This window comes from Curcuma longa, chromosome 13 (assembly GCF_044706935.1).
Source record: "Curcuma longa cultivar G26 ecotype Majalengka, Jawa Barat chromosome 13, ITB_CL_G26_1.1, whole genome shotgun sequence".
NCBI lineage: Eukaryota > Viridiplantae > Streptophyta > Magnoliopsida > Zingiberales > Zingiberaceae > Curcuma > Curcuma longa.
In genome coordinates, this window is record NC_133873.1 from 2,198,743 (window position 1) to 2,270,831 (window position 72,089).

The following is a 72,089-nucleotide window of genomic DNA, read 5'->3' on the forward strand; positions in this document are numbered from 1 at the left end:
GATGAGTTTGCTATTTGTGGTTTGATGTTGGATTTTGATTTATCAACGACAGAAATGTATTTTTGCATGGAGGCATTTTTGTGAAATTTTGTTTTTGTTAAAATACCTCAGTAATTATTTTCTGTTGGAAAAGAAGAGAAGTATTTGTTTCGAATCATGATACCAACTTCAATTTTAGAAAAATTCTAAAAAAATATATAGTATGATTGGTTGCATTTACTTTTTTTTTTTTTTTTTTTGCCAATGAGACTGTGATGATATGTTTATAAACTTTGGATGTAGAATTGAATGATATTCAAATGTTTAAATTAGTAGGCCATAATATTTCTTCTTATATTTGTTACACAATATTACTAGATAGTGATAATTTTAATGCTAAAAATAATTTTTAATCTTAAAAGTTTAGAATAACTTATTATTACTTCAAATACCGGAAATTATACTTCAACGTAACGATATTGATTTAATTATGGTGTAAAATAATGCAATTTTGTTTGACTTCTAGCACACAAAAAATAGAGGGCAAAATGAAGAAGATATCATATATAAAATTGATTACATGAGCATTTATAATTCATAAGATAGGAAGCATATATGAGTTTTGTTAGTCTGCACACCCATCTAGTTTTTTTTTTCAATTTTTATTTCTTTTAATTTAAATTTTTTTAAAAAAAATTAAAAAATGATTCATCATATTATATTATAAGATATATCTAAAATTATTGTCCTTTGGATCCCTATTTTTTGAGATATGAAAAAGGGAGAAAAATAAAAGAACAACAATAGTCAATAGAATACATAACTTAGTATCCATCTAAAGAATATGAAATCGTGAAAAAAAAAAACTTAGTTTGGGATTGGAAGTAAAGCCTACGAAAAGATTATGACAATAGATACAAGATGGTTTTGTCAATGGTAAACGTTCTAAGAAGAATAAAACACAAATTCAAAGTCTTCGAAGTGAGTCATTTTCAGACTCGGTTGAATGCTCCACTCATGAAAATTTGGTGAGGGCCGGGAATGATTTACCAATTTTCCATGCACACCTCACCTTTATCAAAACTAACAATAATAAATAAATAATGTATAACTACATTCACCATAATCCTAATTTATCAAGTCTTGTTCTTCTTTTTTTTTTTTTTTTTTAAAAAAGTAACTCTTGTTGTAGTTGTTCAAATCATAGTTAAATTCCTTCCCTTGACTTTCATGGTAGCCAAGTTGTAGAAATCGCCATGATGTCTATGGTGCCAACAATGGCATGACTGTACTAGCAATGAAGTGATGTGCTCTGTTTATCTTCTTCAGACGAATTATGCTAACCATGATAATTCAAATATCTCTCGAGTCAAACTCTTGATGATTGCCATGGCAATCTGTCAAACTCGATAAGCCTTGTTATTTACAAACATCTTAGATGAACTTAAGTTGTCAAATGCTGAGCAAAATCCCTTCTTCCTTGGACAAGCCATCTGCCTTCAGTAGCCACCCAGGCTGCTGGGTGTTCACCTGCCAAACCATCTTAAGCACATCCATCGAACTTGGACAGTTGGAACTCGAGAAATTACAGAGAAATTTATACGAAAAAGCTCAGGATTGTGGGCTTCCTCATTCCTTCCTCATCAATGGATGCTAAAGTCCTTGCAACCTCAGTCACACAAAGATAGAATAGTGTTCCAAACGCATTTGAATATGACTTTCTTTTCTCCCTCTCATCTGTGAATTCAACAAGTTGAGGCCAATGGAGATGCCAGTGGTGAGATCTGTATCTGCAAAGAGTTGGTCCATGTCAAGCACACAGTTGCATGACCTCGAGTTGGTGCACAAGCACCAAGCTTTTTTTTCTGCTTATTTTCCAACTTTAAGCTCATTACAGATTATCAAGTGAAAGATGGCTTCTTTTACAAGTACCTTGGAGTCTTTGACCTTGCTCCTTCCATTCCAACCAGTTAAAAAAGTCAACAACTTGAATTTCTGAATAGTTTGTAACTTATTCACTATAAATTCTGCCACTCAACCTCCTCTTTCCTCACCATATTCTCATAATCAGTTTCATCTCTTTCCTGCCTCCTCCTCCCCTGACTCCATTAATGGCTCGTTCCATTTCAAAGAGGCTGCTGCTGCTGTTGCCCTTCATCTTGCTCCTTTTCCGATCCACAGCAACAGCAGACACCTGCATTGATTGCTTTACCCAGTCAACAGCAGCTTACTACCCGAACTCCGATCAACAAGGGACAGAGAGTAAGATATATCCACACACCTTCATGAATTAATTCTACACTTTATTTGTTTTCCCATCATCACGCGGAGAAAATATTTCTAGCTGGGGCATGCGAGTACGGCCAGTTGGGAGCCACACTGAATGGCGGCGACGTCTCGGCTGCATCAAAGCTGTACAGAAACGGTGTAGGCTGCGGCGCATGCTACCAGGTGAACCCACACCGTCTGATAGATAGATAGATAGATAGATATATAGATAGCTCACGAATCCATGGCAATTTTCTCACTTATAATTCCTCACTAGGTACGATGCACCGATCCTGCGCACTGCTCAAACAATGGCGTCACGATCGTGATCACAGACTCAGGGGCGAGCGGCAACACTGACTTCATCCTCAGCCAGCGCGCCTTCGCGAAGATGGGCCAGGACGCGGATGCAGGCGCTTCTCTTCTGTCACGCGGTGTGGTCGGCGTCGAGTACCGCAGGTCTGTGCTCCAATCCAACTCAAACTTTCGACATATAGCTGCTCACTATATACGATCGCTGGAACTGGCATTCCAGGGTCTCTTGCAGCTACCCAAGCAGGAACATCACTTTCAGGATCGACCAGAGCAGCAACAACCCCTACTACTTCGCCTTCCAAATGTGGTATCAGCAAGGAAACAAGGACGTAACTGCTGTTCAGCTGTGTGAGGTACATCGATCGATCGATCGATCCTAATGATAGTCGCAGTGGCCAGCAGTGGGGCTGTTTAATTGACATGATTATGCATGTTTGGTGCAGACTGAAAACTTGACATGCAAGATTTTGGAGAGGAGCCATGGAGCAGTGTGGGCGACAGCATCTCCACCAAGAGGGCGCCTGTCTGTGAGGATGCTGCTGAGTGGAGGTGACGACGGAGATGAGACCTGGGTGGTGCCTCCCAATGACATACCCGAGGACTGGACTGCTGGAAGCACGTATGATTCTGGAGCACAAGTGCAGTAACAGCTAGCTAGCTATATAGCTATATATTAATTCGTTTGAAATATTAATTTTATAATTTTTATATAATATGTTATGGTATTTAATAATGTTTTAGCTAAAAATTTGGTCATGTGGGAAAAGGAAAAATTAGCATATAGATAACTTTATTACTGTATCACATATTATTTTTTCAATAAACATCTAAATTTAGTTCTTGCATTGCCTATTTCATTCTTAATTAATTTGATGATAGAAATGTATTTTCTTATTTTAATATCTGTTAGGACTAGGGGTGACTAAAAGGTTTGCCCTATGTCCCCTCAATTGTCGCTAACACGAGCACTTAGGCCCATCTCAAACTCCGGTTGTCTCCATTAGTCGCTTCTGCCCTCGTCGATGTCATGACTCACGAGCCTATTTACTTTGGAGGTTTTCTGCTTTACTCTTGATCTCCCATCATCTCTCGTAGCACTGACATGTTTTCCCCTCGTTGCCTTGTCATTGATATTAAAAAGTTAGGGTTTTAGGATTTGAATAATGGACGGATGTTTAATATTTGGGTTTATTGGTATTAATCATGATTCAGAACAATTATATTTTTCAAATATCATATTCCAAATCTTAAATAATTAGATTTTCTATAATATTTATTTTTGTCCAATTTATGGTGTGAGAACCATACTCTTACATATTTAATACTACACCCGAATTTCATGGAGATATAGTGGTCTTTATCAATAACATTAGCACAATAGTTTGATGGATTTATCCATTGAATATGTACCTATAAGTCCATGCTAGTTGGCAACTTAACACTCAATTTTTATCCTTTTTCCATCGAGTTTGGGATCGACTTTGGTAGGGTTTGCTTGTGCATATATGATAGGCGAACTAAAATTTGATATATATTTAATATTATAAGATGCAATATATTTAATTCAGTTAATTACATTAAGTTGTAGACCGTTCATGGTGAAATTAAGAATATGATTTAATTTGAGGTAATTAATTTAGTTAATTTTGTGATATGCAATAACGTATATAATTTTGGGATATTTTATGGAGTTAATTTTGTAAATGCACATAGAAATTAATTCTATATATATAGGGGGAGATATTTTGATTTTTTATAATTTATCAAAGCATGTCATCTAATATTCTAACTAGCTATTTATATATGCTTGGCTCGAATAGAAAATTAATCAATCGACTGTTGGACTCGATTGCTCTATTGCAAAGTCAAACAAAAAGATGAGACATTGATTGATCAATTGAAGTTACTCGACCACTCGACTAAAAAATTGAAGAGAAAATGTATCACGTGACTGCTTAACATGACTACTCCATTTAAAATTGAGTAGAAAATGAATCAACTTTACAAATCATCAATCGATTAATAGACTTAAAAAAATTGAACAGAATATTTAACAATCGATCATTGGACTCAACTGTCCACCTTAGTCGATTGTTAAAAATAACAATCGATTGATAGACTTTAAAAATCGAACAAAATGATCCATGATCAATCATTGGACTTGACTGCCCATCATTAATGTTGGTGCAATCAACCTCAGGTCAATATTGACCAAGTTGGCCAAGCTCGGTTTGACTTGAGTTGGATTTTGATGTTTGATTAATATGTTGACAAGATGTCAAGTAAGTCTAGGTTGACTGAATACTTGATGGTGAAAAGTCCAAGTGGGTCATGGAGGACCAGACACTTGGCACAAGATGGAAAGTCCAATATGGAAGTTGGCAAGAGGAAAGTCCAAGTGGATCAAGGTTGACCGAACACTTGGTGAGCAAAAGTCCTAACAAGGTAAGGCAAATGGAAGAAAGTCCTTACGGGTGAGAAGATCGGACGTAAGGCAAAAGGGAAGTCCGAGAGGGTCGAAGGGGCGAGCTCTTGGCACGGAAAAGTCCTTATAAGGGTAAGGCAAATGGAGGAAAGTCCTTGCGGGTGAGAAGACCGGACGTAAGGCAAAAGGGAAGTCCAAGAGGGTCGAAGAGCGAGCTCTTGGCACAGGAAAGTCCTTACAAGGGTAAGGTAAATGGAGGAAAGTCCTTGTGGGTAAGAAGACTGGACGTGAGGCAAAAGGGAAGTCCAAGAGGCGAGCTCTTGCCAAGAGAAAGTCCTTATAGGGTAAGGCAAATGAAGATCAAGAAGGTCAACGACCAAACTCTTGATCAAACGAGGAAGTCCAAGAGGTGAGCTTTTGGCATGAGAAAGTCCTTATAGGGTAAGGCAAATGAAGATCAAGAAGGTCGACGACCAAACTCTTGATCAAGCAAGGAAGTCCAAGAGGCGAGCTCTTGGCATGAGAAAGTCCTTATAGGGTAAGGCAAATGAAGATCAAGAAGGTCGACGACCAAACACTTGATCAAGCGAGGAAAGAACTCGGTAAGATCTCATTTCAGCCACTATATTCTGAAGACAGTCGACTGATTTGGTAAGGTCAGTCGACTGGCACGCCTGGTACACTACGTTAGCCGACTGAAACACACGACAGTCGAGTCGGATTCCTTGATCAGTCGACTGAGGTTGGAGATCAGTCGACTGAGGTTATCTCAAAAGCAGGCAGAAGAGAATCGACTCGACTGGGGTTTTGCTTCAGTCGACTGTCAGCAAACAGAAGCTTAAACCACTCGACTGATCATCCACATCAGTTGACTGAAATAAGATCAGTCGACTAATGGAAAAAGTTAGTTGACTGAAATTTAAATTTCGACAGAAATCAGACGTGACTTCAGTAGCCAATTACTGGGTTTGACTAAATCAGTCGACTGGCATGGTAAAACCAGTCGACTGATGGCATAAAAACTGAACTTGTTTAAATGATGAAGTGCTACTCGTGGAGGAAGAACTCAACACTGTTTATGCTCTAAGTGCTTGTGCTCTAGTAATCAAGAAACCTACTGGTGTTCATCTACAAAGCTTGGAGCAACCTCTTGAAGAAGAAGAAGCATTCTCATCACTTTTGTGCAACATCTTTACTCTTCTTCTTCCTTGTATTGCTTGGTTGTTTGTATACAACTTGTAATCTGTTGTAAGAAGGTTTCTCCGCCTTCGGTGTTTGTCCGAGAAGGAGAAGTTATAGTGGAAGAGTGAGCCGAGTGAAGACTCTTGGATTAGTCGTCTCAAGGAGGCAGATACCAAATAAAATCCTCTTGTGTTAGCATTGGTTGAGTTGTGAGGGTGTGCAGAGAGTGTTGGATCTCTTGAACACGGCTAGAGGGGGGGTGTGAATAGCCGTGCACACTTTTCGCTTTTCTTGCTTAATCTTCGATTACGCAGCGGAAATAATGACTTGATTACAAGCAAGTGAAGATCAGCAAGCTGAGACAAGAATTTACGAGGTTCGGAGATAATTTGCTCCTACTCCTCGGCGTGTCCGTAAGGTAGACGACTCCTTGATCTTTCGGCAGATCAAACCCCGGTAACACCGGCTAGAAACTTTCTCCTTCTCGGTGGAGTAACCTCTCCACAGATTTGTCTCAACAGATAATGAAATAAAGCACAAGACAAAGGCAGCTCAACTAGAATGCGTCAAAGAACACTAAGAATAAACGTTAAAAGGTTGTAAAAAAATTAAGCGCCTCTTCAACATCTTTTAAGACCGCTTGCAGCTCAAGCCACCCTTGTACTCTCCAAAATCCCAGAAAAGACTGTTCAAAGATCGTCTTGAACTTTCACTGTTTGAAATACTTCATCCCTGCACCTCAAAGGTAGCATTAGATCATTTCGACAGTATGAAAGAAAGCAATGTAACAGTGATGTGATAGCTACCAAAGCAGACTTATACAGAACAGCGCTTAAAGAATAAACGTTAAAAGGTTGTAACCATCCCGGCCATTCGCACCAAGCTCCCGGCCTATTTTGAGCCACCTAGGCTCCCTAAAGTCGAGCTACCAAAAGCTCTTCCCGAGCCGAACATCTTTTATAAGCCAAACCTGCAGGCTCCTCGATCGAAGACAAGCCACAAAGGCTTCCTTATCCTCCCACGAGCACCGAGCTCCATGGTCCTGAGTCACCAAGACTCCTCTTGGACCAATCCAAGATCCATTCGCCTACGAGCACTAAGCTCCCGGCTATCATAGTCCCAAGCCACTAAGGCTTCTTATCTCTCGATCAAGGGCAGAACCTTCCCGGTTTCACTTCTTCCGATGATAATTACGGGTAAAATCTTGCATAACTTATTTCTCCTTCCGGTAAGGTTCCCGGCCAAACATCTCTTTTCGGCCAAACCCGGCCAAACCCGGCCAAACGTTCCACGAATAATCTCCTCCAGGAACCTCCTTGTTCCCAAACCTACTCTAAGAGATCAACACAGAGTTTGGATGATCGACCAGCTGGTCGATCATAAGGTTGATCGACCAGCTGGTCGATCAGCCTCAGCTGATCGACCAACGGTCGATCAGACAAGCTGATTGACCAGCTAGTCGATCAGCTTAAGCTGATCGACCAACGGTCGATCAGCTTAAGCTGATCGACCCCTGGTCGATCAGCAAAGTCTCGGCCTTAATTACCCTCTCTCGGCTTTCTTCTCTCGGCCTTTATTACCCTCTCGGCCTCTTTGATTTCCTGCTGGACAACTTATCTTCCGGGCAACCTCGTTCTATTTCCGGGTAACTTTATAACTTCAAATTAACTCCCGGGACATTCCTAACTTAGGTACTCTCTTGGATGAAAATCTTTCTTCGAACTACGATACAAATGTCCTTCCCCGGGCAAGTTTTGAATTAGAAGAAGTTCTCCATTCCCGGGAGACCTTTCTAAACTCCGAAGCCTCTTCCCGGCTCTATACTCAGATCATGGTCAACATCCCGATCAACCTTTTCTAGATATCGGACAAACTTCCTATTAACCAGATTGATCATGATCAGGTCAATATAAACCTTTCCCGATCATGTCAGTGTGAATCATTTCTTCCTTCTCCCGATCAAAGTAAACTCAACATTATATGCCCGGCTAGGATATCCATCTCCCGGCCAAACTCGCATACATCTTATACGACCAGAGTAGTTTCTCTATGAGACTCACTCGGCAAGTGAAATCTTCTCCTGGTTTCACCTTTCCTAGTTAAGTTTATCGTCTTCCCGGGCACGAGCTTGTTAGTGGAACCTATTCCCGAGCTATCTCTTCTCTCCCGATTAAACCTTCCAGGGTAGATTTTCTCTCGGTCAAATTAGTATTCTCTCGGGAAACTTACCAATCAACCCAAGAGCTAAGAAATCTATTTAGAAACCAGGTAACCCGGGCAAGTTGTCAATTTCCCGGGCGACCTTCAACTTAACTTTCTTAACTCAAGTTCACCCTGTAAAGCTAAACTTAAATCATGATTAGTTGATCCAATTATTCTTTGTCAAACATCAAAACAGACTCAGATCTGACTCGAGTCAGACTCGGATCTGACTAGGGTTAGACTGCATCAACAGAGAGGAGTTTCTTCAGCGATGAAGGTTCAAGTTTGATCGAGTGAAGCTATTTAACCCTTGATTCCATCGGTTTTAACAATTAGTTGATTGCTAAAAAGTAGCAATCAACTGCATTATCATCAATTGATTGTTGGAAAGCAACAATCAACTGCCAAACTTAAAAATCGAATAGAATATGAAAAAGTTCTTCCGTGCTCAGTGCAAAAGTGACCTTAGTCTAATTGGTATCAAAATCCTTACTTCAAGTCAAGTCGTCATGCTACCGTGTTCCTAAGTGTTCCCGGCCCACTTACCTGCCACAGGCTTGGTTCATCTCTTCCATTGCATAAGGTCTCAAAGGATTAGCTCAAATTCAAGAGAACCAAATCATTTATTTCCCCAGTAACCATTACCGGTCTCAAAGGGGTAAATGAAAAGTTTCCACTCTTGATACTATTTTTTTTCATCCCTTTTTATTTTATTTGCAATGTATTTACATTATTGCAAGCAAAGCATTTTTTTTTCAGGGACTTAGGATTTTTCCAAAAGAGCTTTCATGAATTGAGTTCGTCCAGTAACCAAAATGCAATGGAAGATCACCATGGAAACCCTAGTACTAATCAGGTCTCATGAATCATGACTAATTTCAGAGATGTATCAACCTCCTAGATTAGGTAGTAGTGTAAAAGATCCTTAAACTAGGCCAAGTCTCAATTTTCTCAAGAAATACTAGCTCACTTCCTACTTTTGAAGATAAGAAAAGACCTAGTTCTAGGGATATTAACTACTTGTATCAATATCGTCATCTTAACAAAAATCATGCTAGCATTTTTACATAAGGACAAACACCTAAGGTGACATGGTGATTCATGACATGTTATTTACCATGTATTCACAAAGCAAATTTCAAAACAAATTGTAAATAAAACAAAGTTCAAAGCAAAGCATAAAAAGTTCAAAGTAAAATTCAAAGCAAAGTGCATAAACAAAGTTCAAAATAAAATGCAAGCTATTTACACTATAAACAATTATTGCTTTTCCCCCAGACTTGAATTTTTCTACCTCCTTCCATAATCTGGAGGAGGAGGCGGATACCTAGGAGGAAATCTAGGAAGTTGAGGTAGGTTGCCTAGACCCTCATGATACTGATATAGAGAGGCAACCTGCTGACGTGTCAAATCCATGGACCTCCTAAATTCCTCCTCTCTATTCCACTCCCTGTATTGTTGTCCCATGAAACTGTTCACCGAAGAATAGAACTCATCCGCCCTGGTAAAATGGTCCCGTACTTCCCTAAACTGCTCCTGGGTCATGGCACCATAGTCATCCAACTGACGTTGGTATGCAGAGTGCTCTTCATGGAGCGTGTCAAGAGCACTACGGAATTCAGAAAAATCATAAGCTGAGCCTGTCTCACCATATGCATAAGAATGTCTGGCAGGCTCAGTCCCAGGGTAGGAAGGTTCATGATAAGAAGGTTCATGGTGATACGAAGTTTCTTGGGCTTGTTCCAAGTCTGGTTCATGTAAGGAGGGGGAGTGACTAGGTACTGGAGTGCGTAAAATCCAATTCTCGGCCTTTCTAATAGTAGTCCTTGGGTGAGGTAATGGAAATGGAAATCCATCATGTATGTTAAAACCATACCCCCCTCGCACTTGCATATCATTTTCATCGCCAAACAAGTGTCAATATCAATCTTGGTGTTGCCTAAAATGGGTTCTAAATGATCAAACTCGCAACCCAAGGATGAGGCGATGACTGTGATAAGGCCGCCAATCACTATTACTCCAGTTGAGGACTTAGCAATTTTAACCAAGTTTTGGAGAAAATGGAACCCTGAATCAAATTCAACCTGATGTAGCATTGCCCAGATGCAATATAGTTCCAGTTTCCTCACCACGCCGTCACTCTCAGCTCGACCAAATATGGTCTTGGTCATGACGCGGTGAAGATACCTAAAGACTGGGTTTTGCAACAACGAGGCTTTAGTCTTTGAGGGGTCATAGGGTTCTTCAGACAAAGTGATCTGTTTCCAAAACTGGGTACTGCTAAACCTCCTATCAAAATCCCTAGTCACTCCGGTAGGCATCCTAAAATAATTATTGAAGTCTTCTAGGGTCCACGTATACTCCACGTTAAACATTCTAAAAGTGATATTGCAAATACATAAACACACGAGCAGACCTCCGAACTAAGAAATGGAGAAAATCATGTCTAATGCACAGATAAAGGATGCAATGAATGTAGGAAATAACGTGAAGTACAGAAAGATATACAATTAAAGTATAAGAAACATATGTATACCCTACGCACATCAGTCCTCCTAGTCGAGCTTGTCAAGGTCAGGCCCGACCTGGCCAAGCTTGCCGACATCGAAGCCAACTTGGCCAAGCTCGTCGGGGTTGGGCCCTACTTGGCGAGCTCGTCGACCTCGAGTCTGGCCTGTCTGAGCTCGTCGATGTTTATTCAGGCCTAGCCAAGCTCGTTGGCATTGGGCTCAACTGATTGAACTCGTTGGCATATGTACAGGCCTAGCTAGGCTCATCGACGCTGGACCAGGCCTGGCCGAGCTGGTCGAGGTCAAACATGGCCTGGGTGAGCTCGTCCGACCTTTTTTCTTCGTGTCGTGTGTGCACATTGGGTAGGAACTTAAGGTTTAGGATTTTTAAGCCGTAGTATACTTGTGTTTATTTTAATATGCAACTCCTCTCCCCGTAGTTGTCTGAGAGACGACATTCGAGAGACTCTGAGCTTGTTCTTCCATTTATATTGTAAGTGTTATTTTTCTGTCATTTATATTATATATCACTTTGTTGTTTGTGAATTTATATACTGGTTGACACTAGATGATTGTAATGATGTTATAGAGTTTGTTGTTGGATTTGAATTATATGATTGTTAGTGCACGATACCAAAGTAGAACCTATGAATAGAATAGCTCGCCGGTCATGGGCTCGGCCTCCCCATATAACCTGATCAACCATTTCATCATTAATTTTTATAGAATAGTAGAACCCTTTCATTATTATAATGCAACCAATCTTATAAGTATTATTAATTTAAAGTTCGTGCATATAGTTTAGTAGAGTGCTTGAAGGATAATTTTTTTCTTTTCTCACTCTTATTTTTTAAAATATCATGTTACTTATTAATCAATATTAACTTCTATTTGTTGGACTTACAAATTTATTGGACATACAAATTTATTGAACTTACAAATTTAAAAAGGTTAATATTAACAATTATGTGTTAGACTTACAAATCTAACACAAATAGGATAACATTAACCTGGTCAAAAATAAAAATACATCGTGTAGGTTCTAGTGATTTAATTAAACTTTTTATAGCTTGGTCGCTCAGTAGCTTAGTCGGTCGCGACCTCGTACTTTTTGCCTTGGTTGGCCACAATATTAAGGTTCAAATTGAAACTGAATGTTTAGTTTAAATTTAAATGTTATTGATAGTATTAAGTCTAAGTGCTTAAGAATTAGTTTAAATTATTTGTATGTTTAGTTTTATATATTATTTCTATTAATGAAAATTTATTCACTACAACAAAAATGACTTTTCGCAGCGCGCAAATATGCTATCCGCAGCGCGCATCGCACGCTGCAAAGTTGCAAGCTGTTAAAAGTCATTAGGCATCCGCGGCATGCATTGTGCGCTTCGGATGTGGACAATCGCAACGCGCAATGTGCGCCGCGGATGATCTCATCCACAGCGCGCATTGTGCGCTGCGGATGCGATCATCCACAACGTGCATTGCGCGCCGCGAATGAGATCATCCGCGGCGCACAATGCGCGCTGCGATTGATCACATCCAGACAATCGCAACGCACAATGTGCGCTGTGGATGAAATAAAATAATCAAATAATTAATAACAACATAAATACTACACATAACATCGACAACCACACACAAATAACACAATAATATATCATTTCAAACTAGTATATATATTCAACAAATAACAGACTTTACTAACAATGGATCATAATAACAAAAAACTCTTTAGTTCTATGTTTTTTTCTGAAAATGTTAAAATCTAAATCTAAATTAGTTACACAATAATATATTTAGATAACCAAACAATCGTGCTTCCTATTGCATCATCAAGAAAAAGCATTTCTTCATTTGGTCGAAGTATGTCCACCTTCTCAACAAAAACTCTATCAATCCAAACTTTCCAGCAAGATCCACCAAGAGGAACGTGATGTACTCTTGCATTTGGATCTGTAGATGCAATTCGACCTTCTGCCACAACTCCATCAACACACCAATGAATTAATTTGCATTTGCTGTTCTCATTGATATCCCCACGACTCGCATTCTTCACTTTTGTCTGCAAAAAAAAAAAAGAAAAGAAGCAGTGAAAAATTTGGTATGTTAAATCATCAAACCGCAATGTGACAAAAAACTAAAATGAATCATGATTATAGAACTCCCATAATCAACAAATTATAGAAATAAGTGGACTGTTCACCACACCAAATAATTGTATACACATAATTAAGAACAAAGAAGAGCAATAGTTAGAGATCGAGCCAATAGTAGTTAGAGATCGAGCCAATAGTTAACTACTCAGATTTAAAGCTTAGATCCATGATTAATTATCAGTTCAAGGTCTTCTAACTAACTTTAGCTTTCATGAAATGATGCAATGAATTCTTGTTTGTTTGGTTGATGAGGTAGGTTTCCAATTTGGCTACAATGGAATTAGTATTTTGGGACAAGACCTAATCAAAGTGATGGAATAGAACTTATTGAAATCTCATCATTCAGTACTTCTCTATTTCTAATTTATAAGTATTTGTTATATACTCTCCTAATTTCTTTTCTGATTCCCTATTTGTTAGTTTGCATGCATTGTGAGCTTTATTGTTATATAATATTAGTTTGTCAAGATGTGTTAGAGTTAAGAAGCCTCTAATGATAGACATCAAATTCATAGTATAAAATACTTACATAAAAAATACAATCATTTCTTGGCACAAAAGTTTAGTGGCAGTGGCCAAAGTAGCTGCAAAAGCCTATATATTAATTATTATATAAATTAAGGCATATGTCATTTAATATCTATCATAAAAAATATATAATACAATGTTAATTCACGAAGACACTTTTCTCATTGCAAATTTGATGTTATGATTAGCAGCAAAAATAACATCAATCAGAGGTTATGACAAAGAAAGAAACTGATGAAGAGCTTCTTGACATATAATTTTCTATCATTAGTTTGAAGTCCATTTTAAAGGAAATGAATTGCTTTAGGAAACATATGATGAAGCTGAATTAAGTGGTGCAATATATATATATAGTATGAACAACTAATAGATATGTCAATGTAAAACCAATTGATCCTCAAATAAATTAGTACTTAACATATTCATATATAAGCATATTTAGTTGACGAGAGCACGAGTTGAACTACATGTTAGTCCTAAGGAAAACACCTACATTGCCAAACACATTCACTAACATGCAGTAAATGTGCCTCACCACATCTTCTTCCTGGCTTCATTGGTTGGACTCATCCAGAGCTGCATTGCCCTGCTCAATTATGCACTCACTGGAGCTGAAACTTCTAACTTCCTGGCTGCGGTGAGCAACTCTGGTAAGGCTCCGTTCACAATCGATGATCAATTCTAACGAAGGGAGAGACAAAAGCAACTATGAACAATAAAAGGGGTTTTGATGATAGAATCGAGTGTATTAATGGGTTCTTGTTTCTTGCAATTTAGAGAAAAATAGTAGTTCATTCATCTAATTGGGAGAGGTAATAAAACGCCGCACCTCGCCGAGGAACGTGGTGCCTGCCGGCCGGTCCTTGGGAGGCACGTACCCACTCGCATCGTCCTCCGTGTACGACGCGAGCCCTCTTTCTCTGCACCGCCACCACAGGTCCTCCCCGAAGCTCGGATGAGCGAAGTAGGCCTCCGCGGTAACAGCCCCAGGCGCATCCGCTCCTTCCTCAGCGTCGCGGGCCTCGTCGTCATCGACCCCTGGAGTACAGGGGACGACGACAAGAGGGAGCCGCTCGTAGTGTCCGCGGGTCGTGCCCTCGAGTTCGTCGAGGCGGGAGAGGCCACGGGAGGAGACGGTGTAGAGCTCCCCATCGACACGACGGCCAGATCCGGGGAGGCGGAGGAGAAAGGGGATGGAAAAGGGAACGATGACGAGGGGGAAGCGGCGAGCGGTTCGGACGGCGGTGAGGAAGGAGGCGTCGCCGGCGTAGGCGAGGTCGGCGAGGAGGGAGTGGTTGGGGAAACGACGCTTGAGGGTGCCATAGACGAACACGAGAGCCGCCCGATCCAGAACCATCGTCTCTCCTCCTATCGCATGTGTAAAGAGAAACAAACCCTCAGGCGGGCAGGAAGCAGGATTTTACGAGATTAGGGCAGCGGGCGAAGGTGGGAAGGAATATAGCCGGAGGGATATCACGTGAGGGAGCACGGGGAGGGATTATCACGGGCGGGATAGGGAGGATTTTAGGAGTTTTTTTAAAGAAATTAAAAATAATATAATTATAATTATAATTTATAAATTTTAACAGCGAACATTATGCGCTGTCAATATAAATCTTTAACAGCGCACATTGCACGCTGTTAAAAATACTTTTAACGGCGCACAATATGCGCTGTTAAAAATAATTTTAACGGCGTACAATGTGCGCTGTTAAAAGTATTTTTAACAGCGTACTATTGTTGCGCGCTATGGTTAATAAAAATATTATATTATCTGCAGCACATTTTATTGGGCGCGCCGTCAAAGCAACTATTAACAGCGCGCCTATGATGTGCGCTGCGGATGACGCGCTGCGGAAAGTCATTTTTGTTGTAGTGATTATTGTAGACGGTTATAATATATATGAATAAAGCTTTGATGAATAATAGATTAGAAAATAAATTTATCCGAGATGAATATTATGCTGAAGTTGAAGAGTTTGTGAACTTTGCTAAAAGTCATTCAGAATGCTTGAATGGTACAAAGTTACATTGTCCGTGTAATCATTGCAAATGTAAAAATAAAGCTTTCTATGATGAGGATATCACGAAAGTACATATAAATAGAAATAGTTTTGTTTTAAATTACTACAACTGGTACTATCACGAATAGCCTTATTTGTTTGATTGTTGGTGCAATCTTTGCCCCAAGTGCATTGAGTTTCAATGTTTGGCTAAACCATGTTTAAAGTTAGGCAATACTTGTGATCTAACATGTGTGATGCAAGTTTGCAGGAAAGTCCAAGCGTAGTCTTGGCAAAGGAAAGTCCAAGTGATGCAAGTCTTGGCAAAGGAAAGTCCAAGCGTAGTCTTGGTGGGAAGTCTTGGCAAAGAAAAGTCCAAGTGGGAAGTCTTGGCAAAGAAAAGTCCAAGTGGGAAGTCTTGGCAAGGAAAAGTCCAAGTGGGAAGTCTTGGCAAGGAAAAGTCCAAGTGGGAAGTCTTGGCAAGGAAAAGTCCAAGTGGGAAGTCTTGGCAAGGAAAAGTCCAAGTGGGTAGTCTTGGCAAGGAAAAGTCCAAGTGGGTAGTCTTGGCAAGGACTTGACATGACGAAGCTGATGGAAGCATCTCAGGCTAGTGCAAGGATGATGGAGCATCCAGGGAAGGCATGAGGCTATGGGAGGTGTTTGAAGGCCGAGGTCTAGGTCAAGAGAAGCTGAAATGGGATTTTTCAGCTTCACCAGTCGACTGGCCCTGCCAGCAGTCGACTGCTCATAAATCAGACGCACACAGAAAAATCAGTCGAGCCAGAGGAAGACAGGAGTCGACTGGGCAGTCGACTGGTGTATGGTGAGTCGACTGATGCCAGTCGACTGGTCTTGGAACAGTCGACTGCTATTTGAACGTTGGCGAAGATTGGCAAGCATTTAATGCGCTTTAATGCGAGATTTTGTTGCCGATTGAAGCCATCAGTCGACTGGCCCTGCCAGCAGTCGACTGATGCCGAAGAATTATAAAAGAAGCCTGCTCGAGATCAACTCAAGAATTCTGCTATTCTTTCATTCTTTGTGCTTCTTTTGAGAACGTGTTTGTTCTCTATTCTTTGCTTTCTTCCTCTCCTCCTAAACATTATTTCATATCATTTTGAGGAGATCGAAAGAGTTGTAAAGGTTTCTCCGCCTTCGAGGTTTTCGAGAAGGAGAAGATTCATAGTGCATCGGGTGTGTGCGTGCGTGTGGATCCTTGGATTAGTCACCTCTGCGGAGGTGGATACCAAGTAAACAAACCGGGTTAGCGTTGATCTATTGTTTTCTCTTTTATATTTTGCTTCCGCTAACACTCTTGCAGAGAAACAATCAAGAAGAATCGAAAAACGCTATTCACCCCCCCTCTAGCGAACCAACCGATCCTAACAAGTGGTATCAGAGCCGGTTACGTTTCGGAGGATCTAACAATCAACCGGAGCAACTCATGGCATTCCAAGAGGGTTACAGCACCGCACGACCACCATACTTCGATGGAAATGACTTCGCCTACTGGAAAGGTAGAATGGAATATTATTTAATGAATGACATTGAAAATTGGTTTAGTATTGTAGATGGGTTCGAGATACCCAAAGACATTGAGGGAAAAGCTATCCCTACAAAAGACTGGACGAAAGATGTGTGCAAGAAGGCACAGGCCAACGCCAAAGCCACAACGACTTTGCAATGTGGGCTATCAAAAGAGCAACTGAGCAAGGTCGGACCATTTAATTCGGCCAAAGAACTGTGGGAGAAACTCATCGAACTGAACGAGGGATCAACCGAATCGAGACGAGCCAAGAAGGATCTTTTGGTGAGTCAACTACAATCCTTCGCGATGAGATCCAATGAGACAGTAAGTCAGATGCATGGAAGATTCAAAGAAATAGTAAATGGCCTCCATGTCATCGGAGAAAAGATCGAGAACCGCGATCTTGTAAGGTATGTATTACAAGCCTTCCCGAGAACCACTTTATGGGCATCGATGGTAGATGCGTATAAAGTGTCAAGGGATTTATCTGTTGTCAAATTGGATGAATTATTTTGTGAACTACAACTGCATGAACAAGCTAATATGGGCACGCAAGAGAAAGGTATAGCTTTGATTGCAGATAAGGAGAAAAAGAAGAAGAAGAAAGAAAAGGAGGAGTCATCAGAATCTGAGCAAGATTCTTCAGACAGTGATGAAGAATTAACATCAAAAGAAATGGCACATTACGTGAAGAAAATGATGGGGAAAACCAAAAGATTTACCAAGAGGAACTTCAAGAAGACATTCACACCATCTCAAGGTAATAGTCAAAGTTCAGGTTTTGGTACTGATGTCACTTGCTATGAGTGCAACAGGAAAGGACATATCAGGCCAAATTGTCCAAACCTGAAGAAGAACGATGAATCAAAAGATAAGAAGAAAAAGGACAAGAGCAAAAAGAAAGAGGTGATGGTGGCACAAGCCAAATGGGATGACTCAAGCAGTGAGTCCTCATCAGATGATGAAGAAGCTTGCCACATCACACGACATATGGCGCTCATGGCACGAAGAGATGAATCGGATACCTCAAGCGATGAAGCATCATCATCATCAAGCGAAGACGAATCCTCCTCTAGCGAGGATGAGGTATTAGATAGTCGTAAACAAAAATTACTTTTTCGTACCATGAACTATCTCAAGCATGCATTAGAAAAATCAAAATCTAGAGTCAAGGCATTAAAAGAAGAACTTAGGAAGACTAGAACAATTGCATGTGACCATAGCGACCTAAATGAAGAAAATACAAAATTAAAGGAAGAAAATGCAAAATTAAAGACATGTTTAGAAAAGTTCACATTAGGATCACAAAAACTTGATCTAATTTTGAACAGTCAAAGAGCAGTATACAACAAGGCTGGGTTGGGTTATAGACCTAAGGAAGTATCATATATATCCCTTGTAGGAAGACAATCTAGCAAACAAAGCACTAAGGGAAAACTAGCATGGGTACCTAAGAAATATCTTTCAAATGTTAGTGAATCTAGTTTTTGGATACCTAAAAAGGATATTTTTCGTATCATGTAGGTAAGAGAAAAGAAGGATGAAGGCATGTGGATTTTGGATAGCGGGTGTTCAAGCCACATGACCGGGGATGTAGGTAAATTCACCAAAATCAAATACATGAAAAAGGGAAATGTATCTTTTGGTAATAATGAAACATTAAAAATCATAGGAAAAGGAACCATTAAAATGTCACCCACTATAACCATACATAGAGTCCTATTGGTTAAGGGCATGAGTTTTAATCTACTTAGTGTAAGCCAACTATGTGATTCAGGTTATCAAATTGACTTTCATGCTAACAAGTGTTTGATTAGGAAAATAGGAATGAACAACATCATATTAGAAGGACATAGGAAACAAAACTTATATTATGTGAATTTGGCACTTGCTACTAACTCTTCTATTGAGTGTCTTATTTCACAAGAAGAAGCAGGATGGCTATGGCACAAAAGACTTGGGCACGTCAACATGAAGACTATAGCAAAAGTGGCAAATAAGGAGCTAGTAAAGGGACTGCCCAAAATCAAATACATCAAGGACAAATTGTGTGATGCATGCCAAGAGGGTAAGCAATCAAAAACATCACACAAAGGTAAAACTCTAACTAGTACTACCTTACCTTTAGAACTATTGCACCTAGATTTATTTGATTGCCATAGTACTCCTTCATTGAATGGTAGCAAATATTGTTTGGTAATTGTAGATGACTTTTCTAGATTTACTTGGGTTTTCTTCATGAAACATAAGGATGATACCCTAGAGATATTTATTGGATTTAGTAAGAGGGTAGAAAATGAAAGAAAACTTAGAATTAACCGAATTAGGAGTGATCATGGTGGAGAGTTTGAAAATTCAAACTTCTCCAAATTTTGTTTAGAAAATGGATACAAGCATGAATTTTCATGTGCTAGGACTCCTCAACAAAATGGAGTTGTTGAGAGGAAAAATAGAGCTTTACAAGAAGCCGCTAGAACCATGCTAAATGCCTACTCCTTACCCACATACCTATGGGCAGAAGCGGTTAATACCGCTTGCTATATTCAAAATAGGGTATTAATTCACAGATTTTTAGGAAAAACATCTTTTGAATTATGGAGTGGCAAAATACCAAAAGTCAACTACTTTAGGGTATTTGGGTGTAAGGCTTACATCCTAAACACTAAGGATGAATTGAGAAAATTTGAAGCTAAGGCGGATGAAGGAATCCTTGTAGGATACTCATCGACTAGTAGAGGCTATAGAATTTACAACAAAAGGACTCAAATTATAGAAGAATCTTCAAACGTTGAATTTGATGAAACAAACAATACCTACCCTAGGAAATCCCAAATTGATGAGGATATAAATGCTAAAACAAAAGAAATAACAAAAGAATTTGAAAATCTAGAGCTTGAAAGCAATGATCTAGGGGGAGGTAGAGGAGACTCAGACGATGAACTACAATGCAATAATAACACATGTGATGAACCTACTAGGCCTAGAAACCTTAGGCACCATCAAGATCATCCCATTGACCAAGTGGTGGGAGATATTGAACAAGGTGTTAGGACAAGATCACACTTTAGAAATGAATCAAATCAAATTGCTTTAATATCACAATTTGAACCTAAATCAATTGATGAAGCTTTAAGTGATAATGATTGGATAATAGCCATGCAAGAAGAATTAAATCAATTTGAAAGAAGTAATGTATGAGATTTAGTTCCAAGGCCAAATGATAAAACAATTGTCACCACAAAATGGGTGTTTAGAAACAAATTAGATGAACAAGGAAATGTAACAAGAAACAAAGCTAGATTAGTAGCTAGAGGTTTCACCCAAGTGGAAGGACTAGATTATGATGAAACCTATGCACCCGTGGCTAGATTGGAGTCAATTAGAATTCTTTTAGGATATGCCGCTTACATGGGATTTAAATTACATCAAATGGATGTAAAATCGGCTTTCCTAAATGGGTACATAAAGGAGGAAGTCTATGTAGAACAACCTCCTGGTTTTGAGAGTAGTGATTACCCAAATCATGTGTATAAACTTAGAAAAGCCTTATATGGTTTAAAGCAAGCTCCAAGAGCTTGGTATGAAAGGTTGTCCACCTTTCTAATTTCTAAAGGCTTTAGAAGAGGGACCATAGATCCAACCTTATTTATAAAGTCAAAGGAGAGTGATATTTTTGTTGCCCAAGTCTATGTGGATGATATTATCTTTGGGTCAACAAATGATGAGTTCTTAAATGAATTTATCAAGCATATGGAGATGGAGTTTGAGATGAGCTTAGTTGGAGAGCTCACATTCTTTCTAGGTTTACAAGTAAAACAAACAAATGAAGGAACACACGTTTATCAAACAAAATATGCTAAGGAAATGATTAAGAAATTTGGAATGGAAAATGCTAAAAATATTTCAACCCCTATAGGAACAAATGCAAAACTAGATAAGGATGAAGAAGGGAAGGAAGTAGACTCTAAAACCTATAGGAGTATGATTGGTAGTCTTCTCTACTTAACCGCTAGTAGACCCGATATTTTATTTGCGGTTGGAATGTGTGCTAGATACCAATCATGTGCTAAGGAGTCACATCTTGCAATTGTAAAGAGAATTTTGAGATATATCAAAGGAACCTTGAATGTTGGTCTTTGGTACCCAAGGAACCAAAATTTTGATTTGATAGGGTACACTGACTCAGATTATGCAGGATGCAAGTTAGATAGAAAGAGTACTAGTGGTGGATGCCAATTTCTTGGATCCTCCCTAGTTAGTTGGAGTAGTAGAAAGCAACCATGTGTAGCTTTATCTACTACCGAAGCCGAGTATGTAGCCCTAGGGGGATGTGTGGCTCAACTATTATGGATGATGCACACACTTAAGGACTATGAATTAAACTATACCAATGTAAAAGTCCTTTGTGATAATATGAGTACAATAAATTTGACCAAAAATCCGGTTCATCATTCTAGGACTAAACATATAGAAATCAAACATCACTTTATAAGGGACCATGTAGCAAGAGGAGATATAGAACTAAGCTACATAGAATCAAAATCAAACCTTGCGGATATATTCACTAAACCATTACCCGAAAATGAATTCACAAATATAAGAAGGGGTTTAGGAATGTGTTTTGTAGAATAATTGTTTGTAGCATTGTATGAGCCATTATAAGAACAATTACATCTCACAAGACATTTAGGATGACTTTGATTGTGTTTTGGCTTGCTTGAACATTATGTGAGATGCTAGGATGATACTCATGCTCTACTTGTGCTTATGGCACATTGTTATAGCATGGAAAGTATCAAAATATTAATAATAGATCAATTATGAGGATAGCAAATATTCAATTCATGGATATCTTGCTCATTAGTCATAATTGGATATTTAAAATGCTTGGAAAACAAATAACAAATTCAATCACAATGCTAGACAGTCACAAACCTATAGGAATCACAACAATGCATCATAGTGATACTTAACAATGCACAATTAAGCACATTCTTGAAGTTTGTGCCAATCCATGAAACTATGAAGAATTTTCATGAAACATAATTTTTCCCTAATAGATATCATTAAAACAAATGTGCTCGCAAAATTTCAGATTTTTCTGAATTTTGTGGAATTTCTATGGAATTAATGAAATTCGACTGATAAGAACAAGAATACATGTATTCAGAATATCAGTCGACTGATAACTCCATCAGTCGACTGATCAGTCGACTCAAAATGACTCGACTGAATCTTTCTGTGAGTTTCTGAATTTAAGGGCAGTCGACTGCTGACAGTCGACTGATCACTTTCAGACTTCACTCGACCAATCTTTCTGTAAGATTTGAAATTCGATGGCAGTCGACTGATAGACCATCAGTCGACTGATAACAGTCGACTGAACATCACAGCACTCGACCAATCTTTCTGTGATGTTCAAAATAAGAGAACAGTCGACTGTTTTTACATCAGTCGACTGACACCAGTCGACTCACTTATCATCAGTCGACTGATGAGCGACTACTTTTATAAATAGCAACCACGACCAGCCTTTGAATTCACCTTCAACCCTAAGTCCACGCCGTCTTCTGCCGAATTTCTTCTTCCTCCAAGTTCCCAAGGTGTTCTAGAGTCAAAGGAGTCCTCCCTTTAATCCATATCAACTATATTTCTCAATTCTAATGGAGAATCAATCGAGTTTCAAAGAGGTATAGCTTAGAAATCAACTTTGTCTTGATTATATTACTTTAAATCTTTGTTGAAAACTAACTTTCTCTTGTTTTCTCATGCATCCTCATCTTTCATTGCATATCTTCATCTTTAGACAAAAACATATGGCCTCTAAACCCCATAGGAGGACAGTTTTTAGCGAAAACAAGGACTTACCAAAATATCCTGATCCTGAGTACTTTCTACGGACTCCGTTACCTAGGTTTCCTTCAATGATATACCAACATATCTTTGAAACTTTTGAGTTCCACCTTATAGATTGTCGATACATAAATCGTCAATTCTTTCAGTTTGCAGTTCCTCATATCTATGATCGTCTTGTGCATTATCATCTTGAAACTCTTGTCAATTGCACAAGCAACATAAATTTAGACTTGTGTAAGGAATTCTATGTCAATCTAAGACCTACCAACATCACTAAAAGTCATTTCATATCCACTGTTGCCGGTAGGCATATTGAATTCACACCTGAATTAATCAGAACCTTCCTTGGTCTTTGTCCATCTTCTAATCCCTTTGTGTGTTTCCCTGAGGTCACTGAAATCACAGGGAGTTTTGCTCATGAAACTATTGACAACATCCATGAATACTATTTTAATTGTCCCCGAAAAGAGTCTAGAACCAGATTTGATGTTACAAAACTGTCTGTCGATCAGTATGTTTGGTATCGCATAGTCATTGACTGCATCCTTCCTATCATGTCTAGAGGTAGATCAATGATGGGCATTTCTCATATGATAATGATGTTTGCTTTAGAGGTCTCTCTTGACATTGACATTGCCCTCAACATATATCATTCCATTCTCTATCATTCTGAACCTATCAATGGCAAGATCTACATGCCATTTTGTCATATCATCACATCATTCTTAGCATCCCAGGAAATTGATACTACAGTTGGGACCATCAAATGTCTTTCAAAGGATTATGATCAATTAGGTCCGCGTCACCTAAAGCTTGCTAGAATCATCTACACAGATGGTGGTTTGCGATGGATGAAGACGGATACTCAAATGGACATTTATTCTGAGTCTGACCTTGAGAAGAATGAATTTGACCACAAGAATATAGGTGATGAAGAGCGGCTTGATCGATTGGAAGATACAATCCTTGATGTGGATGATCGGGGAAAGAAGGCTCTAGCGGAGATTCGTGCACTACACCAAGAAGTTAAAAATATAGCAAAGAAGCAGAACGAATTATATGAACAACAACAAGAAGTTCTGAAAATGATAAATCTGCTACACAAAACCTTTCATACTCCTGAGTGGTCTACTTCGTCAAGTGATGACGATATGTGGTGAAATCATTGATATGTGACTTTGTGTGAACTTGGATGTTTTTGTTTGGAACTTTTGACATGTTTACTATTTTCATAACTTGTTGATAACTTTTATGATTGCTTTTCATTTGATGATTTTATTGGTGTTTAATTTGAATATATATTTTTATGTGCTTATAAATGAATGATGCATAATTTCAAATCTTAAGGGGGAGAAAAGGTTGAAATATTTAGAAGAAGTCAAAATTCAACTTTAAAAAGGGGGAGTTTAAGTTTTCAACTATTTTGAAGGAGGTAAAATTTCTAAGAATTATTGAAAAGACAATGAGTTATAATTTCAAACCTTAAGGGGGAGAAAATTTTGAATTGGAATTTCAAAAAGAAAAGGGGAGTTTGTTGTGAATGTCAAACCTTAAGGGGGAGCTTAATTTTCTTTTACTCAAGGAGTTGTGATTTCAAACCTTAAGGGGGAGCTTAATGTTTTTAAAATTTCATGGAGTTATGATTAAGGGGGAGCATTTGATTTAAAAAGTGTTTGAAAGAAGTACATGATGTTTAGGGGGAGCCTTGTGGTTATATCCTAAATTAACATAATCAAACACATTTTAAAATCCCTCAGGAATTTAAACATAGTTCTCAAATCAGAAAATTCAAATACATTAGAAAAGTTGATACAAACTTGGACATATATTGACTTTATTCAATCACTTTTGGAATTTGTATCAAACTACCATATTTGAGACCAAAATTTTTCAAAAATATTTTTCTCAAATAGGGTTAGTCATAAGTAATGTACGTGTGAAATTTCATGAATTTTTGAAACTCGTACAATTACTTATGCATTTTTCAAATTCGTCTCTGATAACTGAAATACAGTTTATCAGTCGACTGTTTCAGACTGCAGTCGACTGCTGAGTCGACTGATACACTATGAGTCGACTGATACTTCTGTTTTCAGCATATTTTGAGAATTTAAGTTACTTTTTCCCTCCGAAACGATTGTTGGTGCAATATTAAAGGGGGATAAACATTTTTAAGGAGAATTTAACCCTACTTAGTCTATGGTAATACTTTTTGATCTTTGACAAAAAGGGGGAGAAATATGAATGTTTAAGTTAAGGAGAAATATGAAGTTTTTCATGCCTATTCATCATTCTAATCATGCTATTCATGCTATCATACTTTATGATACTTTTAATACTCTGATATCATGTGATTCATGCTTTATTTATCATGTTTTAATCACATGCTATGCTTTATATGATTTAAAGACCTAACTTAAACAAGGTTTTGCCAAACATCAAAAAGGGGGAGATTGTTGGTGCAATCTTTGCCCCAAGTGCATTGAGTTTCAATGTTTGGCTAAACCATGTTTAAAGTTAGGCAATACTTGTGATCTAACATGTGTGATGCAAGTTTGCAGGAAAGTCCAAGCGTGGCAAAGGAAAGTCTTGGCAAAGAAAAGTCCAAGTGGGAAGTCTTGGCAAAAGAAAAGTCCAAGTGGGAAGTCTTGGCAAAGAAAAGTCCAAGTGGGAAGTCTTGGCAAAGGAAAAGTCCAAGTGGGAAGTCTTGGCAAGGAAAAGTCCAAGTGGGAAGTCTTGGCAAGGAAAAGTCCAAGTGGGAAGTCTTGGCAAGGAAAAGTCCAAGTGGGTAGTCTTGGCAAGGAAAAGTCCAAGTGGGTAGTCTTGGCAAAGACTTGACATGACGAAGCTGATGGAAGCATCTCAGGCTAGTGCAAGGATGATGGAGCATCCAGGGAAGGCATGAGGCTATGGGAGGTGTTTGAAGGCCGAGGTCTAGGTCAAGAGAAGCTGAAATGGGATTTTTCAGCTTCACCAGTCGACTGGCCCTGCCAGCAGTCGACTGCTCATAAATCAGACGCACACAGAAAAATCAGTCGAGCCAGAGGAAGACAGGAGTCGACTGGGCAGTCGACTGGTGTATGGTGAGTCGACTGATGCCAGTCGACTGGTCTTGGAACAGTCGACTGCTATTTGAACGTTGGCGAAGATTGGCAAGCATTTAATGCGCTTTAATGCGAGATTTTGTTGCCGATTGAAGCCATCAGTCGACTGGCCCTGCCAGCAGTCGACTGATGCCGAAGAATTATAAAAGAAGCCTGCTCGAGATCAACTCAAGAATTCTGCTATTCTTTCATTCTTTGTGCTTCTTTTGAGAACGTGTTTGTTCTCTATTCTTTGCTTTCTTCCTCTCCTCCTAAACATTATTTCATATCATTTTGAGGAGATCGAAAGAGTTGTAAAGGTTTCTCCGCCTTCGAGGTTTTCGAGAAGGAGAAGATTCATAGTGCATCGGGTGTGTGCGTGCGTGTGGATCCTTGGATTAGTCACCTCTGCGGAGGTGGATACCAAGTAAACAAACCGGGTTAGCGTTGATCTATTGTTTTCTCTTTTATATTTTGCTTCCGCTAACACTCTTGCAGAGAAACAATCAAGAAGAATCGAAAAACGCTATTCACCCCCCCTCTAGCGAACCAACCGATCCTAACATCACCAAATGACTGATAATTTCTCTAGTACTACAAAGAAATTGGCGAGGGATTTAGGTTTGCCCATAGAGAAGATTGATTGTTGTATAAATAATTGCATGATATATTGGAATGAAGACAATTTTATTGAATGCAGAATTTGTACTCACCCTCATTATAAGCATCGTAGTCGTATACCAAGAAAGAAAAAGGAAATTATTGCATGGAAGGTTATATATTACTTTTTGTTAACTGTTAGATTTTAACGCTTGTATGCATTTGTCACCATAGCTTGTCATATGAGGTGACATCATCAGCATGTGCACAAATGAGATATAATGTGTCATCTTTGTGACTCCCCTGCATAGAAACAACTTAATACAATATTTTTCTCCTTTGCAATAGAATCACATAATGTGAGATTGGAATTGTCTATAGATGGATTTTAACCATTTGGTCAGTCAGGACAATAATATTCATCTTGACAAGTTATATTAACACTATACAATTTACCATCATGGATGTGCATAAAAGATGTATGCATCTGCCACCACAGCTTGTCATATGAGGTGACTTTATCAGCATGTGCACAAAGAAGGTATAATGTGTCATCCTTGTGACTCCCCTACATGGAAACAACTTGATACAACATTTTCCTCCTTTGCAATAGAATTACATAATGTGAGATTGGAGCTATCTGTAGATGGATTTCAACCATTTGATTAGTTGGGACAGTAATATTCATCATGACTAATTATATTAACACCATATAATTTACCATCATGGATGTGTATAAAAGATGAATTCATGTTTCTGACTGTGCTTATTCCAGATCTAACAAATCTGAAAGAGAAGATAGATATTTTCTTACAACCTCTGATTGTCGAGTTGAATGAATTATCGAATATAGGATCAGAAACTTATGATGTTGTAAGTAAAACTAATTTTACCTTGCATGTTGTCATATTATGGGCGATTAGTGATTTTCAGCATACTTAATGTTGTCAAGATGGAGCACGGCTAGTAAGTTAATTAGCATGCCCACATAACATGTCAAAGTCTGATGCATTTTCATTACCTTGTAGTGGGAAGGTATCTTGGTCTGATAATCACTGTAAATTTTTATCAATTGAACACTCTTTCAGTTGAAGAAATAAAAGAAATTTCTTAAAGAATATTGTAGTGAAAAAACTTTCACGAATAATCAAGTCAAGTGTAGAAATTATTAACCAAATTGACAGCTATGGATTCTACCAATATATGAGCCTAATTCTGATGAAATAAATAAATACATTGTTAGGATATGTGATAACTGACATTTTTATCGGATAAATTAGGATTAGATTGGACCGGTTTGGACCGCATTTCATATCATAAATAGGGATTTTTGGGCTATTTCATCATTTTGGATGAATTTATGGTCTTTATTAGAATTTACATTAATTTATGAGAATTTATGGGTATTAATTTGTGTATTTAATGTTTGCAGGGAATTGGGAGGAAAATAATAATATTTGGAGGATTAATTTGCAAGAAATCAAGCTTGGTTCAAATATGATTCGAATTAGAGTTCAAATTGGCTCAATCAGATCAGAAATGGATTCAAATTAGGTTAAAATCCAAATTCAGCCCAAATCCAATGCTAGAGCCTGATTCAATTACAAATCAGAGATGACCCATTTTATTCAAGCCCAAATCAGTAAATGGGGCTGGTTCAATTCCAAATTTCCGGTTCAATTAGCTGAGTCAAGTTCAAGTTCAACCCAAATCAAAGCTAAACCCAAGCTCAGCTCAAGCCTAGCACTGTTCAAGCCCATCTAAAACATCCAGCCAATCCATTTAAGCCAGCCCACTTCAATTGATTTCGGCCCAACATCAAATTAGCTGGTTCAAGTCTTCGGTTCAGGTCCGATTTAACAGCATCCGCCGGTTCAGTGATAACAGCGCCGGTTCAATCAGCGGTTCAGTGATAACAGCGTCGGTTCAGCAGAAAGGTTAAAAGCGCACGCCCGGTTCATTGGCAAAAGGGGGGGCTTCTCGCGATCTCATCGCGAGCACTGTTCATCTCTTTTTCTCCACTTTGCCGCCGCGGTCTCGAGCCCCCGCCGTGCGCATCGCCGTCTTCTTCCTCCCTCTGATCTGCACAAAGCAAAAGTCAGCAGCTCCTCCGACTGCAGCATCGACGTCGCCCCTTCTTCCCTTTGTCGCCGGCTCCGTTGTGGGTGGTTTGCTCCAGCGGTGGCAGCCGGCGACAGCCCCTTTCATCCACCTCCTCAGGAGCGCCAGAAATCGTCGGGCCCCGTCTGTGGTTCAGCGGGGAATCACCGGACTCCGTCTGTGGTTCAGCGGAGGACTCCGTCGTCTTCGATGCCACCGTCCCCGGAAAAGAGGCAAGGTAAGGATTGGATTTCAGTACATGTTCCTGATGGTTTGTCTGCGGTTGCAGCAGGTTATCAGACCAGCTGTTGAGGATCCGAATCTTCGTCTCTCCGTTCGTGCCGAGCTGTGAGTGGTTGCTCCAGCAAGGTTCACTGTCTCGTTGGTGTCATTCAATCGGGAGCATGCTGAGGTGCTTGTTCTGTGCTAATTGAAAGAGGGAAGAAACTCTAGATCTATTCATCCCTAGTTCTTCTTTGTTCTTCACTGTTCGTGTCCTTTACTGCTTGTTCAATTACTGCATCAAAATCCCCCATGAATATTGTAAATATGTATCAAGTTATAATCCTAATTCCTAACTTTGAATTTAACCCTAATCCCTGACTTTAGTCTCAACCCTAATTCCTAACTCTGATCTTAACTTCTAACAATGATTTTAACTCTGTTCTTTGATTCTGTGTTTGGTTTCTGATAACATGAAGTTGTTTGGGTTTCGGTGAGTTGGATGAATGTAATTGCTTAAGTGGTGAATTGAAGGGTAATATGGTTGTTCGTTTAAGTGTACATGGATAGTGTGAGAGGCTAGCTATATGATTGAGTTGTTGTTGTGAGTGTGCACATGAACGGTTGTGTAATAAGTGAAATTCATGTTGAATTGTTGAACTTTTGTTATCAATGATATTTATGTTGAATTCAGTGTTGGTGTTGTAGTGAACTCGAGTTGATCATGTCTAAGTTGATGTTGTTGTGCTTGAATGGTAATGTGATGTTGTTGTAGAGATAATATGTATCAAATGCTTAGGTTTGTGTGGAATGAAGTATAATGTGGAGTTTTACATTGAACTTGTAGTGTTTGGAATTGTGTTATGGCTTTAGATGTCGGAACTGATTATGTGTTATTGTAAAGTTGTGTTGCAAAAATCTTAGTTGTTGTATAATATGATTCTGTTGTGTTGTATATATTTGATTAATTCTTATGAATAAAAGATATTGGGTTGTATGTTGTATGATGAACTTGTATTATCAATAAATAACTATGTTGCATGCAATTGTTGTTGTGATGTTTATTGTATAAATTCTAATAATCATGACTTGAATGTGCATGATTTGTAAGATTCAGGTTGTGTAGTATATGTATGTTGAATGTATAGAATTCATTTGTATAATAAATATTGCTTTTGTGTTATTGTTGAATAAATGCACGATTAGGAATGTGTATTTTGTGTATTTAGGATTCTTCGTTAATTGTAAATTAAATAATGAATAAATGAATTAGAAATAATTAGGAACGAATAAGGCATAATAAACCCCACACCAGGTTGTCTAGGATAACATCCTATCATTGAGTCCGAGAGAGACGACCCGGACCTCTCTATACCACTTAGGACGACAATAAAGAGGTTTGGTAAATAAATAAATAAATAATTTTGATGGGTGTGAGTGACACATTAAATAAAGGGGAAAAGTACATAACTAATTCCCATGCAAAACATTTGCATCAATATGCAAATGTGGTTGAAAGAAAAAAATATTTGCTGGGAGTTGTCATATTAAAAGTATTTATTGATTCGACATATTTTAGTGGGAAGGTATTGATGTGAGTGTTTTGTATGGAATTTATTTATATACATTTCTCTTATTTATTATGTCACTTACACCCATCAAAATTAATTATTTATTTATTACCAAACCCCTTATTATCGCTAATGTAATATAGAGAGGTCCGGGTCGTCTCTCTTAGACTCAATGATGAAATTTATTCTAAACATTTGGTGCGAGGGTTCTTATTTATTGATCGTCTTTATTTATTTCGAACTATCTACAAGATCCACTTATTGATACTAAAATCCTACAATTGGGTAAAACCTATGATTCATTTACATTAAAATACAACAAGTTTCATAATTTACAAATTAATCCACTAATCATGTACAACTAAATATAATTATTTAAACATCACAAATACAACATTATACATCATCAATTTATTAATACAAGTGAGAACATAGTAAACAACAATCATCATCATACAACATTAACCTAAACATGTTTCATCTACAACAACAATCTTTTCTACAATTTTATTTATTATCACAAGTTAATATACAACATGAATCCCGTATACAATCACATACAACAAATAAGTTACAATAACATACAACAAATTACACTTCACCTTTCTTAATTCACAAGCATTATTCCAATCTACGATACAACACGATATCATATTATACAAATTCTACATCATGCGTTATGCAACAATTCTAATATACAACATCCATTTAATACAACAATAAATCCTATATAAACTATACAACACGAATTCTACACATCTTACAAATGGGTTAACATGATAAACTAGAGCTTATTCTAACATTACAACAACACAACTAATACACTAATCTTACAAGTTATATTACAACATAACATGAACATGTTCAAACAGAGTCATCACAATCACAACAATTCTATCATCAACAAAGCAACCCGGATTTGATTCATTTCTTGTCACAACACAACAACTCAATTCTCAACACAATTGAATCAATGATAACTCGAGTTCAACAATTCAACATGAGACATTCTATCCTCTGATACAACAGTCTACATTCAACAACTCCATTCTAATTCAAGCATACCTTTTGAATTTACCAAGCATACATAATCAAATTCAATTCCACCTTCAACATGCATCCACCAAATTACTTCAATTTAAATGCACTCATTAACATCACAACCAAAATACAAATCCACATTCAAATCCGAAAGTATCACACAGCCGAAACATGTAAGTGATCCACATATGAACAGCATGAATTCAACCCGAAGCAATTAGCAAGAACATGGATAATTGAGATTTTCCATTGATGCAATTTGTTACAAACAGAACAATCAGAAATTAGATTAGCACTAGGGTTAAAGTTAGGATTAGGTATTTACAGGTTAGAACAAGATTAGGGTTAAGCACAAACTATTCACAAGGGGGGGTTTTGTATCGTAAACGAAACCAACAGAACAAGAAAATAAGAAAGAATAGAACAATAGAAGTAGGGTTTTCCTTCCCTTTCGGTTTGGAACAGAGGACAGGGGAGATTATGGAAGGCAGATGACTGTGGAAGCGAATGAAGGTGTGGGTGAATTCCTCCCGGATCAGCACAGAACCAGAACACTCAACCTCCTTCAGTTCACACCGTACCAAGAGGGAAGTGAATCAACCTAGGGAAAGAACCCTAGGAGGAGCATGGCAGAGAGCAAGAATCGGAATCCAAACCTTCGTCCATCGTCAGCTGGAACCAGCAAACAAAACGTTAGAAGAATGGAATTAAAACTCCTTTATCTTGTTCTCTCCGATGGATGAAGATGATTGAAGCCGAGCACACGCGTTCCTAACGCCTCCGAACCACTTCGGCGTAGGGCACGGAGCTAGGGTTCAGTGGAAATGGAGCGCCGGAGAGGAGAAATGGAGAACCACTCACATTCAACCTCTCTGGGCTAGATACCGTCAAGCACCGGTGACCAGAGAACCACCCACGGCTACCGTTCCACGACGATGGGGAAATGGATCTCAGCGCCTCCGAACCACTTTGGCGCAGATCCAGCGACGGCGACGGTGAAATCTTAAGGAGATGAGGCTGATCTATGTGATTGGAAGGTTGAATGAGGGGGACGGTGGCACGCGACGGAGCCCGGCAGAAGAATCGTCGCGGCGGTGGAGAGGAGTCGAAGACCTAACAGAACCGAGTTGCATTCCTTCGCGTGCGCTGAGGGTTTTTGCTGTCGCCCATTCTGATCAGCCGGACCAGCTTGAATCAAGCTTGAGCTTGAGTTCAAGCTTGATCTTAATTTGAATTGGCTTGAGTTTGGTTGAACCAAGTTAACTTTGGGCTGAATCAATTGAAGTGGGTCAGGCTTAATTGGCTTGGGCTAGATGAAATTGGATTGATCTGAGGTTAGCTTGAGTTCATGGCATTAGGCTGATTGAACCAGCTTGAAAGTGGGCCGGCTTTGTGGGTAGTAGGCCGGATGAAATTGGATTGGTTGAATTGGGGCTGATTAAGCCCAATTTGAACCTTAATCTGATTTGAACCACTTTTGAGCTTGACTTTTAACCTGGTTGAGTCAAATTGAGTCTGATTTGAGCCCAACTCGAACCAGGATTAATCTTTCTTGTAATTTAGCTCTCTAATTTATCATTATCATCATTCTAATTCCTGTAAACATTAAAGACCACAAAATTAATATCCATAATTACCCAAAAAATTATGAAAAATTAGAATGAAGATAAAATTTCATCCAAGATAAGAATTAAGCTCAACAAATCCAATTATGACATGAAATGTAGCCAAACCGATACAAAATAATCTCTAATTGACCCTGTCAAATAGCAACCTATCAGGTATCTTGGTTTGATAATCACTGTAAATTTTTATCAGTTGAACACCCTTTTAGTTGGAGAAATAAAAGAAATTTCTTAAAAAATATTGTAGTCAAAAAACTTTCGTAAACAATCAAGTCAGGTGTAGAAATTATTAATCAAATAGACAACTATGGATTCCTACCAGTATATGAGCCTAATTCTGATGAAATAAATAAATACATTATTAGGATGTGCAAATGTGGTTGAAAGAAAAAAATATTTGCTGGGAGTTGTCATATTAGAAGTATTTATTGATTCGACATATTTTAGATGTGATGCAAGTCAAGAAAAAAATTTTCGATAATATTTTCAATGCAGTGATGAATATTCCTAGAAGAACTAAAGACACCATAAAATCATGTGAGAAATTAAAAGGACTAGTTAACAGACCTGATTATATTAGAATGAAGCAACAAATCAATTTTCAAAGGTTTGTTATACATTAGACAGAGAAGGTAAGTAAGCTTTATGTAGTTGGCTAAAACAAATTAAATTCTTTGATGAGTATGCTTCCAATATGGCCCGATACGTGGATATGAATAAGTTAGAAGAATGAAGAATCATGACTGTCATGTGTTCATGCAAAAACTTATTCTAATAGCTTTCCATGACTTGCTACCTAATAATGTTTGACAAGCACTTACAGAACTGAGTCTATTTTTAGAAATTTATCTGTGAGGTGTATTATGACAGCCTATATGTTTAAGCTAAAAATTGGCATTGTTGTAATACTATGTAAGCTTGAGTGCATATTTTCATCAAGTTTTTTGATCCAATGTAACATCTATCCGTTCACCTACCTTATGAGATATAACTAGCTGGTCCTATACAGTATAGATGGATATATCCATTTGAATGATTTTTGAGAAAATTAAAGAATAATATTCATAACAAAGCAAGAGTTGAGGGGTTAATATGTAATACTTATTTGGTTGAAGAAGCAACTTCTTTCTATTCATATTATTTTACTGATAATATCAAAACTAAACATCGCAAATATCTTAGCAATTATGATGATACTCAGCCGATTGACCTAACGATGCTTTCTATTTTCAAGTTTCCTAATAAGCCAATTGATGCATCTATTTCAAGATGGTTAAATCAACAAGAATATCATGCTATAAAAACATACATACTCCTAAATTGTGAGGAGGTCAAACCGTACATAAGGTAAGTTGATATATTGATATAATTAACTACTAACCCCTTTTTGTTTGTTTGATATTCTAATTATCTTAAATTTACCTTTCATTCATTATACAACTTTTACAAACAACAACTTTAGTATCAAAATCCATTAATCAGTGCAAGTGAGGTACAAGAAAAGTTAGAGATGAAATTTGCATTACGATTTCAAATTTATGTAAGTTAGAAAATAATTAATTTTTCATATATCATCATACTTACTATTGTAGGTGAACAATCATAGGATATTAAATGTGAAAGATGAAAGGATAATCAATCTTGCATCTGGACCCCTCCGTAAGATACAATTGTATTCTGGTTACTATGTTAATGGCTTCAAATTTCACATGGCACACGAGATTCACAAAAACTAACCTTTAATTTTGGTGTTTATGTAAAAGGATCTATCAACAATAATAATTCTGAGTTTGATTATTACAGGAGACTTTAAGAAATCAATTGAGGTTGAAGATTCTGTCTTACCTATAAAAAGGTGTGTGTTATTTAAATATTCTTGGTATGATCTGATTCTCAGAATAAAAACTAGAATACACTCAAACTACAATTTAGTTGAGGTTAATGCAAATAAAAGGTTCAACAAGTTTGAACCTTTCATTTTTGCAGTCTAAGCGGGCCAGATTTTCTATCTTGAATACCCGACGAAGGCAAGAAGAGTTAGTGAATGGTTAGCAGTTTGTTGTATGAAGGCTCGCTCGACCATAGAAATACTGAACTTCATTATGGCATAACACCATGATGCATTTCGAAATAAAGAAGTAGAGATACATTTAATAGATTCTCAGATTCAATCAACATTTGCCTTACTTGTAGATGCTAATGTACCTTTCCAAAAGATAGATGATGGAAAGATGTCCAGCAGTGAGGATCTTGTTAAACAAACTCAATCTAGTGAGAAGGATCTTCAAATATTAATATTCATGATTTAGATTGTAACAATGATTGAATATTAGCATTATTGTAAATCAATTTAGAATAAGTTAAAATTATTTATTTTGTTACATGTATATCTCACTAACGATTTGATTATTATTTTGAATGTGTATATGTTATAATATTATTATGCAGATATAGATATATCAGATCAGGCTGTAGCACTCGATGGTCAGACTATCTTGCAGGTTGTTGGGAGTTGGTAAGTATTAGTGTTATTAGTAATTTTTAATTCATATTTTTTTATAATATATATCTAATATTTATATGTTTTATAATGCAATTTTACTCTAGATGGCCATCGAGTTGCGCGTATATATCTAGTAAATTTAGAGAAAGAATATGTCTTTATGGTACTACATGGAGGCATGTAAACGAAGGCATGCGAGATTTTTACTACTAAGAGTTTTTGGTAAGTTATTTTTATTATCAGAAGTTTTATTTGTTTATACTAATTTGTAAACATTTTTGTAGAAAAAATATGCCTGGGAGCCAGGGCACAAGGAGACATTTAAAGAAATATAGAATAATGCCTATACTAAACTGTACAAGGATCTGCTATACAAATGTAGAAGAAAAAGGTGTAAGACCATCTTTTATCCTAGATGATGTTTGGGGTGCATGGTAAGCCATCTGAGTTGCAGAAAAATACAGTCAAATTCAGCAATAGCTCGAGCAAATATAAACACCGAGCTAGCTGCCCTAGTACCAGATCCACAATGCATACAACTGAATCACATTCCATCATCGAGCATGCCTTGGACTTAGTGAATTTATAATTAATATATTTGTATTAGAATTATTTAATTATTAATAATTTTATTTTATTTAATTACATTATTTAATATTTAGGAACATAAGCTACGATGACCTACTTGTTGAGAGATTTTTATCAATACACACAAGTTAAAGATGACACATTTGTCAATCCTCGATCGCAAACATTAGATGTAAGAATTTAAAATTTAAATTTATTTAACTATTAATAATGATTAACTTTTCTAATTTTATATCTTATATAAATTTATTTTTAAATAAGATGAAATGACTGCTAGAGTTGCACATGCATCTCAGCCTGATAGAGAAGGAGGTGAGATACAATCTCTCTCCACCAACTAGGTAAATGAAATATATTATGATGTGGTTGGTAGAAGGAAAAAGAGCTCTACCCTTTACAGTCTTGGCTCCCAAGTGAGAGTCGTTTATGATCGTGTGATGACCCCTAATCAGAGGTCATCCCAACGGATCATCTATTAGGGTAGAAGCCCTAGAGCAAGAAAATCAAGCATTGAAGAATTGACTCTCCAGATTAGAGCAAGAATTTCAAGAGTTTCAGTAAGCCCAATTGAGATACGAGGAAATTGGGTGGGAAATGAGGAAATTCATGACTCGCATGAATCAAACGTCGCATGGCTTTGACTCTCAAGAGACTCAGGACCCTTAGAATCCTTAGGGCCCTGATCAGTAGCTACATGAGAGGTATGTTAACATTTTTAGCTTTTCTTTTTTTGTTTATCACTCACATACAAATTAAATTTATTAATTTTCATAATAGATACATATCTAATTGTATTATATTTTTTCAGGATATATATATATATATATATATATATATATATATATATATATATATATATCATCAACAGATATCCAAACTAGCATTCAGGTGTTTAAAATCACTATCTTATTTATCTTTTTTATTATAGTGTAGAATAAGTTTAAATTCAATTTATTAGTCATAATTGTAATTATGTAGTTTATCGTGTTTTATTAATAACCTATCTTTTTTTTTGTAGGATTCGATACTACTAGTTGGATATTTGTAAGTTTGGAGTGTATTTATATTTTGTTATTTTTATAGTTCAATTTGAGATATTCATTATGTTAGATATTTATTGTTTTTGATTTGATATGTTGGGATGAATTTTGAAAATTTATTGGATTGGTTTTATATGTCGAGATGTATTATTTTTAATGTATGTTATTTTGTTTGTGTAGATGTGGATTTGTGAATATATAGATGTGTTTGTGTTTAATGCATTGTATCGTTTGTGTTGTTTAGATGTGGAGATGTAGATTTATATAGATGTGTTTGAATTTTGTGAATATATGGATTTATTTGAATTTTATGAATATATGGATGTTTGAATGGATATGTAGATGTGAATTTGTGAATATACGGATGTGTGAGTTGTGAATTTTATAAATTGTATCGTTTGTGTGGATATGTAGGATGTGTAAATTATAGATTGTGTGAATTGTATCGTTTATGTTTGTGTGGATTGTAGGATGTGTGAATTGTAGGTTGTATTTGATTGTGAAAGTCATCGTTTGTGATGGTGTATCATTGTATATGTAAATGTAAACATGAAAAACATGAAAATGGAGAGGTGTTGCCAAAATTTAAAAAAAAAATTAATAACGTAATTTTTAAATTTCCATCACTTATTCAGCGATGGGATTTTAATTCCATTGCTAGATCTGAGACAGAACAGTGCTTTCTGTTTACGATCTTAATTAGTGACAGAATTTAAATAGCGATGATGTATAAAATTCCTTCGCTAATATTAGCAATGATGTATAAAATTTCGTCACTAAATATAGCAACAGATATTTATATCCATCGCTAATATTATTAACGGATATTTAAATATCCATCGCTAATTAGCGATAGAACATAAATTCCGTTGTTAAATGACGTCAGCGATTGATTATTTAACGACGAAAAATATCAGTTGTTAATCGGTTGCTATTGGCTAATAGCGATCGAATAGTGATAGAATATTCCATCGCTAACTAACAATATTCTTGTAGTATATGTAATCGATCATTGGACTCGACTTTCCATCTATTGTTGAAAAATATCAATCCATTGAGGATGAAAAAATTGATTATTTTAATTTTAGGATGAAAAAATTGATTATTTTAATATTTGACTGAATTAATAGATGCTTTATTTGTTTGATTTATTCCATTTTTATTGAAAAGTTTGATTAGTTAAAAAAATTCCATTTATTAGATTTCGTTGAAAATGATCCGATTTATTCAGTTAATTGATTCCTCAGCCGGTTAAAACTATTCATTTTTTTTGTATATTATTTTTCTTTAATTTAATACTTAGCTAAATTGTGATAAAACTAAATGACAAATTATGTATAATTTTTTAAAATCATATGAGAATTTCTAAATAATTATAAGCTACGTCATTCTCTTAATTTTATTTTTTATTTTATAGAAATTTTATCAAAATTTGATGATCTTGATGATTATAAGATTTTTTATTTTTTATTTTTCTGACACTTTTTTTTTAAAAAAATAATTTTTAATATTCTTCTCTTTAAACTGAGGGCCGAAGTCACTTTTTATATATAAAAAAAGGACAAACAATGTTAAATAAAATAAAAATATAAGAGCAACTGTAATGGACATGGCGTTATAACGCTCACGCCACTTTGGTGGTCGACCACTGGTCGACCACATGGTAGTGGTCGACCACCTGATCGGCCACCACCACATGTGGTCAATCAACTGATCGACCCTCGTGTAAAAATTCAACCGCGCACTACGTGGGACCCACCTACTATCCCGATTAACACGTTCAATGTTCTGAACGTGTTAAATATATCTCTCCTCTTTTACTCTTCTATGTCCTTTTCTCTTTCTTCCACATCATCTTATTAATGCGCGATTAATACGCGATTAACGCGCGTTACGAATGCTCTAAGCACATACCTTTTTAAATTATTTTTTATTTCCTGCGTTTTACACAGTCGCATAGTTTCACCAACTAGTCGCATAGCTAGACTGTTCGCTATGATCGTGATTCGTAAGTGAGGAAAGTGGTAGATACGAAATGGGATCCACCGACCTTCGTGTTCCTCAAACTTTTTTCAACCGTCCATCACATCCTCCACCCCTCTCTGCTGCGCGCCACGTGGTGCTGGATTTTTCCCTGATCCACCTTAACAAAATTAAATATATAAATTCATTGGAAAATTTGGGGTACGAGAGAGCGACAAAGGAGAGAGCGCCAGAGGCACGAAGACATACTTGGCAAAAAGAAGGCGACAAGCCGATCCCCGCCCCCTTCGCGATCGCACAAGGGTAACGCAACTTTTCTTCAGGCAATTTTCTCTCCTTCTAATCATGATTTGTTCTACGACGCCTCGTTAATCAAGTATGTCCCTTGAAAATTTTGATTTCTTAAATTTTGCACATGGTTGGAAGACTTTTGGTTTGTTTCAACTAAAAAGGAGGACGGCAATTGGTGTTGGACCAGGCTTAGATACCGATCATGGCGTGCAAGGGGTTCTGGGAATGTTTATTAAAGCTTTTCAATCTTGTACTGACGGCCACTGGTTTAGCGATGGTGGGATATGGGATTTACTTGCTGGTGGAGTGGAATAGAGTCGCTTCTGGTGGCGACACGGCTCTGCCGGTGAGCAACGATCTCGAATTCTCGAAGCTTGGGAGGCCTATGCTTGTCGCTATGTCCCTTTCATCCAGTTTTTTTGACCGTCTTCTGGAAGCTTGGTACGGACTATATCTGATTCGGTTTTTTTTTTATGTTGAGCATTTTGTATATTTGATAACTTTGCTGCAATTAATTTTTTTTGTCAACATTTTCAAAATATATTGTTTTCTCAAGCGTTTTTTTTTTGTTTGATACATTTCGGTGAGAAAGTTCCAATTATGCTTCAGTTCTTGCGTTAATTTTTTTTATATTATCAGTCATTCTTTCTATTTGCACTGATTGTAATGACAAACAGATTTCCAAGCTTGAACTGGTCAGGAAAATAACAATTTATGATTGTGCTCAAGTATGTTTCTCAAATTTGACTAGGGTGAGAACCAACTCCACTATTGCTTCTCGATGGCATCAACTAGTTTGGTAAAAACAGTCATATGTGAATAGGCAAATTCAGTCTCATTGACTGCATTTTGATATTGAACTGGGCTAGTTTTGGTTCAACTTCTATGGAGTATAGACTGCCACAAGCTGAAACCTGCAAGCAGCAGAAAGCCTTTCATCTGGGGCTCCTTTACAATACTGAAACAGTTGCTTGCCAAACAATTTATACAACCATGTTCTTTCCAGAACCATTCAAATATGAATCATCTTATAATGGTTTCAATTTTAGTCATTTGATTCTCACTAAATAAAGAGGCATTATGAAGGCAGTTTTGTGTATATTTTAATACCATATCCTGGTTTATTAGTTGGATAGGGTGCTATGAGAAATTTTAAATGCTTATTACTTTTTATCCTACTTTCTCTCACCTACTTTAAAATATAGTATAATAACGTGAATCTGCAGAGTATATGCTGGATATGCTCTATTGTATATCGGTGCCTATATGCTGTGCTATTCATCTGGGAAACAATTACCATACTCATTTTCTGTGCTCATTGTTTTGTGTTCTCACTTTGATGTAGGTACTCATTTGTTTAGTATGTCTTTAAATTTTCGTCATCATTCCATGTTATGATAAGTAAGTTTGTGTTTCTAGTTTTAGTTTTAAATATACAGCCACATAGTAGATTTTAGATAAAATTATTCTTGCTTTGATACATATTTCTTCCTTATAATTGTTAATTCTTTTTCTATCAAATTAGAATAATATTTTGTCACGTGCAGGTTTATTTTATTGTTTATAGGTGTTGGGATTGTTGTTTTTGTCATATCATGCTTTGGCTGTATAGGAGCAGCATCGAGAAATGGTTGCTGCCTGTCTTTTGTATCCTAAGTTCTTGAAAAATATATATGTTTCTTTCTTTTATTAAGATTGATCATATCCTTTTCTTTTGGTGCATGTCTCACACAGTTGGCTCTTGTATTCTGAGAAATGACTATTGGCAGTAATGCTCTGGTCATTTAAACTTACTTAGATCATTATCATCATCAATAATTGGGGATGCACCCTTATTGAGGTTGGTTGCATGAATTGTATCTCAGGGTTTTGTCTGTATAAATTTCATCCCCTCATTGTATGGATATGCAAGACCATATATTTAGTAATGTTCATATCTCATATCTGTCATACTTTTCTTTCTCCTTGTACCCACCCACCCCCCCCACCCCCACCCCCATTAGTTTGAACATGTTTGTATCACCATTATTTCTCGTATTTGATTAGGAGAAAAATTAGTATTTGTGTTTACAAGAGATAAAATGGGTAGGTGAGAAGGCAAAGATGATAGAGAACTCGGGTTTTAAATTATGATATACAGGAAAGAGTAAAATAAGAAATGGAGTGGGTATTGTTGTAGATAGTTCGTTAAAGGATGAGGTTGTAGGAGTAGTTAGAAAAAAGGATAAAATTATAGCTCTCAAAATTGTAGTAGACAAAGAATCTATCAACGTAATTAATGTATATGCATCCCAAGCAAGATTAGATGAAGATACCAAATCAAAGTTCTGGGACGACCTTGATGAATGAAGTATTACAAAATATTCCGCCAAATGAAATGATTTTATTAGGAGACGATCTAAATGAACATGTCGGAGTGAAAAATAAGGAATATGAGAGAGTACATGGAGGTTATGGGTTTGGAACAAAAAATGAAGAAGGAAAAATTATATTGGATTTGGATTTTACGATAACATATGATCTTATACTAGCTAATATTTTTTTTTAAGAAAATAGAAGAATACTTGATCACGTTTAAAAGTGGGAATAATAAATCACAAATTGACTTTCTTATGATTAGGAAAAGGGATAGACAGATTTGTAAAGCAAGGTCATCCCTGGAGAAAGCTTAACTATCCAATATAGGTTAGTAATGTTGAATATACATCTCAAGCATAATATCAATAAAGAAAAATATACACGACTCCTGACAATTAAGTAGTGAAAGTTAAAGGATGGGAAATAAAACATATTTAAGGATAAGGTAGGAGTATAAGTATTAGGTGAAATATACAATAACTCTAATACGACATGTGATAAGATGGTATCAAAGTTAAAAATAGTATTCAAGAGTGTATTTGGTGAGTCAAAGGGGCATGCACCACCAAGTAAGGAATCTTGGTGGTGGAATAAAAAAGTACAGGAGAAAGTGAAGGAAAAATGAATAACCTATAATGAATTATATATTTGTAAGAACGAGAAAAATTTTAAAAAATATACAGTAGCCAAGAAAGAGGCTAAGAAAGTAGTGAATGAAGCTAAAATGAAACTTTTGAATGATTATATCGAAAATTGGATACAAAAGAAGAGAAAAGAAACATTTGTAGAATAGCTAAAGTGAGAGAAAAAAATAACAGATCTTACCCAAATAAGATGTATTAAAGATGAATGCAATAGGATACTAGTAAATGATGGAGAAATAAAAGAGCTGTGGAAAATGTATTTTCATCAACTTTTTAATGAAGGTGTAGATGATTAACTTAGCTTAAGTAATTTAAGTAAGTCAAATAAGTATAGAAACTTAAATTTTTATTAAAGAATTCAATCTTCAGAAGTAGAATAAGCTTTAAATGGGATGCAAAATGGAAAGCCGTTGGACCAAATGATATTCCGATCAAGATATGGAAGTGTTTAGGGAGATAAGGTATTGAATGACTTACAAAATTATTTAACATGATATTGAAAATAAAAAAAAATGTCTGATCAATGAAGGGTAAGTACTCTAGTTCCTTTATATAAGAATAAAGGTGATATAAAATTGTACAAACTATAGTGATATTAAACTAATGAGTCATATCATGAAACTTTGGCAAAGAATAATAGAAAAAAGATTAAGGAAGGAAACCACGGTGATTGAAAATCAATTTGGATTCATGCTTGGAGGGTCGACAATAGAAGTTATACATCTTCTTAGACAACTAATTGAAAAATATCAGGAGCAAAAGCAAGATTTACCCATAGTATTCATTGATTTAGAAAAAACTTATGATAGAGTTCCAAGAGAAATTATAGGGAGAATTTTAGAAAAGATAGATGTTAGCGTAACATATATTGAAATAATTAAAGATATATATGAAGATGTAACGATCAAAGTGAAGACTTCAAGCAGATTAACTGAAGCATTTACAATAAAGATAGTTACATCAAGGATCAACTCTAAGTCCCAACCTTTTTATACTAATCACGGACGAACTCACTGGACACATTTAAGACAATACCGTGGTCATGTTGTTTGCAGATGATATTGTTTTGATAGATGAGACACGTGAAGGAGTAAATATTAAATTAGAATCTTGACGGAAAATATTAGAAGTGAAAGTTTTAGAACTAGTAGAGTAAATATAGAATATATGGATTGAAGTTTAACAATATTAGGCGTAATGAGATAATTGTTAAGATAGAAGATGCCGAGTTGTCTAAAATTGAGAGTTTTAAGTATTTAAGATCATTTTTGCAAGACGATAGAAAGATTGAGAGATGTCTTACATAGAATACAAGCAGAATGGTTGAAATAGAGGAGAGCATCGAGTGTTTTATGTAATCGTAAAGTACCTCTAAAACTTAAAGGGAAATTCTATAAAACGGCGGTTAGATCTACTATGTTATATGACATTGAATGTTGAGTTATGACTCCAGCATATGAGCAAAAGATAAGAGTTGTAGAAATGAGGATGTTAAGTAGATGTGTGGTCATACGAGGATAGATAGAATAAGAAATAAAAGCATTAGAGAGAAAGTCGGAGTTGCATCTATCGAGGAAAAACTCTGAAAGACACGTTTAAGATAGTATGGACATGTACTTAGACGACCAATAAATGTTCCAATTAGACAATGTGAAACTATGACAAATACGTCATTCAAAAGAAGAAGAGGAAGACGAAAAAAGACTTTGTTAGCAATAATAAAATAAGATAAAATTTATTTAAATATAGATGATGATATGGTAGGAGATATAGCCTAATGGTGTAGAAGGATCCATATAACTAACCCCATCTAGTAGGATAAGGCTTGGTGTATTTTATCATCTATTGAAAGTTACTTAGTTGCCAATTGATATTAATATATTTTTTTTTTCTGGTAACCCAAACAAACTTATTTTTGATTTCAAATTTATATCAACTTGAAAAAATAAAACATATGTAAAAAAGAGAGAAATACAATTAAATACACCAACTTCAATTGTTGGAAAGGTTCTCATTGGGTATTTGACATGTTCAATGGCTCAGTTGCCTACTTGCCCTTCGCCCTTGTAGGTTCAACAATGACCTCTTCTTTTGCATAATGTGTCATCATACAGGAATAGAGAACCTGTTCTGAATCAGCATCAGATATAACATGTACATTGTTCATTCGGTATACCCAGTTTTTCTGTGCTAGAAATACATGAGCATTGCAGACATAGGTTTGCGTTGCGTCTATAAACACAGAACAATTCATATGGATTAATGTCATTTCACACATACAAAGTAGGGCATTGTTCTTTAATCATTCTTGATATGAGAGATCTACTTCCTATTCTGAATCACATTTTCGGGTTGGAGTTCATGTTTCCTTAATATGAATTTAGTATGCGTTCTTAATGTTTTTGTTGATCATAGCTGAGTTGGCTGCTGCAGCTTTCATATTCTTCGACCATAGCTGGAAGGAAGTGAGTTTCTTCTAAACATGTCTAGCTCTCTTTTTCTTTTCTCTTTTTTAGTGAATTCTAACAGTAGATACTCTGCAGCTTATCCCTGATGATAAAACTGGGAACTTCAATATCATATATGATTTCTTGGATGATAACTGGAAGATAGCTAAGTGGGTTGCCATTGGGGCTATCATTTTTGAGGTAGGTTTTGTTTATGAAGCAGTAGAGTTATTGATAATTGTTTGGCCTTTCTTTCATACCTCATTCTAATTTTTTAGCATAGCTTTTAATTCACACGTTTCTCATGGTAAATTTACTATCATATAGAAATTCATTTAACTAGAACTATATTTTAAAGCATACCTTCTTTTTAGTTCAGTGAAACTAAAATTTGATATATGAAATGTGAGTTCAACAATGAGAGAAGCAAGAAAAGAATAGTTGAGATGGATGAACAGGAAATTTTTGTAAAATTTTAGCTATCTGAATTTATTATTCATATATTGATGGTAATGAAGATGCTATTTATAGAATAAGAAAGAGTGGTTAAAAATGATTAAAAAAAAGAGCTTTTGGAATCTTGCGATTGTATTGTGCTATTTGGGAGTTAGGAAATAATCTGTACAAAATGTTGGTATAGCAGAGATGAGATAGAGAAGGCATGAGCATCTCAATACTTACAGTTTCTTGGAAAAAACAACCAGATGGCATGGTTCGTGCTGGGTGTCAGGTGAAATGCAAAATATGAAACTCAGCCAAAGTATTATGAATACCCCATCTTTTATGTTGGGTGAGTTGCATATTTAGAATAGTTAGTGATACACTGCATAATTGTGATTCTCCATTTCTGCAAGCAGCTAGACATTTTTATTTGTGCTTGTGATCATCTTCAGTCCCTTTCTCCTTCCCCCTTTTATTTTCCATCCAAATCAGTCCAGCCTAAATGATCAAACTTTCCCTTCTGCCATAGATCGGAGCATATCTTTTAGGAAATAAGGCTTTGTTTTTGTCACACATTTTGATAATCAGTATTGCACGAGTCTTTTCATTCAATTGTTCTTCCCGTTGCATGTTGCCATGGCATCAAAGAGATTAAGTTATTTATGATAGCTCTAGCTTGCTGGTGCCTGGCAGCTGCTGCACTATACTTTTTTTTTTTTCTATCCCATTAGTATAAACATCATTTCCTTGTGATATGCTGAGCTCCCTTGTTGATCCGAAGAATGATATAATACAATCTGCAGGGTTTGTTATTTGTCTTAGCTCTTGTAGTAAGAGCTGCAAACAGACCCACCGAATATGATAGCGATGATGAGTATATTGCTCCAAGATCTACCATCCGACAGCCACTAGTGAATAGGCAAGGAGCTCCAGCAACTGGAGTGCCTGTGCTCGGCAGTTTTGACCATCGTCCTAGCAGAAATGACGCCTGGAGCCAAAGAATGAGAGAAAAAGTAATCTGTTACCTGTGTAACAATTCTACTGTCGTAGCAACTTCTCACAAGTTTGGCTCTAACTAACTTTTCCCCCTGGAATTTGCTTGTAACAGTATGGTCTGGATACCTCTGAGTTTACATACAACCCATCAGACCCAAGCAGATACCAACAAGCTACTGTATCACAGACAGAAGAGAAGGGCCGTTGTACCATTCTGTGACCATTGCCACTGTGCCATTATAGGACTACTTTCGTCCCGGGTGAAACTTTTCAAGAGATTTCCCTGTTTCTGTGGATGTGTAGCTTAAGCCTATTACATATTTTCACTGCATAAACTTGTTATGTATTTTCTCCAACATCAAAAGTTATAGCTCCTGGTTAGTCATGAGAGACGTGATTTCACTGCATAAACTTGTTATGTATTTTCTCCAACATCAAAGTTACAGCTGCTGGTTAGTCATGAGTGACCATTTCTGCAACTTAACCAAATGTGGGGGTTCTGATGTTCTGATTTGAAGAGCATTGGTCCCTCATTCCCTCGTGAAGAGAAAGAGGATGATTAGCTTAGGGTGTCCTGCAAAGATGTTCCTTTGCATAACTTCACAGCAGTGGTTGAGAAGCTTGTATCTTAGCATCTTAGGTTTAGTGTTTTTTGTTTTCAGTTGCTGTTTTGTTTTAGCATCTGTTCCCCTTTTTTCACTACTCAAAACCTTGCTTTTTCAAAGAGCTAAAGCTATATATGTGTATATATTTATTCAAATTTATTTATTTAAATTAATGAGTTATTCATTATATATATTAAACGTGCATATTACACAAAAATTTTACTTAGATATATTAAATCAATATGAAAGATAAATCATTATCTACTGTCTTTATTGCCATATCAATCTTCATAATGTAAGAGCTAAATGTTTCGTCTGCATTAAAGAGTTAATAAAACGCTATACATGTACAGACAATGATGATTTTCATACAACAACGAGGATTTAAATCTTACATTGGACATTTTCAAACATCCACAGAGTTCGAATCATTGATGATGTTGGACATCCGGATTTATTTAGCGACCGGTTTGTGAGACCGAATCGTTACCTAGATCACAAAAACTAAATATCTGGATTAAAAAAAGGTATAGATACAACCAAACAATCATGCAGGATCGCCCTTGCCAGACTGATGTTATCGTATTACAGCCAAAATAAGAACACACGCTTTCTTATCCAACCACACCCAAAGAGTTTGATGACTAACAGAGGTCGCAAATACAATCACAAGGATAACGTTAGATCAGCGCTGGATACTGTTTAGCTTGCTGACGAACCCTCTTCTTATACTCAGTTGGATCCTGCAAACTCCATGACTCTTAATTAAAGAACCAATCTTATTAGAGATAAGAAAAAACATCAATGAGAACTAAGGATGAAGTATGTAGAACCTGGATGAATAGATGATAACCGTCCGTCTGGGCAGGGTCAGAAGGGTTTGGCTGATCAAGCAGATCTTGTATCCCCACTAAAATCTGTTTCACAGTGATCGCGGGTCTCCATCCCTGAGGCATCGAGTTCGAATAACTATCTATCCGCACACAAAAAACATGGGCACAGTTCAAATAACTCTCACAATAATTTCTCAGTTCACTTACATAGTCTTCATTTAGAATTGATAGACACACAGTTCCAGAAGGGTAGACATTAGGATGGAAAAAACCAGCAGGAAACTTGCATTTAGGAGGTTTGCTGGGGTAGTCCTCACTGAAAAGAAGAGTAAGAGGGAAATAGCCACCTTCCCAATCCGTCTGCAACAGTTAAATGAAACACTAAATGATGAACAATGACTTTACTATATTTGTAGTGGTCACATGGCAAAATTTGATAAAGGGCTCCCCGGTGGAAGAGTTGGGGGATACCGAAAAGTGACTAGAATCCTGTCAAACAATTTATTCTTGTTCAAAGCAAAACACGATGAAAATTGCACTGGTCAGAGAGTCAGTAGAAAGTAGTTATTATACTCCGCAAAGCAACTCTAATGGTATAGACTGTTTCACTCATTTCTAATTGCCTAGCAATATGTTAATTTATATAATTCATTGAAATATCCTGTGCCATTGACTTAAAAAGTCAACTGAATAAATCCAAAAGACGGTTGCAGGAGACACTTTGGATGTTAAACCAGATGGAAATGAAATTGGCTTAAACCACTCACATGTTAATGACCACTGTTGGTGCAAGGAGCACTAGTCAGTCCTTAGAGTTTTGATGTTTGATAATATACCAAAGCCAAGTCAGTTTGACCAAGGGTTGATTCAAACATAACCTAATGTTTAGATATGAGTCTAGTTAAGTCAGTTTGACCAAATGATTAACAAAGAAGTCCTAATTGAGATTAGGCAAAGGAGAAGTCCTAATTGAGGCTAGACAAGAAAGTCCTAGTTGGAGGTTAGACAGGAGAAGTCCTAGTTGGATGCTGGACAAGGAAATCCTGGTTGGATGCTGGGCAAGGAAAATCTAGTAAGTGAAGCTGGACAGGAAGTTCTAATGAATGAAATTGGATAAGGAAGTCCTAACTGGAGGTTAGACAAGGGAAAGTCTAAGCAGGTCAAGGGTGACCAAATGTTTGACAGGTGAGAAGTCTGTCTATGGAAGTAACTAGTCCTAACTGGAGGTTAGGCAAAGAAAAATTCAAACCAATCAAGGGTGATCGAATGTTTGACAGGTGGGAAGTCTACCTATGAAAATGATTAGTCCTAACTGAAAGTTAAGCACGCGTAAATCTAATAAGTTAGACCTACAGGATAAGACTTAGGTAAACCTAGTAGGTCAGACGGACTACAAATAGGCTTAGGTTGCTTATTTGTTTGTATGCTAATCTTGCAGGAACCAGGTGCTGGAAACAAGATTGAAAAAACATAAGAGGAGCAAACAGAAGCAGCCGAACCAAGCCCGGGGTCAACTCAGGTCAAACATGAGTTGACTAAATCCGGGCACTCGGATGTTACTCCAGACGCTCGGACGGTCCAAGAGCCGCTAGATGGTCCAGGCGCTCGAATCAAGAAGAATCAGTCCCGATAAAGACTGAAGAGATCGAATCGGATCGAATTGGGACGGCCGAATAAGAATCCAACCGCCCGGAAGAGTCTATAAGGGCCTCAACGTACACCACAAGGAACAACTTTAATTCTCCACATTCTTTATTCTGCAATGCTACTGAACGCGAACAACATCCTACTTGTGTGACTAGGGAAGCTCCAGAATGGGTGCGCTCAGGACTTCCAGATCGATCTACACGAAAGTATTTATTGTTATTTTTATTAGACTATAAGACAGGTTTCTCCGCCTCCAAAAAAAATTCAGAAAGGAGACCATTAGTGGACGAGCACCTTCCCGTACATAGACTTTGGACGTACTAACCCTGGATTGTTAGGAACCAAATAAATCCGTAAGTCCCTTGTATTTGTGATTCTAATATCCATTACAAGTTTTTAATAGAACGAACGAACGACGAAAGCGCTATTCACCCCCATCTAGCGCGTCCATTGGTTCTACAACCACCAATTCTCAAATTGATAGAAGCGTAAAACAGATGTTAGTTTTAAAAATTCTCCATGACTTTATAAGGCCGTCCTTGAACCTGACTGTACTAAAGGCATTTTCAACCAGACTAGTGCATCAGACATGACAGTCCTACCACTAACAAATTTTAATTCAACAAAATCTACTTGATCAAATATTTAATAAAATCAAATCAAATTCTAGCACATGTTTGATAAGGAAAAAATCAACATGTATAAGAGAAAACTTAGAAATTTAACACATCATACAAATCTAGTTTTCAAATTGAGCATGGCAAACCTACTACAATGACTATTTATCATCAAGCTAAGTTTGTGCCAACAATTGGAATTGGCCACGTGGATACTTTACTCTATTAACCTCTAATGCATATTCAAATAAACTAAATCATTCTTTAAAAAAAACAACTCGATGCATATGCAATTCAAACTTATGGCCACTGAATCATACTACAACAACTTTACTATCGCACCAAGGCTCCCCTTCAAACTAAATCATTCTCTACATTAACAAAAATATTATTTGATTTCTCTACTGCTTACATGTTCCAATCCACCCAATTCAACTCTTTGCCTATATAATTTATTGATTATCTTTAAACATGCTCATATTATCTCAACCTATTTTGTCACAACTTTATCAACTACTGGAGTTGCACGATGCTGAATATTACTTTTTATCTTATTGTTTCTACTTTCTAGTGCCCCAAAAGATTTAGCTTAGTGTTCTAATATGATTTATAAACCTTTTATAAGCGTTGTTCCCTAACCATTCAACATTTTTGTCGCTGAAATAAAAAGAGTCATACAACAATCTTATAAAATTTTCCTTTTAACCTAAAAAACATGCAAGAATCATATAGGACCTGAAAAGCTTCTATCAAATTCCATCATGCATTCTTAGTCTATTAATAAGATCATCAATATCTCCTTATTGCTCGATAGATCCAAATATCTAAAATTCAAAATTTTGTGTCTACCCATCTTAGCCTTGACCACCAAAACTACATGTCATATATTGAATTTTAGTTATACTTAACTTGCAACCTTTAGTTGCTATAATTCTTTTTCAAATTTAATCTCTTTACATTTATCCAAGAAGATTTATTTTGAATATGATTGGTGCATTCGCCTAGCACTAAAAAGTATACAAACTTAGAGTTAATGCTGATGTAAGCACATATTTATTATAAAAACATTTGTCACACTCACAATAACTCTAATAGTGATAACTATATCATCATATATATCATTATCACATCAAATAACTGCTAGATAAAACCTAATCAACATAGTTGTTGAGGATGCGAAGATACAAGTTCAATATCCTTTTCAAAATTGTGATTGATAAAAAGAGCCATGCCACTGGGTATCATTAGAAAAAAAAAAAGATAACCCAGAGCCGTCCCGCCAATGCGGGGTTCTGGAGAAGGGTCTTTTTTACGCAATTGTACCCTACTTTGCAAGAGGCTGTTTTAGAAACTCAAACTTGTGACCTTTAAGTTACACGACAACAACTTTACCGTTGCGCTAGGCTTCCTTTCACTGGGTATCATTAGAAAAGGGAAATAATATAAAGATATCAACTGATAACCTAACAGATGGCCTATTATCAATCCTTTTATCAAACTATCAGCTGATAAACAATGGCCAACAATTGAATAATGACAACAAATAATAAGTAAACTAAATAGAAGAAATCAGAAAATAGATTACAAATTGTGGATGTGTTTTTAGAAGATGATAACAGATAGAGAAAATTTTCAGAAGAAAACACCAAAACTACTAGATAGTCAATAAGAATATAGGAGCAGTAAGCAAGCTACAAGTATCTATCCCATCAAGATTTATCCTTTATTCAAAAATTTTGTTTCCTTAAGCCAATATCCAACAGCCTTTGTTAAATATAAACAAAATGAATAAACAACTTTAGGAAAATTGACCGAATGATAAGAGAAAAGTGAACAGTGAAAACATAATTCTTTTATTAATAAATACATTGTTTTACCCAACACTACACAACAAAGATGCCACGATAAATCTCAGCACAGGGATAGAGGATAGAGAAAAATGCCACAGAATTGATCTAGCTATTTAGGTCTAGTTAAAACTGAATACAGAAAAGCACCCAAGTCATATCATCATCCTTCCAAGCATGTTCATCCTCTTCAAATGAAGAAGAAACTAACAGAGAAGCTAAAAGTTAACATAGGCATGCACAATTGTACTTGTGCATACATGAGATACTAACATCTAGGTCTCTTGGACAGCCCAAGTTCCACCATACTCTACCATTAAGATAAGTCAATTGCCTATGTTACTCTACCAGACCAGTTGGAGAAAAAATATTACTAAAATATTTTGTTATCATTGTGCCAAAACAAATCTTAGATTTTGAATGATTTTATGGCCCACTCCAGAACTTTCATAATTGCCTTGCAAAATCCATTCTCATCTGAAGCAATTTGTTTGTAAGAGGCACCACATGAAGCAATCAAGATATAAAAAGGGCAAGAACTCATAAAGACTTTTGAAACCATTCCCAATCATCCTTATAATGATAAAAATTAAATGTCTTAATGATATATGAATATTACAGGAAATAATGTGAATGCCTTGACTTTAAAGGGGAAATGAAAATAAGTAAATATTAAACAAAAAGTGCTCAGATAGAGAATATACTGCAAAACTGTGTACATCTAGGTATATTGATATCTCTATATGCAAACATTATCCACCTATAAATGCATAGGGATTGAATTATGTGTGAGCCCAAAACACCAATCTGACATATGGTAGTGGAAATATAATACTGACCTAGTCAATCTCGAATAAGCTTGGGGTGGGGAGGATTTGTCTTTAGCAAAAGAAGAGAATGAGTCTCTGTGAGTGAAAGCAACAATATCCACTTGGAAAAATAAAATAGTCAAATGGACTTGGAAACATGAACTTTGATAAATCAAAAGAAGAAAAGATTTTGGTGGAAGGATGCAAACACTATGCCACAATCAGAGACCTCACCTTAATGGAAGGCAGAAAAAATCAACAAACAAATCACCCCCAAAGAAGTCAAAGGAACCAATCAATTAAAATTTTCTTTATAAAAATTAAATATTAGATGTATCATGAAAGTTATTATTTTCTCTCTAATAATGCATCTCTCTCCCCCCTCCCCAACCTTGCTCTAGTCTCTCGCTTGAAATTGACAACCACCATTCCTCATAATTCCCCAAACATTAGAGAATTAATCAACATGACCACCTCCATGGTTCACCGTCACTAAGCCAATTGTCATTGTTGCCACCGCCACAGCCAACTTCTCCTTACTGGGCCAACCTCTCCTTGCTACTCATGGTGCTTGATCCTTGGCACCCGTCACAAAATATGTCTAGTTTTGCATCAAACCAAATACCCAAAATATGTCCATAACAAAAGAATTATAGTATTTGGGTTGCTGATTTCTTTCTTTGCTTCAATAGCAAACCAACGACCTCTAGTCTTCCTCTTCAATGACTATACCTTTTCAATGATTATACCCTTATTTCTAAACCTACAAGCATTTCTTTCGTGATTTAGTGCAACCAAAACATAAATATGGTTCCTTAAGAGCACAAGAAATAGAGCATCCCATACAAGCAGAATATGGTTCTTCTGCTGTAATCATCAGCTTCCAGAACCATCAGCTTCCAGAACGTAAATTACGATGAAGAGGTATCTAGTAAAAATATCTGTGAAATTTTAGAATGTTGATCCTAGAAATCTAGAAAATCATAATCTCGACAACGAATTTGCCCAAGTTTACTATAAACTATTCATAACCAAATCGAACACCACAGTTCCATTAATTAAAGTACGCGTTTGATTCCATCTAGACGAACGCAGTTCAATCCATTATTTTTCCACACGATTGATTGCATCTAGATCGAATCAAACTAAAAAGATGGCATCTTTGCATACAGGCAAGGAGACTTACCCCTTGCTTGCCGGGGATGGTGCAGTGCCAGGTCATAAGATTGACGGAACCATCGGGTAGCGTTTCAGGCTTCGCCACAAAACCCTAGACGATTAGGAACGGTAAAGATCAGAGTATGACCTAGGGCAAAAAAGAGGATCCGATATGGAGGAGGCGAAGAGGTGTAGGACACACGTACATGAGGGTGGTTCTTGCGCCAGGACTTGCGCTCCTCGGCGAGGCGACCACGAGCAATTCCTCCGGACATCTTCACGCACACACAAGCTCGTGCTTCTCTCGCTAGGAAGGACGAAGAAAGCAAGAAAGTTCGCTGCATCTCACCATTCACAATTTATAGGTACGTCATTATTAATGTATTCGGATACGAATTGAATGGATTACTTCGACGTAGATTTATTAAATTGAAATAAATTTTTTTAATGATTAATTATAATTTTTAAATTTATCTTTCACAGTACATTATAAATTGATAGTACGGAACCGCTGAGTTGGCAGAATACTTTTCTAAATAGTGCTTGACCATAATTCTTTTAATTTAATAAAAGAATTAAATTATGCTTTGAGTTTATTTGATAGGTGAATAAAACAAAGCATAAAGTTTATCATTTGGGTGTATCTAGCTCTTTTATTAGATCTATTATTTTTACAGAAAATAATTTATTTATAAAAAATATATTTTTCGACAGCCATATAAGCATTTTAAATTTTGACCATGTCTACCTAATTAGATTGACTTAGATATTTGATCGATTTAGATTTAAATTGGCAAGGCCATTCCAATCGATTAGCTTATTTAAAATGATGAATAAAAAAATCACTATAGAGAAAAAAATAATTTGTAAAAATTTTGAATGGAAATTATTTTTTTTTAATTGATCATTTTTTTATTTTATCAAGAATTTTCTATTGTGCTAAAAAATATTTCACATGAACTAAGGGCTTTCCATATTTACATGCATCTTCATATTACATGCGCATGGCTAAAGTTGTCAAATGAGTAAATCAACGAGGAAGCACAAGAAACTTATTAATTATATGATAGGGTGGAACGGATTGATCCATCAACTTAGTGGGTTGAAAAATCTCCAACCCAAGGTAAGTTATGGGTTAGGTGAACTAACTCATGAATTTGCCAAAAAATAAAAAAGTATAGAAAATATTAAAATTTTAAAATTTGGATTGTAGTTTAAATGAGTCAATTTGAATATTTTAACTTTAGATTACGATTTAGATAGGTCAAGCTCACTAGTATATTGAGTCTTCTATTTTAATTTTAAATTTTGAGAAAAAATTAAGTTTTCTTGATCTACGGGTCAACCAAAGCCTGCCACGGATCGATCCACATGGGTCGCGGGTCTAGACGAGTCAGACCATCTAAATCTACCTTAAAATAGATTGATCAAATTTTAACACAACATGCTTAAATTGTTTAACAGGATTGATCAATCCGACAAATCCAACCTAAATTGACGGCTCTATGCATGACATTGGCCACAAGAACTAAACAGATCACGTCGGGCCCGGAGATTAGAGAGGGTTCAGAAGGGGTTTAGGAGCGATGGAGGGATGCGTCAATTTTTTTTTGGAATTTAGGGCTAATTTAGCGATCGAATTATATTTCAGTTACTAAATTAACCCTAAATTCTCAAACCCTCTCCGATCTTTGACCACAATGTATTTAAGTCACTATTTAGTGACAAATTATAGTTCGATCGCTAATAATAACAATCAAATTTATTAGCGACCAAATTATAATTTAGTTGTTATTATCTACGCTGTCTGGAAACGGCGTTTACACCGGCATCCCCGTTTCCGAAACGGGATGTAACACCCCCCTTCCTACATATAGGGGATGCTACTTACTTTAGCATTATTAATCTAATGATAGAAATTATTATCCATGATTTTATTTAAAACATCCTGAAGAATTGCATAAACTTCCAAGGGTATTCAAAGACTAAGTTACTATTCTTAATTAACAGAAAAATTGTTCAAACAAAAAGGATGCGGAAGCAAATTAATATAAAAGGCATAATCAATACTAAGCATGGTTATTTATTTATTTATTCTAATCCGCGGTTCTGCCGCCACACACATCGAACACTGCTCCTGCTGCCTCCCGTCGCTTAAAGCTTTTCTTTACCTCTATCTGCAGTATAAGGAATGCAACTATAAGCAAAGCTTAGTAAGTACATACCTAATCTCACAAAACAACGAAAATCATTGCATGCATTCTTTTGTAATTAAACAGGAAATGACTTGTAATCATAAAGACACGTACTTAAGCAGAAACTACCTGAACATGGAAATACTTGTATTGTATAGAAAATTTCATAGCTTCTTTATATTTGAAAATTCATACATTTGAAAATAAGTAAACATACTTAAACATACTTATGGGCCCTAGCGGAGTATCAATGCGCGCATCTCTGATAGAACTCGGGGTAGCTAGCCACCGAATGCTACCAGAGGACTTATCTTATCAGGCGACCTTTGGCCTGGAATTCCTTTCCTTATGGGCGAACCTTTGGCCCGGAATTCATTGTGGGCGAACCTTTGGCCCGATACCCGCCTCTTAAAAGTAAAATACATTTCTTTATATATTATAAAGTTCTTATACTTTTACTTACTATATCTTTGTCCTTTCATCAATCATTTATCATGCTTTACTTCCATCCTAAATAGGAAGAATAATTTACATATTCATGGTTAAATCCTAAATCATGCTATGGAAAGAACATATATATATTCCTATTTTATCATGAATCATACTAGAGGAAGAACACATAAATACATTCACGTCTAACATATTAATCATGTCATGGAAAGAGCATACATATAAATACATTCATGTTTAACAGAAATCATGCCATGAAAAGCTTAACATAATCATGCGAAAGAACAATACGAAAACAACTTATACTGCAGGTGAGATGTACTTACCTTGTCTGCTCACTAGGTTTTAAATGCTACGGTTTGTGAAATCGGAGACTTCCCCCGAGGTGCTCTAGCGCCTTCTTCACACGACCTAGAAAAATCATAACTACAACTTAACTGAAATCTTTAATCTAATCTAATTATTTAACCGGGTCAAGAGTTAACCCTAACACAAATCACTTCTCATTACTCTAATTAAACTAGATTAATTCTCTTAATCGAATATTATTTATTTAATCAAATCAGCCCTAATTAATTAACCATAATTTAATTAATCAATTAACAAACCTTAAATTAATTAGCTAATCAACTAATCATCTAATGATCTTAATTAATCGAACTTACCCAATTAACTTAATTAATAATCTGATTAACTATCAATTAATTAAATCTCACATTAATTAACAAATCAATTATCTAACTTAACCATTAACTACTTCTTAAACTAATTAAGATGTAATTAAACTGATTAACAGTCTAACTAAACTAGATTAACTATCAATTCATTAATTAATCACTTAACTAATTAACTATTTATTAATCTAATTACCAATTACTTAATTGAACTAACAGGTTAATTAATCACTCAATTAATTGATTAACAATTAAATTAATTAACTTAATTAATTAAACTAACCTTAATTAATCAATCAAATAATTAAAATTCATTAACCGGTTCGTCTTCTTCCTCGCGTGAACACGGCCGAACAGGGCAGGGCGTCGGCTGCTCGTTTCTTCACGAACGGCGTCCACAGCGGTCAGGGGAGCGCTTGGCGGCGGCGGCGGTCCGGTCTTCTCCACGCGGCAGCCGGCTTACGGCGGCGTTGAGCCTCATCGGTGATCAGAAACAGGTCGAGGAGGTGGCGGCTGCTTCTTCTCCACGCGAACGGAGCAGCAGTGCTCTGGTAGTGGCGCGGGCTGGGCACCGGCGGAAGGCGATCAGGTGTCACGCGGCAGAGGGTGGTTGGCAGGGCGGCGACGCTGTGCGGCGGCTGCTCTGCTTCTCCACGCGGCGGCGGCGGCGAAGGGCGTCTGGACGCGGCAGAGGGAAAGGAGGAGGCGGGTTGGTGGCTAGGGTTGGGTCGCGGCCTCCTTTTAAAGCCTCCTCCTCGGTCCGTTCCGAGTTCCTCGCCGGCAGAATCGGGCGGTGGCGGACCGGGCGCAGGCTGCGCGAGACGCGGTTGCGGTGAACAGTCGCGCATAGTTTTAATAGGAAATGCACAGTAAACCCGATTAAATCTAAACCATCGATTAAACCCAATTAAAACCTAGGATTTATTAAAACAATTGAATCTATTACTGTAGCGAACCGGATTTAATTTTGGTTCGCTTGGTTCACCAATCAAACGACTTCCGATTTGATCCAAATTAGTTTTGTTGGATTCGTCTTCACGAGACGAATCTTTTCATTCATTTTATCCTATCAAAACCTCTTCCAGCATAAACCAAATCAAGTTAGTTCAACTTGATTCAATCTTGGTTCACTTGGTTCGATAATCAAACGACCTCCGTTTTGGTTCAAATAAATTTTGTTCGATTCGTCTTCGAAAGATGAATATTTTCACCACATATGTATATAACATAATTACCAAATGAAATTCCTTCTATTCTAAATCTAATCAAAGTCTAAAAATAGGGGAAAATAATACGGGTGTTACACGGGAGGAAACGTTTCCTCCCGTGGAAACTTACAAGAAACGGGATCCAGTCCGAGAATCACTCCGGCGTGGAAAGCCCGAAGCGAAGAGGGCGTACGAGCATCGGTCGTAGAGCTCGGAGATCTCGCCGGAGCATAGGCGCCAGTCCTTCGTCCTAGCGGGCGGCGGGTCGGGCAGCGGCTCCTTGCATTGGGAGTTGAAGCAGATCTTAGCGACGGCCGCCGCCGGCGAGGAAGGCGACATGGGGAGCAGGAGAGGAGCAGGGCAAGCGATCAGATCAAGGTGGGCGGGGAGCGACGAGGACGGGAGGAGATCGAATCCGGAGGCATGGAGAGGGGCGACGATTTGGAAGAGGGATCGGCCGAGGAGGAGGAATAAAAGGGTCGGCGTTTCGATGGGGAAGCCTACTCACAGCCATTCCTCTCGTTTCGAGCTCGCTTTGGAAAGAACTTCTATTCTTCTTGCCCAAGGAAGTGCTTTCTCAACTTCTGGCATGCTACTCTTGTTGGAAATTTGAATGAAAATAAAAGGTGGTGGAAGGAGAAGACTCCTTTGTGAATGAGAATATAGTCCCACATTGGAAGTTTCAAGGTTTAGTTGTTGGTTTATATTATATCACAAGCATTGATGTTGTGAACAAAAGCATGAGAAGAGGCTCTCTCTGGGTGTGCAGGGGGGTGCAAATCCAGGGCCCGGATTGCACTACCCGCAAGGTAACTTATGTGCGAGCGCGACCTGTGCACGTCGAATGTTAGACCGGTCAGGACAAAATTTGTCCAAGCGAATAAACCAACATTTTGTCACTTGAAAATATTTTTATGCAATTTAATGTTGCATGAACGTTGATGCAATTTTATGCATAAACGTATAAAATGCATTAATGGCATAAAGTAACGTCTAGCATGAATGTAACGTCTAGATGAGAGAACCTATATAAGACTCCTAGTCTTAAGCAAAGGAACTCAACTTGAAGTGAATCCACCTCTAGTCCCCTCTTTCTTTCTCTCTGGTGATAGCGTTTGGGTACTATCTCAGTTCGCCGCAATCTGCCTGTGCTTGGCAGTTAACGCGGTTCTGTCGTTGTATCCTGGGAAACAGACGTCCATCGTGACCTTTAAGCACCGCCGGAGGGGACGAATCTGTTTTAAGGAAACTGCGTTGAACGCAGGCCTCGACATCATCCACTCAGCTCTCCGCTCTCGGCTACTTGGTTGTCTCGGCTGACTCGGCATTCGGCTCTCGGCGACTCAACCAACTCGGCTCTCTGGTCTCGGCACTCGGTCGACTCAGCACTCGGTGACTCAGCCGACTCGGATCTCTGCTCAATAAAAATATCAGCCCCTGCTGGCAGCTTGAAATTATCAGTTCAAGCCATCTCTATAGATAAGTTGAACTGTATTGTAATTCAATAGAATATTAATCTCTTATGCAAAGATTGTCCAACAATCTTAAAACAGACTCGGTTCTGTTGAGATGACCACAAACAACGTTGAGGTGCAACAGACTCAACCTGTGACGGCCCCCTCCGCCCCGATTGGTAATGTTCCAATCTCTCATGGGGAAAGACCAGAGAAGTTCACTGGGTTGAACTTCAAGCGTTGGTAACAGAAGATGTTTTTCTATCTGACCACGCTGAATCTGGCTCGATTCTTGACTGAGGAACCTCCCGAGCATGCTGAGGATGCAACTGTAGTAGAAGCTTGGAATCATTCTGAGTTTCTATGCAGAAACTACATCCTCAATGGCCTTGCCGACTCGCTATATGTTGTGTATAGCATGAAGAGAACGGCTAAGGAGCTGTGGGAGTCCCTGGACAAGAAGTACAAGACAGAGGATGCAGGGGCTAAGAAATTCGTTGTGGGCCGATTCCTAGACTACAAGATGGTTGACTCTAAGACTGTAATCAGCCAAGTCCAGGAGCTTCAGGTGATCCTACATGAGATCCACTCAGAAGGCATGGTGCTAAGTGAGACCTTCCAGGTGGCAGCGATCATAGAGAAACTCCCTCCCAACTGGAAGGACTTCAAGAATTACTTAAAGCATAAGCGAAAGGAGATGAATGTGGAGGACCTTATTGTCCAACTCCGAATCGAGGAAGACAATAAAAGTTCCGAGAGAAAGATGTTCTCTCAGGCTACTGTAAAAGCCAACGTGGTCGAGCACGGTCAAAGTTCGAAACGGAAGAATTCTAAGTCTTCCAAAATTGGACCCAGAGGAGGCGTATCCAAGAAAAAGTTCTCTGGGAAATGCTTCAACTGTGACCGAGTCGGTCACAAATCTTCGGAATGCAGAAAGCCGAAGAAAAAGCAAGAGGCTAACCTGAACGAGGGACTAGAGGTGGACGACCTCTGTGCTGTAATCACCGAGTTGAACTTGGTATGTTCAAACCCTCGACAATGGTGGATGGATACTGGTGCTACCAGACATATTGCTGCAACAAGGAGCTGCTCCACAACTTTGAAGAAGTCAAAGGGGAGAAGCTGTACATGGGGAACTCAGCAACCTCGGATGTAATGGGCCAAGGAAAAGTGGTGCTGAAGATGACCTCAGGCAAGGAGCTCACTCTGAACAATGTGATGTATGTTCCGGAGGTTCGGAAGAATCTGGTCTCCGGATCACTTTTAAGCAAGCATGGTTTTCGCATTGTATGTGAGTCGGATAGAGTTGTTCTATCCAAGAATGGAGTGTTTGTAGGAAAGGGCTATGTAACTGATGGGCTGTTTAAGCTCAGTGTAATGGCTATTCGGCCAAAAATTAATAAGAATGAAAGCTCTTCCACCTATATGCTTGAGTCTTCATGTTTGTGGCATGGTAGACTAGGACATGTTAACTACGATGTACTGCGCAGATTAATTAACATGCAAAGCATACCTACATTCCACCTTGACCCGAAACACAAATGTGAGATTTGTGTTGAAGCAAAAATGATAAGGTCATCCTTTCAACATGTTGAAAGAAGTAATGAACCACTCGGTCTAATCCACACCGATGTATGCGACCTTAAAGGTACACCAACACGTGGTGGGAATAAATACTTCATCACTTTTGTAGATGATAACACAAAGTATTGCTATGTGTATCTTCTCAAAAGTAAAGATGAAGCTATAGAGAAATTTATCCTCTATAAGAATGAGGTTGAAAACCAACTTAATAAGAAGATTAAGGTGGTTCGAAGTGATAGAGGTGGTGAATATATATCACCGTTCGCTGAGTTGTGTGCTGAACATGGAATCAGACACGAAACAACAGCTCCTTATACTCCTCAGCAAAATGGTGTTGCTGAGAGAAAGAATCGTACTCTGAAAGAGATGATGAATGCTCTTCTATTGAGCTCTGGATTACCAGAGTACATGTGGGGGGAAGCTGTGTTAACGGCTAACTACCTTTTAAATAAGGTTCCCCGAAAGAAAATTGAGAAGAGCCCTTATGAGTTATGGAAAGGAAGACAACCATCCTATAAATATTTACGAGTGTGGGGGTGTCTTGCCAAAGTAATGGTGCCTGATCCGAAGAGGATCAAGATAGGACCAAAAACTGTGGATTGCATATTTATAGGATATGCACATAACAGTTGTGCCTATCGATTCCTTGTGTATGAATCTCAAGTACCGGAGATACACAAGAACTCGATTATTGAATCAAGAAATGCTTCATTCTTCGAGCATGTGTTTCCTTATAAGACCCGAGAGGAAGAAAGTTCCTCAAAACGGATATATGAATCACAAGAGGAAGAAGAAGTAGATGAACCAATTGAGGTTGAGCCTAGACGGAGTAAACGAGCTCGGGTAGAAAAATCCTTCGGAACGGATTTTATCACTTTCATGTTGGAAAGTGATCCCCAAACTTACTCAGAAGCAGTGAACTCTTCTGAGGGTCCTCAATGGAAAGAGGCAATTGCATCTGAGATTGATTCTATCTTGCAAAATCATACTTGGGAACTTGTGGATCTTCCCCCGGGGAGTAAACCACTAGGTTGCAAGTGGATTTTCAAGAAGAAAATAAAATCAGATGGCACGATTGATAAGTATAAGGCTCGATTGGTAATTAAAGGTTACCGACAACGTGAAGGCCTTGATTACTTTGATACATATTCTCCGGTGTCGAGAATAACTTCCATCAGAGTATTGTTGGCTATTGCCGCTCTATGGAATCTGGAAATACATCAAATGGATGTAAAGACCGCCTTTCTAAACGGTGATTTAGAAGAGGAAATCTACATGGAACAACCTGAAGGATTTTCTGCACCAGGACAGAAAAATAAGGTTTGTAGATTGGTAAAGTCGTTATACGGCTTGAAACAGGCACCAAAGCAGTGGCATGAAAAATTTGATAATGTCATGAAGGAATGTGGATTCACAATCAATGAATGTGATAAATGTGTTTACATGAAAGACACAGGAAATGAATATGTCATTTTATGTCTTTATGTAGATGATATACTTATTATTGGGAGTAATGATAAGATAATCAAATCCACTAAAGATATGTTGAATTCAAGATTTGACATGAAAGACATGGGTCTAGCTGATGTGATTCTAGGAATTAAAATTCTTAGAACAGCTGAAGGACTTGTTCTTAGTCAGTCCCACTATGTGGATAAAATACTTGAAAAATTCAACAAGAATGATACTGCGTTAGCACGGACTCCGATAGATATGAGTCAACATCTATCAAAAAATCGAGGAAAGAGTAGCTCTCAGATAGAGTACTCTAGAGTGATTGGAAGTCTGATGTACCTAATGAGTTGTACACGACCAGACTTAGCATACGCAGTAAGTAAACTGAGTAGATACACGAGTAATCCCGGTGTTGAGCACTGGAAAGGGATAACAAGAGTACTGAGGTACTTGAGATATACTCGTAATTATGGACTGCAATATACTAGATATCCGACCGTAATCGAAGGATATAGCGATGCAAATTGGATATCGGACATGAAAGACTCTAAGTCTACAAGTGGATATATATTCACTTTGGGAAGTGCAGCCATATCTTGGAAATCTTCAAAGCAAACCATAATAACCAGATCCACGATGGAATCTGAGTTTGTAGCTCTTGACAAATGTGGTGAAGAGGCTGAATGGTTACGACAATTTCTAGAAGATGTTCCTAGATGGCAAAAACCTGTGCCGGCAATCTGCATACATTGCGATAGCCAATCAGCAATTGGTCGAGCACAAAGTCATCTGTATAATGGTAAGTCTAGACATATACGTCGTAGACATAATACTATTAGACAACTACTCTCAACGGGAGTTATCACTGTTGACTATGTAAAGTCAAAGGATAACCTAGCGGATCTGCTAACCAAAGGGTTAAACAGAGAGTTAGTTGCTAGCTCATCGCGAGGGATGGGTTTGATGCCGGTAAGAAATGTTGGTGCAAAGGAAACCCAACCTATGCAGACTGGAGATCCCAAGAACTAGGTTCAAAGGGACAACCTAACTGCACTGACTAAGGAACATCACTGTGGGGGGAAATGCCCAGTGAAGCAGTGATAAGATGGAGGGTAAGCGCACGACTTTTAATGATCCAGTAGAGTAGTGTGGAATACTCTTAAGTGATCACCTATGTGAGAAAGAAGTGGGGCCGCTTCGAAGAGAATTGAAGGCACAATTCTTAGATCTTCTCACAGAACCAGGCGTGTTCATGGTCAAGAACGGACACACTCATGAGAATTGAGGTGTATCAGGGAGAGTGCTGGGTGAGATGTGTCAATGTTTACACAAACGACAGAACAGTTCAAGGACATCGTGTCTACTGTCAGCTAGTAAACAAACAGATCTTCACAAGGGAAGGTTCAAAGGGTAAAACCTACCTATCCTATACTGGACTCAACTGCTGAATGCTATCACATACCATATTTCCATTCATGTGGGGGATTGTTGGAAATTTGAATGAAAATAAAAGGTGGTGGAAGGAGAAGACTCCTTTGTGAATGGGAATATAGTCCCACATTGGAAGTTTCAAGGCTTAGTTGTTGGTTTATATTATATCACAAGCATTGATGTTGTGAACAAAAGCATGAGAAGAGGCTCTCTCTCTGGGTGTGCAGGGGGTGCAAATCCAGGGCCCGGATTGCACTACTCGCAAGGTAACTTGTGTGCGAGCGCGACCTGTGCACGTCGAATGTTAGACCGGTCAGGACAAAATTTGTCCAAGCGAATAAACCAACATTTTGTCACTTGAAAATATTTTTATACAATTTAATGTTGCATGAACGTTGATGCAATTTTATGCATAAACGTATAAAATGCATTAATGGAATAAAGTAACGTCTAGCATGAATGTAACGTCTAGATGAGAGAACCTATATAAGACTCCTAGTCTTAAGCAAAGGAACTCAACTTGAAGTGAATCCACCTCTAGTCCCCTCTTTCTTTCTCTTTGGTGATAGCGTTCGGGTACTATCTCAGTTCGCCGCAATCTGTCTGTGCTTGGCAGTTAACGCGGTTCTGTCGTTGTATCCTGGGAAACAGACGTCCATCGTGACCTTTAAGCACCGCCGGAGGGGACGAACCTGTTTTAAGGAAACTGCGTTGAACGCAGGCCTCGACATCATCCACTCAGCTCTCCGCTCTCGGCTACTTAGTTGTCTCGGCCGACTCGGCATTCGGCTCTCGGCGACTCAACCAACTCGGCTCTCTGGTCTCGGCACTCGGTCGACTTAGCACTCGGTGACTCAGCCGACTCGAATCTTTGCTCAATAAAAATACCAGCCCCTGCTGGCAGCTTGAAATTATCAGTTCAAGCCATCTCTATAGATAAGTTGAACTGTATTGTAATTCAATAGAATATTAATCTCTCCGGCAAAGATTGTCCAACAACTCTAACTTGGACAGACAGTGCGAACAGCAAGGTGGGAGGGGACCCCTTGCCCTGGAACAATTACGACCGACCAAGAAACTCGAGCCGAGGAGTCTAAAGAGGAACCCCTATCGCCCGAGAAGAGGGGGTTTAACAAATGGTGGGCCACAAAAGTTTCGTCATCCTTCTTGACTCCCTTGACAGGCTGCAAGGCGGATTAAGTGGGCACACTAGTTTTCACATTAACACTTGGAATCATGCCTGGTCTTCCTTCATCCATGATGCGTGCCCAAGTATGGCTTGTGTCCAGCTTTTATCAAAGTAGTTCTTGTTACATATAGATATTTACAAGAAACGGTCAGATTTATAGGAAATATTTATAGTATTTGATGAGGTCATTGACGTTTCCAAAATCTGGAAACTTCAACTATTGCCGTTTTCTGTTTCAGTTTCCGCGTTTTCTGTTTCCCGTCTCCAAGTTTCCAGACAGCATAGGTTATTATTAGCGATCGAACTATAATTCAATCGCTAAATAGCAACGAAATTAAATTGAGTCATTATTTAGCTATTAAAATAATATACCAATCGTTAAATTAGCGATGGAATTGAATTTCATTGTTAATTCGATAATATTGATCGTTAATCATTGATTTTGATGTTAATAAAAATAAAATAAATTACATTATATAATTTTTTTAAATCATATCTAAATTTAGAACTGTCTGAGTCGTTCTTTGGTGGGTTGAGAAATTTGCAATTCAACCCAATTAAAGATGGATTGTGGATTAGGTGGGTTAACTTATGAGCCCATAAAAATAAAAAATATATATAAAAATATTAAAATTTTTAAATTTGAATTATACATTAGACATGCTAGACTATGAACCCATTGAATTGTTGACATTAATTTTAAGTTTTAATTTTTTATTTCTTCTCAACTTGTGGGTCAACTCTAACCCGTTTAGATCCATTTTTAAATGAGTGGTAATCCAACCAGCTTAAATTATTTGGCGGGGTGAAACAGAAGTGGGGGCGAGGCAAGGGCAGGGTGAGAGGATCAACCTTACGTGCCCAATTAAAATCTAAGGCTCTAATTAAATTCTTGAATAGTTATAAACAATTGCTATTAAATAATTAAATATTAGGCATTTATAAGATTTATGGAGTATAAAGAGAATAAATATTTATTATAAGTGTAATTATTAAATTGAGTAGAGAATTTAGCGGCAATATATTAATTGGGATGAGTGAGAGATTCATTTTTTTTACAATTCAAAAAACAATTAAATTAATTGACTAGAGAATTATTAAGAATTAATTAACAGAATCAAAATTTATTAAATATATTGCATTTCATCCGTAGAAGTACTCTATATAAACAATCCCTCCGACTCTTCTTTCTCATTCCCTTGCCATCTCTCTCCTCTTCTTGATGGCGTCTTCAGCCTTGATGAGCAACGCAGTCAACAATGCTGTGTCAACGGAGGTTCTTGGGTGGGAAGCCAATGCAAATGGTTATGTCCTTACCATGGAGGCAAAAGTGGTGACACGGCGTTCGCTAGAACACGCCCACCCTAATGGATCTTGAACTTTTACCTTTGTACGATTTCTCTTTTCACCCATGATGTTGAATACACTACAAAAATAACCTTAAATAACGACGGAATTAGGGACCGAATTAGAATCGGTCCCTAAAATAGCGACTGAACTGATGAATCGGTCCCTATTTAGGGACCGAAGTAAAATCGGTCGTTAATTAGGGACCGATTTCATTTCGGTCCCTAATTAGGGACCGATTTTAATTTTCGGTCCCTAAAATAGGGACCGATTCTAATTTTCGGTCGGTAAAATTAATATTAAATAGAGGATTGAATTTTTTTAGCGATCTTAGCAACCGAATTCATATTCGGTCCCTAATATTAGCGACCGATTCGTAATTCGATCCCTAAATTAGGGGCCGAATTAAAAATCGGTCCCTAAATTCCGATTGCTAGCTTTTTTTTTCCTCGGTTTCCTCATGGTCGATTTCCCCCACCCTCCTAAAATATGGACTGAATTAGGGACTGATTTGTAAATCGGTCCCTAAATTAGGGACCGAATTACAAATCGGTCGCTAATTAGGGACCGAATTGTAATTCGGTCGCTACTTTAGGGACCGAATTTAATTCAGTCCCTAATTAGGGACCGATTTGTAATTCGGTCCCTAAATACCGATTAATTTTTTTCTCACGTTTTTCGCATGCTCGATTTTCCCTCCCCTAATTTAGGGACTGATTTGTAATTCGGTCCCTAATTTAGGGACCGAATTATAAATCAGTCCCTAAATACCGATTAATTATTTTTCTTTATGATTGATTTTGTTTCCCTCCTAAATTAGGGACCGATATATAATTCGGTCCCTAAATTAGGGACCGAATTACAAATCAGTCCCTAAATATCGATTAATTCCCCTCTCTCCCGATTATTTCCTCCCACCCGAACTTACTTTTCTCTTCTCCCGATACCGAGCCCTTACTTTTCTCCTCTCCCGATACCGAGCCCTAGCCTCTCTGATCTCCTCTCTGCGTCCTCCCTCACGGATCTTCTCCTTCTCCTCTAGCGCACGAGATCTTCTCCTCCGGCGTCTCCGGCGCGTCTCCGAACTCCTCTTCGCGACCTCCCTCTCGCACGGGATCTTCTCCTCCAGCGCACGGGATCTTCTCCTCCTGCGTCTCCAACGTCTCAGGGTAAGTCATTTATCCTCCAATCTCCTCCGGCGTGATCTCCTCCGGCGCGGTTGCGGTCCAACGAGTGAGCTGTCGGTCCTGCAGCCGACCGCCTAATTTTTTTCAGTGTCTCCTGCTTTATTTTGTCGGTCCTTTCAAATTTGACTCTGTTCAATATTTGACTCTGGAAGTTATTTCAAATTTTCATTTGCAGATACATGAAAGTGCTTTTAGTATCTGTTGGATAAAAATGCTTTCCTTTAAATACACTTGCAGTTTTGTTGGATTTTGTTACATTTACCTGCATTTTCTTTATCCATTTAGTTTGCACTTAATAACCCTAAATACTACAGTTTCTAAGCATTGTTTTGCATCTGTGTGACAGAGATTCACGTTGATCTGTTCCAAGAAGTGAATTGGCTGTTTGTTCAAGTGTACCTTCTCACATCTGCATAAGGTAAAAATTTGACCAACTATGAACACTTGTTTCTTTATATTGTTTTGTTATTAGGGCTTTAGCTACTTCATAATGTCTTTGCATGCAATCTCCCTCATTGTTGTTGATTAAGTTCAATAAATAACAGCTTGAACTTGGTTTTTTTGCAGGTTGAAATGATAATCTGATAATCACTAAACTGCTATAACGATAATAAATGCTTTTAAAATTTCTGTGTGAACCTGGGAAACATTGATCCGTGGGCATCATTGGAAATGAATCTTCCCACTATTTTCTTATTGGCATTCATCAGAATATAGAAGAAATGAAGATGTGCATTAATTTTAGTAGTGACACTCCAACGGAGCTGATAGAGAGTGTAGGAATGAATTATTGAGCGCTTTAAGGCAAGAAGTCTTTTCATCGTGTATGAACAATTTAAAATTCAATATAAATTATTTTTCTTTTATCATTTTCAACCCATGAGAAAGAGTTTTAATGTTGGTTGTATGTAAATCATGGGAAAATAAATTTTTTAAAAAAATCATAATTTTACCGACCGATATCATCTATGAGGCCACTTGGGACGAGAATGAGTCCCTAAAATAAAAATATTGGTTGTACGTAAATCATGGGAAAATAAAAATTTTTTAAAAAATCATAATTTTACCGACCGATTTTTAACATTCGGTCCCTAAATTAGGGACCGATTTTTAAATTTCGGTCCCTAAATTAGCGACCGAATACAAATTCGGTCCCTAATTTTAGGGCGCATCGTTGACCTTGCCCTTCTAGATTTCGGTCGCTAATTGCTAGCTAATTTGAATTCGAATTATTTATACACCGTTAAAGGGCAGTGCTCTAATTGGGATTAATTTTGTAGTGACACTCACTTCACCCTCAAACAACCCTACCATAATATTTTCTGGGACGAGGAGATGTGGTGGATGCTCTCTCATGGAATCATGCGCATCGTTATGGAGTTCTTACACCAGGGCTCCGTGATCTGTTATGGAGTTCTTCTCCGTGATTGAGATTCCCCCTGAGGCTCCTTTCATTTCTATCGGCCACCTTCTCTACTTTGACAACGTCGAGCCTGTCAAAGGGTCGTGCCAGCACCTACAACTGTGATGGAGGAGCTCCAAATGAAGATTGTAGAAGAACTCGATGTATGCTCAATCTGTATGGACAATTTTAACATAATTGTTAACTGTGGGTGGTTGTTGCCCACAGCAGGCACTAAAGGTTGTTGGTTTTTCTATAAAAGGCAGTGAGGTCTCGACTTCTTCCCCCATGTGCATGCAAATGAAGAGAGTTTTCTCTCTTGGATAGGAACTGCGCAAGACTCTCCCTTGCTCTCTCTCTAATACACACGAGTACGAGACTTCTCTCATGGGACATCACCACCGGATCCCGAGGACGTTTGGAGCGAGAAACTATGAAGAAGACTCTTGTAAACTTCTTCTCGATCCTACAAGATTTTGCAACGCACAAGGTAATCATCTCAATCCGAATCGAACAATAATGACTCGTGTTTTAGAAATGTCGTCCCGCCATATATTTCACAATGAGTACCTAAAGAAATGACTAACACGAAGTAATACTTGTCTCCTCCGTAGATTCACACTCCCTGACATATAGTTGCTATTGAATTTTCGATTGAGAACCATCATTCCTCAATTCATTCAATAGTTATTTTTATTTATTTATTTTTACTTTGATTGTTTTTGGTTTTTTTATAAGTCAGTATCCAGTTCTTTATTTTGTCATTAGTTATTTTTGTTTTTGATGTTTTTTTAAAGGTAGCATCGTGTATCTAATTTACGTTGACTAATTCTGAAATAATTAGTTTGGTCTTATAAAAATTTCTTACCGACTATCAGGATAAATCAGGAAGTGTTCGTGGTGGCCTATCTAGACAATCCCTTTCTCTAACCCACTATCGACTAGAGAGAAATTATCTCGGTAGTACGCAACAGTTGAATCTCGAAACTAAGATTTTTAAGATTTATTCTTGGTGTCCTTGATTAATATGAGTATTGATTCGACCCCACATCCCTTCTGAATCCTCTCCAATCACTACAAAAAAAATTGCATTCTGCGACGAATTTTGCGACGAATTTCTTTAAAAAATTCGTTGCAAAACTGGTTTGCGACGAATTTGGCGACGAATTTAAATTCGTCGCAATTAGGTCATCGCAAAATGCTCCGACGAAAAATCCAATTTCGTCGCACAATTCTGCAACGAATTTTTAAATTCGTCGCAGAATTCGTCGCCAATTGGCGACGAATTCGAATTCGTCGCCAATTGGCAACAAATAAAATTCGTCGCCAATTGGCGACGAATTTTATTAGTCGCCAATTGGCAACGAATATAAATTCGTCGCCAATTGGCGACGAATTCTGCGACGAATTTGAAAATTTGTCGCAAAACTTAACTTACGATAGAATTGCGACGAGCCTATTTTCGTCGCAAAATTCGTTGCAAATTTGCGACGAAAATGATTTTCGTTACAAATTTCGTCGCCGAGTAAATTTTTTTTTCTAATGCTCATTTTATTTATTGGTTATCCTGTATATACATTTGCATATCGATCCAATCAGATCGATTTATAACATACAAACCTGTCATATACAATCCATAACAACATATATAAACATCCATATATAACAACACATAAATAACAAACAATACATATCAACATCCATACAAAAATACAATTTATACAAAGATCCATATCAAAATCCATAATGCATGCATCCAAATGATACAATCCATACAAAGATCCACAATAGACATGTGTATATGTCTATTAGTCTAGCTAACATGATATACAATCATAACAATCCAGTAAATCCATACAAAGTGTTAGGATCGGTTGGTTCGCTAGAGGGGGGGTGAATAGCGTTTCTCGACTTTTCTTGTTCTTTCTCTGCACAGAGATTAGCGGAAGCAAAAATATAATAGAGAAAGAAAGAGATCAACGCTAACCCGGTTTGTTTACTTGGTCTCCACCTCCGCAGAGGTGACTAATCCAAGGATCCACACGCACACACACACCCGATGCACTATGAATCTTCTCCTTCTCGAAAACCTCGAAGGCGGAGAAACCTTTACAACTCTTTCGATCTCCTCAAAGATGATATAAAATATTGTTTAGGAGGAGAGGAAGAATGCAGAGAATAGAGAACAAACAAGTTCTCAGAAGAAGCACAAAAGAATAAAAGAATAGCAGAATTCTTCACTTTCTTGAGTTGTTCTCGCGCAGGTTTCTTTTATAATTTCTGCAACATCAGTCGACTGCTGGCAGGGCCAGTCGACTGATGCCTTCAATCGGCAACAAAATCTCGCATTAAAGCGCATTAAATGCTTACCAATTTTCTGCAACGTTCAAATAGCAGTCGACTGTCCAAGACCAGTCGACTGGCAACAGTCGACTCACCATAACACCAGTCGACTGCCCAGTCGACTCTTGTCTTCCTCTGGCTCGACTGATCTTTCTGTGTGCGTCTG

General features: G+C 37.5%; 5 protein-coding genes across 9 annotated transcripts in view; 3 read left to right on the plus strand and 2 right to left on the minus strand.

Annotated features, from left to right (window-relative positions):
* LOC141844482 (uncharacterized) overlaps window positions 1-2 on the plus strand; it is a 5,360-nt gene extending 5,358 nt beyond the window's left edge. Inside the window, exon 3 of the mRNA XM_074732520.1 lies at window positions 1-2. This exon is cut by the window's left edge and continues 766 nt beyond it. The gene's annotated coding sequence lies outside the window, so the exon portion shown is untranslated.
* A 2,081-nt stretch (window positions 3-2,083) lies between these two features.
* Window positions 2,084-3,209, plus strand: LOC141843783 (expansin-like B1). The gene is made up of 5 exons (XM_074731815.1): window positions 2,084-2,241; window positions 2,324-2,430; window positions 2,525-2,706; window positions 2,783-2,915; window positions 3,006-3,209. Exons 1-5 carry the CDS (start codon window positions 2,091-2,093, stop codon window positions 3,207-3,209), a joined length of 777 nt encoding a protein of 258 aa, XP_074587916.1. The 5' UTR covers window positions 2,084-2,090.
* Window positions 3,210-14,367: 11,158 nt separating this feature from the next.
* LOC141843790 (putative gamma-glutamylcyclotransferase At3g02910) lies at window positions 14,368-14,925 on the minus strand. The gene has a single exon (XM_074731820.1). It carries the CDS (start codon window positions 14,923-14,925, stop codon window positions 14,368-14,370), a length of 558 nt encoding a protein of 185 aa, XP_074587921.1.
* Window positions 14,926-39,527: 24,602 nt separating this feature from the next.
* LOC141844133 (tobamovirus multiplication protein 2A-like) lies at window positions 39,528-46,967 on the plus strand. 5 transcript variants are annotated; one of them, XM_074732143.1, is made up of 7 exons: window positions 39,528-39,614; window positions 39,790-40,043; window positions 41,150-41,249; window positions 44,989-45,069; window positions 45,148-45,252; window positions 46,296-46,505; window positions 46,601-46,967. In XM_074732143.1, the coding sequence occupies exons 2-7, from the start codon at window positions 39,805-39,807 to the stop codon at window positions 46,706-46,708; spliced, it is 843 nt and encodes a 280-aa protein (XP_074588244.1). In that variant the 5' UTR covers window positions 39,528-39,614; window positions 39,790-39,804; the 3' UTR covers window positions 46,709-46,967. The 5 variants fall into 5 exon arrangements, with proteins under 5 accessions (XP_074588244.1, XP_074588248.1, XP_074588247.1 ...); XM_074732147.1 differs by having other exon boundaries at window positions 39,531-39,614; window positions 39,738-40,043; XM_074732146.1 differs by having other exon boundaries at window positions 39,533-39,634; window positions 39,738-40,043.
* A 561-nt stretch (window positions 46,968-47,528) lies between these two features.
* On the minus strand, window positions 47,529-54,362 carry LOC141844195 (SUMO-conjugating enzyme SCE1). Its single transcript, XM_074732225.1, has 5 exons — window positions 54,211-54,362; window positions 54,033-54,116; window positions 48,134-48,286; window positions 47,927-48,040; window positions 47,529-47,836 (listed from the first exon to the last, which is right to left on the minus strand). The coding sequence occupies exons 1-5, from the start codon at window positions 54,346-54,348 to the stop codon at window positions 47,774-47,776; spliced, it is 552 nt and encodes a 183-aa protein (XP_074588326.1). The 5' UTR covers window positions 54,349-54,362; the 3' UTR covers window positions 47,529-47,773.
* Window positions 54,363-72,089: the final 17,727 nt, after the last annotated feature.

Bases quoted from the DNA above. Each gene is read 5' to 3' on its own strand.
- LOC141844195 (XM_074732225.1), bottom strand. From the start codon at position 54,348: ATGCAGCGAACTTTCTTGCTTTCTTCGTCCTTCCTAGCGAGAGAAGCA. The intron at 54,117-54,210 runs GTACGTGTGTCC...CTAATCGTCTAG, and splicing joins GGCGCAAGAACCACCCTCAT to GGTTTTGTGGCGAAGCCTGA. The intron at 47,837-47,926 runs GTTCTACATACT...TGGAGTTTGCAG, and splicing joins GTTATCATCTATTCATCCAG to GATCCAACTGAGTATAAGAA.
- LOC141843790 (XM_074731820.1), bottom strand. From the start codon at position 14,925: ATGGTTCTGGATCGGGCGGCTCTCGTGTTCGTCTATGGCACCCTCAAG.
- LOC141844133 (XM_074732143.1), top strand. From the start codon at position 39,805: ATGGCGTGCAAGGGGTTCTGGGAATGTTTATTAAAGCTTTTCAATCTT. The intron at 45,070-45,147 runs GTGAGTTTCTTC...GATACTCTGCAG, and splicing joins TCGACCATAGCTGGAAGGAA to CTTATCCCTGATGATAAAAC. The intron at 46,506-46,600 runs GTAATCTGTTAC...TGCTTGTAACAG, and splicing joins GCCAAAGAATGAGAGAAAAA to TATGGTCTGGATACCTCTGA.
- LOC141843783 (XM_074731815.1), top strand. From the start codon at position 2,091: ATGGCTCGTTCCATTTCAAAGAGGCTGCTGCTGCTGTTGCCCTTCATC. The intron at 2,242-2,323 runs GTAAGATATATC...AAATATTTCTAG, and splicing joins CGATCAACAAGGGACAGAGA to CTGGGGCATGCGAGTACGGC. The intron at 2,431-2,524 runs GTGAACCCACAC...ATTCCTCACTAG, and splicing joins GCTGCGGCGCATGCTACCAG to GTACGATGCACCGATCCTGC.